Below are 72,089 nucleotides of genomic sequence, written 5' to 3' on the forward strand. Positions count from 1 at the left end.
ATATCTCATAGTTTTTAACTAATAAATCTTGTACTAAGTCAACTCTTCATCTTATGTGAGCATTTAATCGTTTTTGGGTATTTTCTTTTATTCTTTGGATTTATCTCATCCCCACACTTGGATTAGTCCAATTGGTCCATAGAAATTTTTAAAGAATAATAGAAAATATCATTATTTTAATGTAATACTGGCATGGTATAGTTCACAGATGAGAATACAAAAGAATGAGGGTCTATTTATAGGTGAGGGAGGCCACTAACTAAGTCCAACTAAGTTCTAGAATTTTCCAGCTTCAATTTGGCTAAATTTGGACAAGATTTGGATCAGTTTGGCTCCCTTTTTTATTTGGTTTGGTCTAGGAGAGAGGAGAGATCAAAATATCTTAATATTCTTTATTTAAAAACTCAGTCACAAGTGTGAAATAGGCGCCTCCTCAAAGTCTCCCCCCCTCCTTACCAAGGTGTCAAAAATGTATCATTATACCAAAATATCTCATTTTTTTTAGTGATATCTTATAGTTTCTAACTAATAAACCTTGTACTCAGTCAACTCTTCATCTTATGTGAGCATTTACTCGTTTTTGGGTATTTTCTTTTATTCTTTTGATTTATGTCATCCCCACACTTGGATTAATCCAATTGGTCCATAGAAACCTTAATTGGACCGTAATCTAGAAATTTATGAAAATCTTGACCCTTAGGCTAAGGTCCTTTATACACATTTTCAGTTAATTCCCAATGCTAATTGGAAAGTTCTTTTTGAATTTCTGTTTCAGGGAAAACCATTTTAGACACTAGCAAGATTTTTATATCCAAAAATATCTCAATTTTGAATTACCTCTCTCTAGATATTTTCTCTCTTTAGGCCAAAATAGGGTAAAACAAGACTCAATAATTACAAGACCAGAAGGGGAGGTTCTTACACCTTTATACCTCAAAATCTGGAGGGAGGAATCTTACAATCTCTTCCTCCATTGTACCTGTAGACATCACAAACACCTTTCCGACCAAGGAGTTATTACTAATGGAAATATTAACATTTAAATAACCCTCAGCCTTTGTGGTTGTTAGGTGTAAACTACAAACTTGCACATCCGTGGGTTCAAGGTGTGGTTTTTCTAAGGGTACCCAAGTATCATATGAGATCAGGTTATGGACCCTGTATCTATATTAATGCAATACTTGTTGCAATGCCCTTAGTTATTGTGAGTCCCAACTTGAGTTGTGCTGGCTCAATGTTTAGATCCCCTTCGTCCTTAAGGGTTACAGACGCCATGTTGACATGTATGGGGCCTTTATGCATTTTAGCTTTGACTTGCCTAGCCTCAGCTTCCTCGTGTGCTTGCTGGATTTTCTCTTTTGCAAGATGTTTCTGTTGTTTTAAGAGGTGTTCGTGGAAGAGCATCTCTTGGGTCATAAGAATCATCTAAATAGAGAATTGGTCATAGGAATGACCATTCTTTTGGGGAGAGAGAGATAAACATAAAAAGAATCCTATTTAAGCAAAAATGTAAACTTTTCTTAATTATTCATTATAACTCTTAAGAAAAGCTTGATTTGCATTATAAACACTTAATTTAGAAGCTTCTCAAGCTTGAGAGGGGTTGAGAAGTGGAAACATCGAGAATAGTAGAGAAAAACCATAAAATTACACTTTACGTCTTGTTTTTGCTTGCTTCTCTATCTGAGAAGAAGCCCCCAACCAATCAATTGGTTAGTGTGTTGAGAGGAAAGCTCCAAGAAAGGTTGAAGAGAGAGAGAGAAGCTCCAATCTCTCCAAAATGTAGAAGATTTTTAAAGAATAATAGAAAATATCATTATTTTAAAGAATAATAGAAAAATATCATTATTTTTGAAGAATAATAGAAAATATTATTATTTTAATGTAGTACTGGCATGGTATAGTTCACAGATGAGAATACAAAAGAATGAGGGTCTATTTATAGGTGACGGAGGCCACTAAATGAATCCAACTAAGTTCTCGAATTTTCCAGCTTCAGTTTGACTAAATTTGGACAAGATTTGGATCAGTTTGGCTCCCTTTTTGATTTGGTTTGATCCAGGAGAGAGGAGAGATAAAAATATCTTAATATTCTTTATTTAAAAACTCATTCACATGAGTGAAAAAGGCACCTCCTCAAAGTCTCCCCCCTCCTTACCAAGGTGTCAAAAATGTATCATTATACCAAAATATCTCATTTTTTTAGTAATAATTCATAGTTTTTAACTAATAAACCTTGTACTCAGTAAAGTCTTCATCTTATGTGAGCATTTACTCGTTTTTAGATATTTTCTTTTATTCTTTGGATTTATCTCATCCCCACACTAGGATTAATCCAATTGGTCCCCATAGAAACCTTAATTGGACCACAATCTAGAAATTTTTAAAAATCTTGACCCGCCGTAGGCTAAGTTCGTTTATACACATTATATTTTCAATTAAATCCTATGCACATTGGAAAGTTCTTTTTGAATTTTTGTTTCAAGGGAAACCATTTTAGACACTAGGAGGATTTTTATATCCAAAAATATCTCAATTTTGAATTACCTCTCTCTAGATATTTTCTCTCTACTAGCCAAAATAGGGTAAAATATCACAAACACCTTCCTGACCAAGGAATTATTACTGATGAAAATATTAACATTTAAATAACCCTCGGCCTTTGTGGTTGTTAGGTGCAAACTACAAACTTGTGCATTCGTGGTGGGTTCAAGGTGTGGTTTTTCTAAGGCTACCCAAGTATCATATGAGATCAGATTATGGACCCTGTATCTATATTAATACAATACTTGTTGTAATGCCCTTAGCTATTGTGAGTCCCAACTTGAGTTGTGGTAGCTCAATGTTTAGATTCCCTTCGTCCTTCAGGGTTACGGATGCCATGTTGACATGTATGAGGCCTTTATGCATTTTAGCTTTGACTTGCCTAGCCTTAGCTTTCTCGTGTGCTTGTTGGATTTTTTCTTTTGCAAGCTGTTTGTGTTGTTTTAAGAGATGTTCGTGGAAGAGCATCTCTTGGGTCATAGGAAGCATCTGAATAGAGAATTGGTCATAGGAATGAGCATTCTTTTGGGGAGAGAGAAATAAACATAAAAAGAATCCTAATTAAGCATAAATGTAAACTTTTCTTAATTATTCATTACAACTCTTAAGAAAAGCTTGATTTGCATTATAAACACTTAATTTGCATTATAAGCTTGATTTGCATTATAGAAAAGCTTGATTTGCATTATAAGCTTGAGAGGGGTTGAGAAGTGAAAACATTGAGAATAGTAGAGAAAAACCAAAAAATTTCACTTTACCTCTTGTTTTTGATTGCTTCTCTATCTTAGAAGAAGCCCCCAACGAATCAATTGGTTAGTGTGTTGAGAGGAAAGCTCCAAGGAAGGTTGAAGAAGACAGAGAATCTCTCCAAAATGTAGAGGATTTTTAAAGAATAATAGAAAATATCATTATTTTAATGTAATACTGGCATGGTATAGTTCATAGATAAGAATACAAAAGAATGAGGGTCTATTTATAGTTGAGGGAGGCCACTAAATGAGTCCAACTAAGTTCTAGAATTTTCAGCTTCTGCTTGGCTAAATTTGGACAAGATTTGGATCAAATTAGCTCCCTTTTTGATTTGGTTTGATCCAGGAGAGAGGAGAGATAAAAATATTTTAATATTCTTTATTTAAAAACTCATGCACATGTGTGAAATAAGCGCTTCCTTAAAGTCTTCCCCCTCCTTACGAAGGTGTCAAAAATGTATCTTTATACCAAAATATCTCATTTTTTTAGTAATATCTCATGGTTTTTAACTAATAAACCTTGTAATCAATCAACTCTTCATCTTATGTGAGCATTTACTCCTTTTTAGGTATTTTCTTTTATTCTTTGGATTTATCTTATCCCCACACTTGGATTAATCCAATTGGTCCATAGAAACCTTAACTGGACCATAATCTATAAATTTATGAAAATCTTGACCCTTAGGCTAAGGTCCTTTATACACATTTTCAATTAATTTCCAATGCACATTGGAAAGTTATTTTTGAATTTCTCTTTCAAGGGAAACCATTTTAGACACTAGGAGGATTTTTATATCCAAAAATTTCTCAATTTTGAATTACCTCTCTCTAGATATTTTCTCTCTCTAGGCCAAAACAGGGTAAAACAAGATCTTTCTTTTATTTCAGAGAGGGGAATAATTACAAGAACAAAGGGGAGGTTCTTACACCTTTACACCTCAAAAGCTGGAGGGAGGAATCTTACAATCTCTTCCTCCATTGTACTTGTAGACATCACAAATACCTTCTCGACCAAGGAATTATTACTGATGGAAATATTAACATTGAAATAACCCTCGGCCTTTGTGGTTGTTAGGTGAAAACTACAAACTTGTGCATCCGTGGGTTCAAGGTGTGGTTTTTCTAAGGCTACCCAAGTATCATATGAGATTAGGTTATGGACCTTGTATCTATATTAATGCAATAATTGTTAAAACACCCTTAGAGATTGTAAGTCCGAGCCTTAGTTTTGTTGGCTCAATGTTTAGATCCCCTTCGTCCTCAAGGGTTACGGGTGCCATGTTGACATGTATCAGGCCTTTATGCATTTTAGCTTTGAGTTGCCTGGCCTTAGCTTCCTCCTTGTGCGCTTGCTGGATTTTTTCTTTTGCAAGTTGTTTGTGTTGTTTTAAGAGGTGTTCATGGAAGAGCATCTCTTGGGTCATAGGAATCATCTAAATAGAGAATTGGTCATAGGAATGAGCATTCTTTTGGGGAGAGAGAGATACACATAAAAAGAATCCTAATCAAGCATAAATGTAAACTTTTCTTAATTATTCATTACAACTCTTAAGAAAAGCTTGATTTGCATTATAAACACTCAATTTAGAAACTTCTCAAGCTTGAGAGGGTTTGAGGAGTGAAAACATTGAGAATAGTAGAGAAAAACCATAAAATTACACTTTACCTCTTGTTTTTGCTTGCTTCTCTATCTTAGAAGAATCCCCCAACGAATCAATTGGTTAGTGTGTCTCTAGAAATTTATGAAATTCTTGACCCTTAGACTAAGGTCCTTGATACACATTTTCAATTAATTCCCAATGCACATTGGAAAGTTCTTTTTGAATTTTTGTTTCAAGGGAAACCATTTCACACACTAGGAGGATTTCTATATTCAAAAATATCTCAATTTTGAATTACCTCTCTCTAGATATTTTGACACCATGTTGACACATGTATCAGGCCTTAATGCATTTTAGCTTTGACTTCCCTAGCCTTAGATTTTTTCTTTTGCAAGCTGTTTCTGTTGTTTTAAGAGGTGTTCGCGGAAGAGCATCTCTTGGGTCATAGGAATCATCTAAATAGAGAATTGGTTATAGGAATGAGAGAGATAGACATAAAAACAATCCTAATTAAGCATAAATGTAAACTTTTCTTAATTATTCATTACAACTCTTAAGAAAAGCTTGATTTGCATTATAAACACTTAATTTAGAAACTTCTCAAGCTTGAGAGGGGTTGAGAAGTGAAAACATTGCAAATAGTAGAGAAAAACCATAAAATTACACTAGCTTAGAAGAAGCCCCCAACCAATCAATTGGTTAGTGTGTTGAGAAGAAAGCTCCAAGGAAGGTTGAAGAGAGAGAGAGAAGCTCCAATCTCTCCAAAATGTAGAGGATTTTTAAAGAATAATAGAAAATATCATTAATTTAATGTAATACTGGCATGGTATAGTACACAGATGAGAATACAAAAGAATGAGGTTTCTATTTATAGGTCAGGTAGGCCACTAACTGAGTCCAACTAAGTTCTAGATTTTTCTAGCTTCAGTTTGGCTAAATTTGAAGAAGATTTGGATCAGTTTGGCTCCCTTTTTGATTTACTTTGATCCAAGAGAGAGGAGAGATAAAAATATCTTAATATTCTTTATTTAAAAACTCATTCACATGTGTGAAATAGGCACCTCCTTAAAGTCTCCCCCCCTCCCCCCTCCTTACCAAGGTGTCAAAAATGTATCATTATACCAAAATATCTCTTTTTTTTTGTAATATCTCATAGTTTTTAACTAATAAACCTTGTACTCAGTCAACTCTTCATCTTATGTGAGCATTTGCTTGTTTTTGGGTATTTTCTTATATTCTTTGGATTTATCTCATCCCCACACTTGGATAAATCCAATTGGTCCATAGAAACCTTGATTGGACCATAATCTAGAAATTTATGGAAATCTTGACCCTTAGGCTAAGGTCCTTTATACACATTTTCAATTAAATCCCAATGCACAGTGGAAAGTTCTTTTTGAATTTATAATTTAGGGGAAACCATTTGAGACACTAGGAGGATTTTTATGTTTAAAAATATCTTGATTTTGAATTACCTCTCTCTAGATATTTTCTCTCTCTAGGCCAAAACAAGATCTTTCTTTTATTTTAGACAGGGAAATAATTACAAAAACAGAAGGGGAGGTTCTTACACCTTTACACCTCAAAATATGGAGGGAGGAATCTTACAATCTCTTCCTCCACCATTGTACCTGTAGACATCACAAACACCTTCCTGCCCAAGAAATTATTACTGATGGAAATATTAACATTTAAATAACCCTCGGCGTTTGTGGTTGTTAGGTGCAAACTACAAACTTGCGCAACCGTGGTGGGTTCAAGGTGTGGTTTTTCTAGGGCTACCCAAGTATCATGAGATCAGGTTATGGACCCTGTATCTATATTAATGCAATACTTGTTACAACACCCTTAGCTATTGTGAGCTCAACTTGAGTTGTGTTGGCTCAATGTTTATATCCCCTTCGTCCCCTTAAGGGTTACGGACGTCATGTTGACATGTAACAGGCCTTTATGCATTTTAGCTTTGACTTGCCTAGCCTTAGCTTCGTCCTGCGCTTGCTGGGTTTTTTCTTTTGCAAGCTGTTTCTGTTGTTTTAAGAGGTGTTCGTGGAAGAGCATCTCTTGGGTCATAGGAATCATCTGAATAGAGAATTGGTCTTAGGAATGACCATTCTTTTGGGGAGAGAGAGATAAACATAAAAAGAATCCTAATTAAGCATAAATGTAAACTTTTCTTAATTATTTATTACAACTCTTAAGAAAAGCTTGGTTTGCATTATAAACACTTAATTTAGAAACTTCTCAAGCTTGAGAGGGGTTGAGAAGTGAAAACATTGAGAATAGTAGAGAAAAACCATAAAATTACACTTTACCTCTTGTTTTTGCTTGCTTGTCTATCTTAGAAGAAGCCCCCAACCAATCAATTGGTTAGTGTGTTGAGAGGAAAGCTCCAAGGAAGGTTGAAGAGAGAGAGAAAGAAGCTCCAATCTCTCCAAAATGTAGAGGAATTTTAAAGAATAATAGCAAATTACATTATTTTAATGTAATACTGGCATGGTATAGTTCACAAAGATGAGAATACAAAAGAATGAGGGTCTATTTATAGGTGAGGGAGGCCACTAACTGAGTCCAACTAAGTTCTGAAATTTTAATTTAATTCCCAATGCACATTGGAAAGTTCTTATTGAATTTCTGTTTCAGGGAAAACCATTTTAGACACTAGGAGGATTTTTATATCCAAAAATATCTCAATTTTGAATTATATCTCTCTAGATATTTTCTCTCTCTAGGATAAAACAAGGTAAAACAAGATCTTTCTTTTATTTCAGATAGGGAAATAATTACAAGAACAGAAGGGGAGGTTCTTACACCTTTACACCTCAAAAGCTGGAGGGAGGAATCTTACAATCTCTTCCTCCATTGTACCTGTAGACATAAAAAACACCTTCTCGACCAAGGAATTATTACTGATGAAAATATTAACATTTAAATAACCCTCGACCTTTGTGGTTGTTAGGTGCACACTATAAACTTGCGCATCCGTGGTGGGTTCAAGATGTGGTTTTTCTAAGGCTACCCAAGTATCATATAAGATTAGGTTATAGACCTTGTATCTATATTAATGCAATACTTGTTGCAACGCCCTTAGCTATTATGAGTCCCTACTTGAGTTGTGCTGGCTCAATGTTTAGATCCCCTTCTACCTTAAGGGTTACAGACACCATGTTGACATGTATCAGGCCTTAATACATTTTAGCTTTGACTTGCCTAGCCTTAGCTTCCTCGTGCACTTGCTTGATTTTTTCTTTTGCAAGCTGTTTCTGTTGTTTTAAGAGGTGTTCATGGAAGAGCATCTCTTGGCTCATAGGAATCATCTAAATGGAGAATCAGTCATAGGAATGAGCATTCTTTTGGGGAGAGAGAGATAAACATAAAAAGAATCCTAATTAAGCTTAAATGTAAACTTTTCTTAATTATTAATTACAACTCTTAAGAAAAGCTTGATTTGCATTATAAACACTGAATTTAGAAACTTCCCAAGCTTGAGAGGGGTTGAGAAGTGAAAACATTGCGAATAGTAGAGAAAAACCATAAAATTACACTTTACCTCTTGTTTTAGCTTGCTTCTCTATCTTACAAGAAGCCCCCAACCAATCAATTGGTTAGTGTGTTGAGAGGAAAGCTCCAAGGAAGGTTGAAGAGAGAGAGAGAAGCTCCAATCTCTCTAAAATGTAGAGGATTTTTAAAGAATAATAGAAAATATCATTAATTTAATATAATACTGGCATGGTATAGTACACAGATGAGAATACAAAAGAATGAGGGTTCTATTTATAGGTCAGCCAGGCCACTAACTGAATCCAACTAAGTTCTAGATTTTTCTAGCTTAAGTTTGGCTAAATTTGGACAAGATTTGGATCAGTTTGGCTCCTTTTTTGATTGGCTTTGATCCAGGAGAGAGGAGAGATAAAAATATCTTAATATTCTTTATTTAAAAACTCATTCACATGTGTGAAATAGGCGCCTCCTTAAAGTCTCCCCCCTCCCCCCTCCTTATTATCAAGGTGTCAAAAATGTATCATTATACCAAAATATCTCATTTTTTTAGTAATATCTCATAGAGTTTAACTAATAAACCTTGTACTCAGTCAACTCTTCATCTTATGTGAGCATTTACTTGTTTTTGGGTATTTTTGTTTATTCTTTGGATTTATCTCATCCCCACACTTGGATTAATCCAATTGGTCCATAGAAACCTTAATTGGACCATAATCTGGAAATTTATGAAAATCTTGACGCTTAGGCTAAGGTCCTTTATACACATTTTAATTTAATTCCCAATGCACATTGAAAAGTTCTTATTGAATTTCTGTTTCAGGGGAAACCATTTTAGATACTAGGAGGATTTTTATATCCAAAAATATCTCAATTTTGAATTATATCTCTCTAGATATTTTCTCTCTCTAGGATAAAACAGGGTAAAACAAGATCTTTTATTTCAGATAGGGAAATAATTACAAGAACAGAAGGGGAGGTTCTTACACCTTTACACCTCAAAAGCTGGAGGGAGGAATCTTACAATCTCTTCCTCCACCATTGTACCTGTAGACATCACAAACACCTTCCCGACCAAGTAATTATTACTCATGGAAATATTAACATTTAAATAACCCTCGGCCTTTGTGGTTGTTAGGTGCAAACTACAAACTTGCACATCCATGGTGGGTTCAAGGTGTGGTTTTTCTAAGGCTACCCAAGTATCATGAGATTAGGTTATGCACCCTGTATATATAGTAATGCAATACTTGTTGCAACACCCTTAGCTATTGTGAGATCAACTTGAGTTGTGCTGGCTCAATGTTTAGATCCCCTTCGTCCTTAAGGGTTACGGACGCCATGTTGACATGTATCAGATCTTTATGCATTTTAGCTTTGACTTGCGTAGCCTTAGCTTCCACGTGCGCTTGCTGGATTTTTTTCTTTTGCAAGCTGTTTCTGTTGTTTTAAGAGGTGTTTGTGGGAAGAGCATCTCTTGGTTCATAGGAATCATCTGAATAGGGAATTGGTCATAGGAATGACCATTCTTTTGAGAAGAGAGAGAGAAACATAAAAAGAATCCTAATTAAGCAAAAATGTAAACTTTTCTTAATTATTCATTACAACTCTTGAGAAAAGCTTAATTTGCATTATAAACACTTAATTTAGAGACTTCTCAACCTTGAGCGTGGTTGAGAAGTGAAAACATTGAGAATAGTAGAGAAAAACCATAAAATTACACTTTACCTCTTGTTTTTGCTTGCTTCTCTATCTTAGAAGAAGCCCCCAACCAATCATTTGGTTAGTGTGTTGAGAGGAAAGCTCCAAGGAAGGTTGAAGAGAGAGAGAAGCTCCAATCTCTCCAAAATGTAGAGGATTTTTAAAGAATAATAGAAAATATCATTATTTTAATGTAATACTGGCATGGTATAGTTCACACATGAGAATACAAAAGAATGAGAGTCTATTTATAGGTGAGGGAGGCCACTAATTGAGTCCAACTAAGTTCTCAAATTTTTCAGCTTCATTTTGGCTAAATTTGGACAAGATTTGGATGAGTTTGGCTCCCTTTTTGATTTGGTTTGATCCAGGAGAGAGGAGAGATAAAAATATCTTAATATTCTTTATTTAAAAACTCATTCACATGTGTGAAATAGGTGCCTCCTTAAAGTCTCCCCCCCTCCTTACCAAGGTGTCAAAAATGTATCACTATATAAAAATATCTCATTTTTTAGTAATATCTCATAGTTTTTAACTACCTTGTACTCAGTCAACTCTTCATCTTATGTGAGCATTTACTTGTTTTTGGGTATTTTCTTTTATTCTTTGGATTTATCTCATCCCCACACTTGTTTTAATCCAATTGGTCCATAGAAACCTTAATTGAACCATAATTTAGAAATTTATGAAAATCTTGACCCTTAGACTAAGGTCCTTTATACACATTTTCAATTAATTCCCAATGCACATTGGAAAGTTCTTTTTGAAATTGTGTCATCACAGGAAACCATTTTAGACACTAGGAGCAATTTTATATCAAAAAATATCTCAATTTTGAATTATCTCTCTCTAGGTCAAAACAAGGTAAAACAAGATCTTTCTTTTATTTGAGATAGGGGAATAATTACAAGATCAGAAAGGAAGGTTCTTACACCTTTACACCTTAAAGCTAGAGGGAGGAATCTTACAATCTCTTCCTCCATTGTACCTATAGACATCACTAACACCTTCCCGACCAAGGAATTATTACTGATGGAAATATTAACATTTAAATAACCCTCGGCCTTTATGGTTGTTAGGTGCAAACTACAAACTTGCGCATCTGTGGTGGTGGGTTCAAGGTGTCATTTTTCTAAGGCTACCCAAGTATCATATGAGATCAGGTTCTAGACCCTGTATCTATATTAATGCAATACTTGTTGCAACGCCCTTAGCTATTGTGAGATCAACTTGAGTTGTGTTGGCTCAATGTTTAGATCCCCTTCATCCTTAAGGGTTACGGACGCCATGTTGACATGTATGAGGCCTTTATGCATTTTAGCTTTGACTTGCATAGCCTTAGCTTTCTCGTGCGCTTGCTGGATTTTTTCTTTTGCAAGCTGTTTCTATTGTTTTAAGAGGTGTTCGTGGAAGAGCATCTCTTGGGTCAAAGGAATCATTTGAATAGATAATTGATCAAAGGGATGACCATTCTTTTGGGGAGAGAGAGATAAACATAAAAAGAATCCTAATTAAGTATAAATGTAAACTTTTCTTAATTATTCATTACAACTCTTAAGAAAAGCTTGATTTGCATTATAAACACTTAATTTAGAAACTTCTCAAGCTTGAGAGGGGTTGAGAAGTGAAAACATTGAGAATAGTAGAGAAAAACCATAAAATTACACTTTACCTCTTGTTTTTGCTTGCTTCTCTATCTTAGAAGAAGCCCCCAACCAATCAATTGGTTAGTGTGTTGAGAGGAAAGCTCCAAGGAAGGTTGAAGAGAGAGAGAGAGAGAGAGAGAGAGAGAAGCTCCAATCTCTTCAAAATGTAGAGGATTTTTAAAGAATAATAGAAAATATCATTATTTTAATGTAATACTGGCATGGTATAGTTCACAGATGAGAATACAAAAGAATGAGGGTCTATTTATAGGTGAGGGAGGCCACTAACTGAGTCCAACTAAGTTCTAGAATTTTCTATCTTCAGTTTGGCTAAATTTGGACAAGATTTGGATGAGTTTGGCTCCCTTTTTGATTTGGTTTGATCCAGGAGAGAGGAGAGATAAAAATATCTTAATATTCTTTGTTTAAAAACTCATTCACATGTGTGAAATAGGCACCTCCTTAAAGTCTCCCCCTCCTTACCAAGGTGTCAAAAATGTATCATTATACCAAAATATCTCATTTTTTTAGTAATATCTCATAGTTTTGAACTAATAAACCTTGTACTCAGTCAATTCTTCATCTTATCTGAGCATTTACTCGTTTTTGGGTATTTTCTTTTATTCTTTGGATTTATCTCATCCCCACACTTAGATTAATCCAATTGGTCCATAGAAACCTTAATTGGACCATAATCTAGAAATTTATGAAAATCTTGACCCTTAGGCTTAGGTCCTTTATACACATTTTCAATTAATTCCCAATGCACATTGGAAAGTTCTTTTTGAATTTTTGTTTCAGGGGAAACCATTTCACACACTAGGAGGATTTCTATATTCAAAAATATCTCAATTCTAAATTACCTCTCTCTAGATATTTTCTCTCTCTATGCCAAAACAGGGTAAAACAAGAGCTTTCTTTTTTTTTAGGAGGATTTCTATATTCAAAAATATCTTAATTCAGAATTACCTCTCTCAAGATATTTTCTCTCTCTATGCCAAAACAGGGTAAAACAAGAGCTTTCTTTTATTTCAGAGAGGGGAATAATTACAAGAATAGAAGGGGAGATTCTTACACCTTTACGCCTTAAAAGATGGAGGGAGAAATCTTACAATCTCTTACTCCATTGTACCTATAGACATCACAAACACCTTCCCAACAACCAAGGAATTATTACTGATGGAAATATTAACATTTAAATAACCCTCGGCCTTTGTGGTTGTTTGGTGCAAACTACAAACTTGCGCATCCGTGGGGGTTCAAGGTGTGGTTTTTCTAAGGCTACCCAAGTATCATATGAGATTAAGTTATGGACCCTGTGTCTATATTAATGTAATACTTGTTGCAACACCCTTAGCTATTGTGAGTCCCAACTTGAGTTGTCCTGGCTCAATGTTTAGATCCCCTTTGTCCTTAAGGGTTATGGATGCCATGTTGACATGTATCAGGTCTTTATGGACTTTAGCTTTGACTTGCCTAACTAAGCTTCCTCGTGTGCTACTCGAATTTTTCTTTTGCAAGCTGTTTCTGTTGTTGTATTAAGAGGTGTTCGTGGAAGAGCATCTCTTGGGTCATAGGAATGATCTGAATAGAGAATTGGTCATAAGAATGACCATTCTTTTGGGGAGAGAGAAATAAACATAAAAAGAATCCTAATTAAGCATAAATGTAAACTTTTCTTAATTATTTATTACAACTCTTAAGAAAAGCTTGATTTGCATTATAAACACTTAATTTAGAAACTTCTCAAGCTTGAGAGGGGTTGAGAAGTGAAAACATTGAGAATAGTAGAGACAAACCATAAAATTACACTTTACCTCTTGTTTTTGCTTGCTTCTCTATCTTAAAAGAAGAAGCGCCCAACCAATCAATTGGTTATTGTGTTGAGAGGAAAGCTCCAAGGAAGGTTGAAGAGAGAGAGAAGCTCCAATCTCTCTAAAATGTGGAGGATTTTCAAAGAATAATAGAGAATATCATTATTTTAATGTAATACTGGCATGGCATGGTATAGTTCACAGATGGGGTTGAGAAGTGAAAACATTGAGAATAGTAGAGAAAAACCATAAAATTACACTTTACCTCTTGTTTTTGCTTGCTTCTCTCTATCTTAGAAGAAGAAGCCCCCAACCAATCAATTGGTTAGTGTGTTGAGAGGAAAGCTCCAAGGAAGGTTGAAGAGAGAGAGAAGCTCCAATCTCTCCGAAATGTAGAGGATTTTTAAAGAATAATAGAGAATATCATTATTTTAATGTAATACAAGCATGGTATAGTTCACAGATGAGAATACAAAAGAATGAGAGTCTATTGATAGGTGAGGAAGGCCACTAACTGAGTCCAACTAAGTTCTAGAAGTTTCCAGCTTCAGTTTGGCTAAATTTGGACAAGATTTGGATTAGTTTGGCTCCCTTTTTGATTTGGTTTGATCTAGGAGAGAGGAGAGATAAAAATATCTTAATATTCTTTATTTAAAAACTCATTCACATGTGTGAACTAGGCGCCTCCTTAAAGTATCCCCCCCTCTTTTTTTACCAAGGTGTCAAAAATGTATCATTTTACCAAAATATCTCATTTTTTTAGTAATATCTCATAGTTTTTAACTAATAAACCTTGTACTCAGTCAACTCTTCATCTTATGTGAGCATTTACTCATTTTTTGGGTATTCTCATTTATTCTTTAGATTTATCTCATCCCCACACTTGGATTAATCCAATTGGTCCATAGAAACCTTAATTGGACCAAAATCTAGAAATTTATGAAAATCTTGACCCTTAGGCTAAGGTCCTTTTTACACATTTTCAATTAATTTCCAATGCACATTGGAAACTTCTTTTTGAATATCTGTTTCAGGGGAAACCATTTCAGACACTAGGAGGATTTTTATATGCAAAAATATCTCAATTTTGAATTACCTTTCTCTAGATATTTTCTCTCTCTAGGCCAAAACAGGTTAAAACAAGATCTTTCTTTTATTTCAGAAAGGGGAATAATTACGAGAACAGAAGGGGAGCTTCTTACACCTTTACACCTCAAAAGCTGGAGGGAGGAATCTTACAATCTCTTCCTCCATTGTTCCTGTAGACATCACGAACACCTTCCCGACCAAGAAATTATTACTGTTGGAAATATTAACATTTAAATAAAACTCGGCCTTTGTGGTTGTTAGGTGCAAACTACAATCTTGCCCATCTGTGGGTTCAAGGTGTGGTTTTTCTAAGGCTACCCAAGTATCATATGAGATCAAGTTATGGACCCTGTATCTATATTGATGTAATACTTGTTGCAACGCCCTTAGCTATTGTGAGTCCCAACTTGAGTTGTGCTGGCTCAATGTTTAGATCCCCTTCATCCTTAATGCATTTTAGCTTTGACTTGCCTAGCCTTAGCTTCCTCGTGTGCTTGCTGGATTTTTTCTTTTGCAAGCTGTTTCTGTTGTTTTAAGAGGTGTTCGTGGAAGAGCATCTCTTGGGTCATAGGAATCATCTAAATAGAGAATTGGTCATAGGAATGATCATTCTTTTGGGGAGAGAGAGATAAACATAAAAAGAGTTCTAATTAAGCATAAATGTAAACTTTTCTTAATAATTAATTACAACTCTTAAGAAAAGCTTGATTTACATTATAAACACTTAATTTAGAAACTTCTCAAGCTTGGGAGGGGTTGAGAAGTGAAAACATTGAGAATAGTAGAGAAAAACCATAAAATTACACTTTACCTCTTGTTTTTTCTTGCTTCTCTATCTGAGAAGAAGTCCCCAACCAATCAATTGGTTAGTGTGTTGAGAGGAAAGCGCCAAGGAAGGTTGAAGAGATAGAGAAGCTCCAATCTCTCCAAAATGTAGAGGATTTTTAAAGAATAATATAAAATATCATTATTTTAATGTAATACGGGAATGGTATAGTTCACATATGACAATACAAAAGAATGAGGGTCTATTTATAGGTGAGGGAGGCCACTAACTGAGGCCAACTAAGTTCTAGAATCTTTCAGCTTCAATTTGGCTAAATTTGGACAAGATTTGGATCAGTTTGGCTCCATTTTTTTATTTGCTTTGATCTAGGAGAGAGGAGAGATAAAAATATCTTAATATTCTTTATTTAAAAACTCATTCACATGTGTGAAATAGTTGCCTCCTTAAAGTCTCCCCCCTCCTTACCAAGGTGTCAAAAATGTATCATTATACCAAAATACCTCTTTTTTTTTGTAATATCTCATAGTTTTTAACTAATAAACCTTGTACTCAGTCAACTCTTCATCTTATGTGGGTATTTTTGTTTATTCTTTAGATTTATCTCATCCCCACACTTGGATTAATCCAATTGGTCCATAGAAACCTTAATTGGACCATAATCTAGAAATTTATGAAAATCTTGACCCTTAGGCTAAGTTCCTTTATACACATTTTCAATTAATTCCCAATGCACATTGGAAAGTTCTTTTTGAATTTCTATTTCTGCATTTTAGACACTGGGAGGATTTTTATATCTAAAAAAATCTCAATTTTGAATTATCTCTCTCTAGACATTTTCTATCTCTAGGTCAAAACAGGGTAAAACAAGATCTTTCTTTTATTTCAGAGAGGTGAATAATTACAAGAACAGAAGGGGAGGTTCTTACACCTTTACACCTAAAAAGCTGGAGGGAGGAATCTTACAATCTCTTTCGCGATTGTACCTGTAGACATCACAAACACCTTCCCAACCAAGGAATTATTACTAATGGAAATACTAACATTTAAATAACCCTTGCCGTTTGTGGTTGTTAGGTGGAAACTACAAACTTGCGCATCCATGGTGGGTTCAAGGTGTGGTTTTTCTAAGGCTACCCAAGTATCATATGAGATCAGGTTATGGACCCTGTATCTATATTAATGCAATACTTGTTGCAGCGACCTTAGCTATTGTGAGTCCCAACTTGAGTTGTGCTGGCTCAATGTTTAGCTCCCCTTCGTCCTTAAGGGTTACGGATGCCATGTTGACATGTATGAGGCCTTTATGCATTTTAGCCTTGACTTGCCTAGCCTTAGCTTCCTCGTGCGGTTGTTGGATTATTTCTTTTGCAAGCTGTTTCTATTGTTTTAAGAGGTGTTCGTGGAAGAGCATCTCTTGGGTCATAGGAATCATCTGAATAGAGAATTGGTCATAGGAATGACCATTCTTTTGGGGAGAGAGAGATAAACAAAAAAAGAATCCTAATTAAGCATAAATGTAAAATTTTGTTAATTATTCATTACAACTCTTAAGAAAAGCTTGATTTGCATTATAAAGACTTAATTTAGAAACTTCTCAAGCTTGAGAGGGGTTGAGAAGTGAAAACATTGAGAAGTGTAGAGAAAAACCATAAAATTACACTTTACCTCTTGTTTTTGCTTGCTTCTCTATCTTAGAAGAAGCCCCCAACCAATCAATTGGTTAGTGTTGTATTGAGAGGAAAGCTCCAAGGAAGATTGAAGAGAGAGAGAAGCTCCAATCTCTCCAAAATGTAGAGAATTTTTAAAGAATAATAGAAAATATCATTATTTTAATGATGTAATACTGGCATGGTATAGTTCACATATGAGAATACAAAAGAATGAGAGTCTATTTATAGGTGAGTTTTAACTGAGTCCAACTAAGTTCTAGAATTATCGAGCTTCAGTTTGACTAAATTTGGCTAAATTTGGATAAAATTTGGATCAGTTTAGCTAAATTTGGACAAGATTTGGCTAAATTTGGACAAGATTTGGATCGGTTTGGCTCCTTTTTTTATTTGGTTTGAGTCAAGAGAGAGGAGAGATATAAATATCTTAATATTCTTTATTTAAAAACGCATTCACATGTCCCCCCCCTCCTTAACAAGGTGTCAAAAATGTATCATTATACCAAAATATCTCATTTTTTTAGTAGTATCGCATAGTTTTTAACTAATAAACCTTGTACTCAGTCAACTCTTCATCTTATGTCAGCATTTACTCGTTTTTGGGTATTTTCTTTTATTATTTAGATTTATCTCATCCCCACACTTGGATAAATCCAATTGGTCCATAGAAACCTTAATTGGACCATAATCTAGAAATTTATGAAAATCTTGACCCTAAGGCTAAGGTCCTTTATACACATTTTCAATTAATTCCCAATGCACATTAGAAGTTCTTTTTGAATTTTTGTTTCAGGGGAAACCATTTCAGACACTACGAGTATTTTTACATCAAAAAATATCTCAATTTTTAATTACCTCTCTCTAGATATTTTCTCTCTCTAGGCTAAACAGGGTAAAACAAGATCTTTCTTTTATTTCAGGGAGGGGAATAATTACAAGAACAGAAGGGGAGGTTCTTACACCTTTACACCTCAAAATCTGGAGGGAGGAATCTTACAATCTCTTCCTCCATTGTACTTGTAGACATCACAAACACCTTCCCCACCAAGGAATTATTAGTGATGGAAATATTAACATTTAAATAACCCTCGGCCTTTGTGGTTGTTAGGTGCAAACTACAAACTTGCGCATTCGTGGGTTCAAGGTGTGGTTTTTCTAAGGCTACCCAAGTATCATATGAGATCAGGTTATGGACCGTGTATCTATATTAATGCAATTCTTGTTGCAATGCCCTTAGCTATTGTGAGTCCCAACTTGAGTTATGCTGGCTCAATGTTTAGATCCCCTTCGTCCTTAAGGAATACAAATGCCATGTTGACATGTATGCGGCATTATTGCATTTTAGCTTTGACTTGCCTAGCCCTAGCTTTCTTGTGCGCTTGCTGGATTTTTTCTTTTGCAAGCTGTTTTTGTTGTTTTCAGAGGTGTTCGTGGAAGAGCATCTCTTGGGTCATAGGAATCATCTGAATAGAGAATTGGTCAAAGGAATGATCATTCTTTTGGGGAGAGAGAGATAAACATAAAAAGAATCCTAATTAAGCATAAATGTAAACTTTTCTTAATTATTCATTACAACTCTTAAGAAAAGCTTGATTTGCATTATAAACACTTAATTTAGAAACTTCTCAAGCTTAAGAGGGGTTGAGAAGTGAAAACATTGAGAATAGTAAAGAAAAACCATAAAATTACACTTTACCTCTTGTTTTTGCTTGCTTCTCTATCTTAGAAGAAGTCCCCCAACCAATCAATTGGTTAGTGTGTTGAGAGGAAAGCTCCAAGGAAGGTTGAAGAGAGAGAGAGAAGCTCCAATCTCTCCAAAATGTAGAGGATTTTTAAAGAATACTAGAAAATATCACTATTTTAATGTAATACTGGCATGGTATAGCTCACACAAGAGAATACAAAAGAATGAGGGTCTATTTATAGGTGAGGGAGGCTACTAACTGAGTCCAACTAAGTTCTAGAATTTTCCAGCTTTAGTTTTGCTAATTTTAGACAAGATTTGGATCAGTTTGGCTCCCTTTTTTTATTTGGTTTGATCCAGGAGAGAGGAGAGATAAAAATATCTTAATATTCTTTAATTAAAAACTCATTCACATCTGTGAAATAGGTGCCTCCTTAAAGTCTCTCCACCTCCTTACCAAGGTGTCAAAAATGTATCATTATACCAAAATATCTCATTTTTTAGTAATATCTCGTAGTTGTTAACTAATAAACCGTGTACTCAGTCAACTCTTCATCTTATGTGAGCATTTACTCATTTTTGGGTATTTTCTTTTATTCTTTAGATTTATCTCATCCTCACACTTGGATTAATCCAATTAGGCTAAGGTCCTTTAGACACATTTTCAATTAATTCCCAATGCACATTGGAAATTTCTTTTTGAAATTCTGTTTCAGGGGAAACCTTTTTAGACACTAGGAGGATTTTTATATCCAAAAATATCTCAATTTTGAATTATCTCTCTCTAAATATTTTCTCTCTCTAGGCCAAAACAGGGTAAAACAAGATCTTTCTTTTATTTCATAGAGGGGAATAATTACAAGAACAAAGGGGGAGGTTCTTACACCTTTACACCTCAAACGCTGGAGGGAGGAATCTTACAATCTCTTCCTCCATTGTACCTATAGACATCACAAACACCTTCCTGACCAAGGAAATATTACTGATGGAAATATTAACATTTAAATAACCCTCGGCCTTTGTGGTTGTTAGGTGCAAACTACAAACTTGCGCATCCATGGGTTCAAGGTGTGGTTTTTCTAAGGCTACCCAAGTATCATATGAGATGAGGTTATGGACCATGTATCTATATTAATGCAATACTTGTTGCAACGCCCTTAGCTATTGTGAGTTCCAACTTGAGTTGTGCTGGCTCAATGTTTAGATCTCCTTCGTCCTTAAGGAATACGAACGCCATGTTGACATGTATGAGGCCTTTATGCATTTTAGCTTTGACTTGTCTAGCCTTAGCTTTCTTGTGTGCTTGCTGGATTATTTCTTTTGCAAGAAGCTATTTCTATTGTTTTAAGAGGTGTTCGTGGATGAGCATCTCCTTGGTCATAGGAATCATCTGAATAGAGAATCGGTCATAGGAATGACCATTCTTTTGGGGAGAGAGAGAGAGATAAACATAAAAGAATCCTAATTAAGCATGAATGTAAAATTTTCTTAATTACTCATTACAACTCTTAAGAAAAGCTTCATTTACAATATATAAACTTAATTTAGAAACTTCTCAAGCTTGAGAGGGGTTGAGAAGTGAAAACATTGAGAATAGTAGAGAAAAACCATAAAATTACACTTTACCTCTTGTTTTTGCTTGCTTCTCTATCTTAGATAGAGAATTGGTTAAAGGAATGAGATCTCATTCTATTGGGGAGAGAGAGATAAACATAAAAAGAATCCTAATTAAGCATAAATATAAACTTTTCTTAATTATTCATTAGAACTCTTAAGAAAAGCTTGATTTGCATTATAAACACTTAATTTAGAAACTTCTCAAGCTTGAGAGGGGTTGAGAAGTGAAAACATTGAGAATAGTAAAGAAAAACCATAAAATTACACTTTACCTCTTGTTTTTGCTTGCTTCTCTATCTTAGAAGAAGTCCCCCAACCAATCAATTGGTTAGTGTGTTGAGAGGAAAGCTCCAAGGAAGGTTGAAGAGAGAGAGAGAAGCTCCAATCTCTCCAAAATATAGAGCATTTTTAAAGAATACTAGAAAATATCATTATTTTAATGTAATACTGGCATGGTATAGCTCACACAAGAGAATACAAAAGAATGAGGGTGTATTTATAGGTGAGGGAGGCCACTAACTGAGTCCAACTAAGTTCTAGAATTTTTCAGCTTTAGTTTGGCTAAATTTGGATCAGGTTGGCTCCCTTTTTTTATTTGGTTTGATCCAAGAGAGAGGAGAGATAAAAATATCTTAATATTCTTTATTTAAAAACTCGTTCACATGTGTGAAATAGGTGCCTCCTTAAAGTCTCTCCACCTCTTTACCAAGGTGTCAAAAATGTATCATTATACCAAAATATCTCATTTTTTTAGTAATATCTCGTAGTTGTTAACTAATAAACCGTGTACTCAGTCAACTCTTCATCTTATGTGAGCATTTACTCGTTTTTGGGTATTTTCTTTTATTCTTTGGATTTATCTCATCCTCACACTTGGATTAATCCAATTGGTCCATAGGAACCTTAATTGGACCATAATCTAGAAATTTATTAAAATCTTGACCCTTAGGCTAAGGTCCTTTATACACATTTTCAATGAATTCCCACTGCACATTGGAAATTTCTTTTTGAAATTCTGTTTCAAGGGAAACCATTTTAGACACTAGGAGTCTTTTTTAATCTAAAAATATCTCAATTTTGAATTACCTCTCTCTATATATTTTCTCTCTCTAAGCCAAAACAGGGTAAAACAAGATCTTTCTTTTATTTCATAGAGGGGAATAATTACAAGAACAGAGGGGGAGGTTCTTACACCTTTACACCTCAAATGCTGGAGGAAGGAATCTTACAATCTCTTCCTCCATTGTACCTATAGACATCACAAATATCTTCCTGACCAAGGAAATATTACTGATGGAAATATTAACATTTAAACTTACCCTCGGCCTTTGTGGTTGTTAGGTGCAAACTACAAACTTGCGCATCCATGGGTTCAAGGTGTGGTTTTGCTAAGGCTACCCAAGTATCATATGAGATCAGGGTATGGACCATGTATCTATATTAATGCAATACTTGTTGCAACGCCCTTAGCTATTGTGAGTCCCAACTTGAGTTGTGCTGGCTCAATGTTTAGATCCCCTTCATCCTTAAGGGTTACGGACGCCATGTTGACATGTATGAGGCCTTTATGCATTTTAGCTTTGACTTGCCTAGCCTTAGCTTTCTTGTGTGCTTGCTGGATTATTTCTTTTGCAAGCTGTTTCTATTGTTTTAAGAGGTGTTCGTGGAAGAGCATCTCTTGGGTCATAGGAATCATCTGAATAGAGAATTGGTCATAGGAATGACCATTCTTTTGGGGAGAGAGAGAGATAAACATAAAAAGAATCCTAATTAAGCATAAATGTAAAATTTTCTTAATTATTCATTACAACTCTTAAGAAAAACTTGATTTACAATATAAAAACTTAATTTAGAAACTTCTCAAGCTTGAGAGGGGTTGAGAAGTGAAAACATTGAGAATAGTAGAGAAAAACCATAAAAATACACTTTACCTCTCATTTTTGCTTGCTTCTCTATCTTAGAAGAAGTCCCCAATTAATCAATTCATTAGTGTGTTGATAGGAAAGCTCCAAGGAAGGTTGAAGAGAGAGAGAGAAGCTCCGATCTCTTTAAAATGTAGAGGATTTTTAAAGAATACTGGAAAATATTATTATTTTAATGTAATACTGGCATGGTATAGTTCAGAGATGATAATACAAAAGAATGAGGGTCTATTTATAGGTGAGGGAGCCCACTAATTGAGTCCAACTAAGTTCTAGAATTTTCTAGCTTCATTTTGGCTAAATTTGGACAAGATTTAAATCACTTTGGCTCCTTTTTTGATTTGGATCAGTTCGGTTCCTTTTTTGATTTGGTTTGATCTAGGAGAGAGGAGAGATAAAAATATCTTAATATTCTTTTTTAAAAAACGCATTCACATGTGTGAAATAGGCGCCTCCTTAAGTCTCCCCCCCTTCTTACCAAGCTGTCAAAAGTGTATCATTATACCAAAATATCTCATTTTTTAGTAGTATCGTATAGTTTTTAACTAATAAACCTTGTACTCGTTTTTGGGTATTTTCTTTCCTTCTTTGGATTTATCTCATCCCCACACTTGGATTAATCCAATCGGTCCATAGAAACCTTAATTGGACCATAATCTAGAAATTTATGAAAATCTTGACCCTTAGGCTAAGGTCCTTTATACACATTTTCAATTAAATCCCAATGCACATTGGAAAGTTCTTTTTGAATTTTTGTTTCAAGGGAAACCATTTCAGACACTAGGAGTATTTTTATATCCAAAAATATCTCAATTTTTAATTATCTCTCTCTAGATATTTTCTCTCTGTAGACCAAAATAGGGTAAAACAATATCTTTCTTTTATTTCAGAGAGGGGAATAATTACAAGAACAGAAGGGGAGATTCTTACACCTTTTAAATTACACCTCAAAAGCTGGAGGGAGGAATGTTATAATCTCTTCCTCCATTGTACTTGTAGACATCACAAACACCTTCCCGACCAAGGAATTATTAGTGATGGAAATATTAACATTTAAATAACCCTCGGCCTTTGTGGTTGTAAGGTGCAAACTACAAACTTGCATATCCGTGGGTTCAAGGTGTGGTTTTTCTTAGGCTACCCAAGTATCATATGAGATCAGGTTATGGACCGTGTATCTATATTAATGCAATTCTTGTTGCAACGCCCTTAGCTATTGTGAGTCCCAACTTGAGTTGTGCTGGCTCAATGTTTAGATCCCCTTCGACCTTAAGGAATACGAACACCATGTTGACATGTATGAGGTATTTTTGCATTTTAGCTTTGACTTGCCTAGCCTTAGCTTCCTCGTGCGCTTGCTGGATTTTTTCTTTTGCAAGCTGTTTCTGTTGTTTTAAGAGGTGTTCGTGGAAGAGCATCTCTTGGGTCATAGGAATCATCTCAATAGAGAATTGGTCAAAGGAATGATCATTCTTTTGGGGAGAGAGAGATAAACATAAAAAGAATCCTAATTAAGCAACACTTAATTTGGAAACTTCTCAAGCTTGAGAGGGGTTGAGAAGTGAAAACATTGAGAATAGTAAAGAAAAACCATAAAATTACACTTTACCTCTTGTTTTTGCTTGCTTCTCTATCTTAGAAGAAGTCCCCCAACCAATCAATTGGTTAGTGTGTTGAGAGGAAAGCTCCAAGGAAGGTTGAAGAGAGAGAGAGAAGCTCCAATCCCTCTAAAATGTAGAGGATTTTTAAAGAATACTAAAAAATATCATTATTTTAATGTAATACTGGCATAGTATAGCCCACACAAGAGAATACAAAAGAATGAGGGTCTATTTATAGGTGAGGGAGGCCACTAACTAAGTCCAACTAAGTTCTAGAATTTTTCAGCTTTAGTTTGGCTAAATTTGGACAAGATTTGGATCGGTTTGGCTCCCTTTTTTTATTTGGTTTGATCCAGGAGAGAGGAGAGATAAAAATATCTTAATATTCTTTATTTAAAAACTCATTCACATGCGTGAAATAGGTGCCTCCTTAAAGTCTCTCCCCCTCCTTACCAAGGTGTCAAAAAATGTATCATTATACCAAAATATCTCATTTTTTTAGTAATATCTCGTAGTTGTTAACTAATAAACCGTGTACTCAGTCAACTCTTCATCTTATGTGAGCATTTACTCGTTTTTGGGTATTTTCTTTTATTCTTTGGATTTATATCATCCCCACGCTTGTATTAATCCAATTGGTCCATAGAAACCTTAATTGGACCATAATCTAGAAATTTATGAAAATCTTGACCCTTAAGCTAAGGTCCTTTATACACATTTTCAATTAATTCCCAATGCACATTGGAAATTTCTTTTTGAAATTCTGTTTCAAGGGAAACCATTTTAGACACTTGGAGTATTTTTTACCTAAAAATATCTCAATTTTGAATTACCTCTCTCTAGATATTTTCTCTCTCTAGGCCAAAACAGGGTAAAACAAGATCTTTCTTTTATTTCATAGAGGGGAATAATTACAAGAACAGAGGGGGAGGTTCTTATACCTTTACACCTCAAATGCTGGAGGGAGGAATCTTACAATCTCTTCCTCCATTGTACCTATAGACATCACAAACACCTTCCTGACCAAGGAAATATTACTGATGGAAATATTAACATTTAAATAACCCTCGACCTTTGTGGTTGTTAGCTGCAAACTACAAACTTGCGCATCCATGTGTTCAGGGTGTGGTTTTTCTAAGGCTACCCAAGTATCATATGAGATCAGGTTATGGACCATGTATCTATATTAATGCAATACTTGTTGCAACGCCCTTAGCTATTGTGAGTCCCAACTTGAGTTGTGTTGGCTCAATGTTTAGATCTCAATAGTAGAGAAAAACCATAAAATTACACTTTACCTTTTGTTTTTGCTTGCTTCTCTATCTTAGAAGAAGCCCCCAACCAATCAATTGGTTAGTGTGTTGAGAGAAAAGCTCCAAGGAAGGTTGAAGATAGAGAGAGAAGCTCCAATCTCTCCAAAATGTAGAGGATTTATAAAAAATACTAGAAAATATCCTTATTTTAATCTAATACTGGCATGGTATAGCTGACAGATGAGAATACAAAAGAATGAGAGTCTATTAATAGATGAGGGAGGCCACTAACTGAGTCCAACTAAGTTCTAGAATTTTCGAGCTTCAATTTGGCTAAATTTGGATAAGATTTGGATCAGTTTGGCTCCCTTTTTTTATTTGGCTTGATCCAAGAGAGGAGAGAAATATTCTTTATTTAAAAACTCATTCACATGTGTGAAATAGGTGCCTCCTTAAAGTCTCTCCCCCTCCTTACCAAGGTGTCAAAAAATGTATCATTATACCAAAATATCTCATTTTTTTAGTAATATCTCGTAGTTGTTAACTAATAAACCGTGTACTCAGTCAACTCTTCATCTTATGTGAGCATTTATTCCTTTTTGGGTATTTTCTTTTATTCTTTGGATTTATATCATCCCCACGCTTGTATTAATCCAATTGGTCCATAGAAACCTTAATTGGACCATAATCTAGAAATTTATGAAAATCTTGACCCTTAGGCTAAGGTCCTTTATACACATTTTCAATTAATTCCCAATGCACATTGGAAATTTATTTTTGAAATTTTGTTTCAAGGGAAACCATTTTAGACACTAGGAGTATTTTTACATCCAAAAATATCTCAATTTTGAATTATCTCTCTCTAGATATTTTCTCTCTCTAGGCTAAAACAGGGTAAAACAAGATCTTTCTTTTATTTCATAGAGGGGAATAATTACAAGAATAGAGGGGGAGGTTCTTACACCTTTACACCTCAAAAACTGGAGGGAGGAATCTTACAATCTCTTCCTCCATTGTACCTATAGACATCACAAACACCTTCCCGACCAAGGAAATATTACTGATGGAAATATTAACATTTAAATAATCCTCGGCCTTTGTGGTTGCTAGGTGCATGTTAGGTGCAAACTACAAACTTGCGCATCCATGGGTTCAAGGTGTGGTTTTTCTAAGGCTACCCAAGTATCATATGAGATCAGGTTATGGACCATGTATCTATATTAATGCAATACTTGTTGCAACGCCCTTAGCTACTGTGAGTCCCAACTTGAGTTGTGCTGGCTCAATGTTTAGATCCCCTTCGTCCTTAAGGGTTACGGACGCCATGTTGACATGTATGAGGCCTTTATGCATTTTAGCTTTGACTTGCCTAGCCTTAGCTTTCTCGTGTGCTTGCTGGATTATTTCTTTTGAAAGCTATTTCTATTGTTTTAAGAGGTGTTCATGGAAGAGCACCTCTTGGGTCATAGGAATCATCTGAATAGAGAATTGGTCATAGGAATGACCATTCTTTTGGAGAGAGAGAGAGAGATAAACATAAAAAGAATCCTAATAAAGCATAAATGTAAAATTTTCTGAATTATTCATTACAACTCTTAAGAAAAGCTTGATTTACAATACAAAAACTTAATTTAGAAACTTCTCAAGCTTGAGAGGGGTTGAGAAGTGAAGACATTGAGAATAGTAGAGAAAAACCATAAAACTACACTTTACCTCTGGTTTTTGCTTGCTTCTCTATCTTAGAAGAAGTCCCCAACCAATCAATTTGTTAGTGTGTTTAGAGGAAAGCTCCAAGGAAGGTTGAAGAGAGAGAGAGAAGCTCCGATCTCTCCAAAATGTAGAGGATTTTTAAAGAATATTAGAAAATATCATTATTTTAATGTAATACTGGCATGGTATAGTTCACAGATGATAATACAAAAGAATGAGGGTCTATTTATAGGTGAGGGAGGCCACTAATTGAGTCCAACTAAGTTCTAGAATTCTCTAGCTTCATTTTGGCTAAATTTGGACAAGATTTGGATCACTTTAACTCCTTTTTTGATTTGGATCAGTTTGGCTCCTTTTTTGATTTGGTTTGATCCAGGAGAGAGGAGAGATAAAAATATCTTAATATTCTTTTTTTAAAAACGCATTCACATGTGTGAAATAGGCGCCTCCTTAAAGTCTCTCCCCCTTCTTAGCAAGCTGTCAAAAATGTATCATTATACCAAAATATCTCATTTTTTTAGTAGTATCATACAGTTTTTAACTAATAAACCTTGTACTCATTTTAACTAATAAACCTTGTACTCATTTTTGGGTATTTTCTTTCCTTCTTTGGATTTATCTCATCCCCACACTTGGATTAATCCAATTGGTCCATAGAAACCTCAATTGGACCATAATCTAGAAATTTATGAAAATCTTGACCCTTAGGCTAAGGTCCTTTATACACATTTTCAATTAAATCCTAGTGCACATTGGAAAGTTATTTTTGAATTTTTGTTTCAGGGGAAACCATTTAAGACACTAGGAGTATTTTTATATCCAAAAATATCTCAATTTTTAATTTTCTCTCTCTAGATATTTTCTCTCTGTAGGCCAAATAGGGTAAAACAATATCTTTCTTTTATTTCAGAGAGGGGAATAATTACAAGAATAGAAAGGGAGGTTCTTACACCTTTTAAATTACACCTCAAAAGCTGGAGGGAGGAATCTTATAATCTCTTCCTCCATTGTACTTGTAGACATCACAAACACCTTCCCGACCAAGGAATTATTAGTGATGGAAATATTAACATTTAAATAACCCTCGGCCTTTGTGGTTGTTAGGTGCAAACTACAAACTTGCGCATCCATGGGTTCAAGGTGTGGTTTTTCTAAGGCTACCCAAGTATCATATGAGATCAGGTTATGGACCGTGTATCTATATTAATGCAATACTTGTTGCAACGCCCTTAGCTATTGTGAGTCCCAACTTGAGTTGTGCTGGCTCAATGTTCAGATCCCCTTCGTCCTTAAGCAATACGAACACCATGTTGACATGTATGAGGCCTTTATGCATTTTAGCTTTGACTTGCGTAGCCTTACCTTCCTCGTGCGCTTGTTGCAATTTTTCTTTTGCAAGCTGTTTCTGTTGTTTTAAGAGGTGTTCGTGGAAGAGAATCTCTTCCATCATAGGAATCATCTCAATAGAGAATTGGTCATAGGAATGATCATTCTTTTGGGGAGAGAGAGATAAACATAAAAAGAATCCTAATTAAGCATAAATATAAACTTTTCTTAATTATTCATTAGAACTCTTAAGAAAAGCTTGACTTGCATTATAAACACTTAATTTAGAAACTTCTCAAGCTTGAGAGGGGTTGAGATGTGAAAACATTGAGAATAGTAGAGAAAAACCATAAAATTACACTTTACCTTTTGTTTTTGCTTGCTTCTCTATCTTAGAAGAAGCCCCCAACCAATCAATTGGTTAGTGTGTTGAGAGAAAAGCTCCAAGGAAGGTTGAAGATAGAGAGAGAAGCTCCAATCTCTCCAAAATGTAGAGGATTTATAAAAAATACTAGAAAATATGCTTATTTTAATCTAATATTGGCATGGTATAGCTGACAGATGAGAATACAAAAGAATGAGGGTCTATTTATAGATGAGGGAGGCCACTAACTGAGTCCAACTAAGTTCTAGAATTTTCGAGCTTCAATTTGGCTAAATTTGGATAAGATTTGGATCAGTTTGGCTCCCTTTTTTTATTTGGCTTGATCCAAGAGAGAGGAGAGAAATATTCTTTATTTAAAAACTCATTCACATGTGTGAAATAGGTGCCTCCTTAAAGTCTCTCCCCCTCCTTACCAAGGTGTCAAAAAATGTATCATTATACCAAAATATCTCATTTTTTTAGTAATATCTCGTAGTTGTTAACTAATAAACCGTGTACTCAGTCAACTCTTCATCTTATGTGAGCATTTACTCGTTTTTGGGTATTTTCTTTTATTCTTTGGATTTATATCATCCCTACGCTTGTATTAATCCAATTGGTCCATAGAAACCTTAATTGGACCATAATCTAGAAATTTATGAAAATATTGACCCTTAGGCTAAGGTCCTTTATACACATTTTCAATTAATTCCCAAGGCACATTGGAAATTTATTTTTAAAATTTTGTTTCAAGGGAAACCATTTTAGACACTAGGAGTATTTTTACATCCAAAAATATCTCAAATTTGAATTATCTCTCTCTAGATATTTTCTCTCTCTAGGCCAAAACAGGGTAAAACAAGATCTTTCTTTGATTTCATAGAGGGGAATAATTACAAGAATAGAGGGGGAGGTTCTTACACCTTTACACCTCAAAAACTGGAGGGAGGAATCTTACAATCTCTTCCTCCATTGTACCTATAGACATCACAAACACCTTCCCGACCAAGGAAATATTAACATTTAAATAATCCTCGGCCTTTGTGGTTGCTAGGTGCATGTTAGGTGCAAACTACAAACTTGCGCATCCATGGGTTCAAGGTGTGGTTTTTCTAAGGCTACCCAAGTATCATATGAGATCAGGTTATGGACCATGTATCTATATTAATGCAATACTTGTTGCAACGCCCTTAGCTACTGTGAGTCCCAACTTGAGTTGTGCTGGCTCAATGTTTAGATCCCCTTCGTCCTTAAGGGTTACGGACGCCATGTTGACATGTATGAGGCCTTTATGCATTTTAGCTTTGACTTGCCTAGCCTTAGCTTTCTCGTGTGCTTGTTGCTGGATTATTTCTTTTGCAAGTTGTTTCTGTTGTTTTAAGAGGTGTTCGTGGAACAGCATCTCTTGGGTCATCCGAATCCTCTGAATAGAGAATTGGTCATAGGAATGACCATTCTTTTGGGAAGAGAGAGAGATAAACATAAAAAGAATCCTAATTAAGCAAAAATGTAAAATTTTCTTAATTATTCATTACAACTCTTAAGAAAAGCTTGATTTACAATATAAACACTTAATTTAGAAACTTCTCAAGCTTGAGAGGGGTTGAGAAGTGAAAACATTGAGAATAGTAGAGAAAAACCATAAAATTACACTTTACCTCTTGTTTTTGCTTGCTTCTCTATCTTGAAGAAGTCCCCAACCAATCAATTGGTTAGTGTGTTGAGAGGAAAGCTCCAAGGAAGGGTGAAGAGAGAGAGAGAAGCTTTAGATCAGTTTGGCTCCTTTTTTGATTTTGATCAGTTTGGCTCCTTTTTTGATTTGGTTTGATCCATGAGAGAGGAGAGATAAAAATATCATAATATTCTTTATTTAAAAACGCATTCACATGTGTGAAATAGGCGCCTCCTTAAAGTCTCCCCCCTCCTTACCAAGGTGTCAAAAATGTATCATTATACCAAAATATCTCATTTTTTTAGTAGTATCGCATAGTTTTTAACTAATAAACCTTGTACTCAGTCAACTCTTCATCTTATGTGACCATTTACTTGTTTTTGGGTATTTTCTTTTGTTCTTTGGATTTATCTCATCCCCACACTTGGATTAATCCAATTGGTCCATAGAAACCTTAATTGGACCATAATCTAAATTTTTTTGAAAATCTTGACCCTTAGGCTAAGGTCCTTTTTACACATTTTCAATTAATTCCCAATGCACCTTGGAAAGTTCTTTTTGAATTTTTGTTTCAGGGGAAACCATTTCAGACACTAGGAGTATTTTTATATCCAAAAATATCTCAATTTTTAATTATCTCTCTCTAGATATTTTCTCTCTCTAGGCCAAAAGAGGATAAAACAAGATCTTTCTTTTATTTTAGAGAGGGAAATAATTGCAAGAACAGAAGGGGAGGTTCTTACACCTTTACACCTCAAAAGCTGGAGGGAGGAATCTTACAATCTCTTTCTCCATTGTACTTGTAGACATCACAAACACCTTCCCCACCAAGGAATTATTAGTGATGGAAATATTAACATTTAAATAACCCTCGGCCTTTGTGGTTGTTAGGTGCAAACTACAAACTTGCGCATTCGTGGGTTCAAGGTGTGGTTTTTCTAAGGCTACCCAAGTATCATATGAGATCAGGTTATGGACCGTGTATCTATATTAATGCAATTCTTGTTGCAACGCCCTTAGCTATTGTGAGTCCCAACTTGAGTTATGCTGGCTCAATGTTTAGATCCCCTTCGTCCTTAAGGAATACAAATGCCATGTTGACATGTATGCGGCATTATTGCATTTTAGCTTTGACTTGCCTAGCCCTAGCTTTCTCGTGCGCTTGCTGGATTTTTTCTTTTGCAAGCTGTTTTTGTTGTTTTCAGAGGTGTTCGTGGAAGAGAATCTCTTGGGTCATAGGAATCATCTGAATAGAGAATTGGTCAAAGGAATGATCATTCTTTTGGGGAGAGAGAGATAAACATAAAAAGAATCCTAATTAAGCATAAATGTAAACTTTTCTTAATTATTCATTACAACTCTTAAGAAAAGCTTGATTTGCATTATAAACACTTAATTTAGAAACTTCTCAAGCTTAAGAGGGGTTGAGAAGTGAAAACATTGAGAATAGTAAAGAAAAACCATAAAATTACACTTTACCTCTTGTTTTTGCTTGCTTCTCTATCTTAGAAGAAGTCCCCCAACCAATCAATTGGTTAGTGTGTTGAGAGGAAAGCTCCAAGGAAGGTTGAAGAGAGAGAGAGAAGCTCCAATCTCTCCAAAATGTAGAGGATTTTTAAAGAATACTAGAAAATATCACTATTTTAATGTAATACTGGCATGGTATAGCTCACACAAGAGAATACAAAAGAATGAGGGTCTATTTATAGGTGAGGGAGGCTACTAACTGAGTCCAACTAAGTTCTAGAATTTTCCAGCTTTAGTTTTGCTAATTTTAGACAAGATTTGGATCAGTTTGGCTCCCTTTTTTTATTTGGTTTGATCCAGGAGAGAGGAGAGATAAAAATATCTTAATATTCTTTAATTAAAAACTCATTCACATCTGTGAAATAGGTGCCTCCTTAAAGTCTCTCCACCTCCTTACCAAGGTGTCAAAAATGTATCATTATACCAAAATATCTCATTTTTTAGTAATATCTCGTAGTTGTTAACTAATAAACCGTGTACTCAGTCAACTCTTCATCTTATGTGAGCATTTACTCATTTTTGGGTATTTTCTTTTATTCTTTAGATTTATCTCATCCTCACACTTGGATTAATCCAATTAGGCTAAGGTCCTTTAGACACATTTTCAATTAATTCCCAATGCACATTGGAAATTTCTTTTTGAAATTCTGTTTCAGGGGAAACCTTTTTAGACACTAGGAGGATTTTTATATCCAAAAATATCTCAATTTTGAATTATCTCTCTCTAAATATTTTCTCTCTCTAGGCCAAAACAGGGTAAAACAAGATCTTTCTTTTATTTCATAGAGGGGAATAATTACAAGAACAAAGGGGGAGGTTCTTACACCTTTATACCTCAAACGCTGGAGGGAGGAATCTTACAATCTCTTCCTCCATTGTACCTATAGACATCACAAACACCTTCCTGACCAAGGAAATATTACTGATGGAAATATTAACATTTAAATAACCCTCGGCCTTTGTGGTTGTTAGGTGCAAACTACAAACTTGCGCATCCATGGGTTCAAGGTGTGGTTTTTCTAAGGCTACCCAAGTATCATATGAGATGAGGTTATGGACCATGTATCTATATTAATGCAATACTTGTTGCAACGCCCTTAGCTATTGTGAGTTCCAACTTGAGTTGTGCTGGCTCAATGTTTAGATCTCCTTCGTCCTTAAGGAATACGAACGCCATGTTGACATGTATGAGGCCTTTATGCATTTTAGCTTTGACTTGTCTAGCCTTAGCTTTCTTGTGTGCTTGCTGGATTATTTCTTTTGCAAGAAGCTATTTCTATTGTTTTAAGAGGTGTTCGTGGATGAGCATCTCCTTGGTCATAGGAATCATCTGAATAGAGAATCGGTCATAGGAATGACCATTCTTTTGGGGAGAGAGAGAGAGATAAACATAAAAGAATCCTAATTAAGCATGAATGTAAAATTTTCTTAATTACTCATTACAACTCTTAAGAAAAGCTTCATTTACAATATATAAACTTAATTTAGAAACTTCTCAAGCTTGAGAGGGGTTGAGAAGTGAAAACATTGAGAATAGTAGAGAAAAACCATAAAATTACACTTTACCTCTTGTTTTTGCTTGCTTCTCTATCTTAGATAGAGAATTGGTCAAAGGAATGAGATCTCATTCTATTGGGGAGAGAGAGATAAACATAAAAAGAATCCTAATTAAGCATAAATATAAACTTTTCTTAATTATTCATTAGAACTCTTAAGAAAAGCTTGATTTGCATTATAAACACTTAATTTAGAAACTTCTCAAGCTTGAGAGGGGTTGAGAAGTGAAAACATTGAGAATAGTAAAGAAAAACCATAAAATTACACTTTACCTCTTGTTTTTGCTTGCTTCTCTATCTTAGAAGAAGTCCCCCAACCAATCAATTGGTTAGTGTGTTGAGAGGAAAGCTCCAAGGAAGGTTGAAGAGAGAGAGAGAAGCTCCAATCTCTCCAAAATATAGAGCATTTTTAAAGAATACTAGAAAATATCATTATTTTAATGTAATACTGGCATGGTATAGCTCACACAAGAGAATACAAAAGAATGAGGGTGTATTTATAGGTGAGGGAGGCCACTAACTGAGTCCAACTAAGTTCTAGAATTTTTCAGCTTTAGTTTGGCTAAATTTGGATCAGGTTGGCTCCCTTTTTTTATTTGGTTTGATCCAAGAGAGAGGAGAGATAAAAATATCTTAATATTCTTTATTTAAAAACTCGTTCACATGTGTGAAATAGGTGCCTCCTTAAAGTCTCTCCACCTCTTTACCAAGGTGTCAAAAATGTATCATTATACCAAAATATCTCATTTTTTTAGTAATATCTCGTAGTTGTTAACTAATAAACCGTGTACTCAGTCAACTCTTCATCTTATGTGAGCATTTACTCGTTTTTGGGTATTTTCTTTTATTCTTTGGATTTATCTCATCCTCACACTTGGATTAATCCAATTGGTCCATAGGAACCTTAATTGGACCATAATCTAGAAATTTATTAAAATCTTGACCCTTAGGCTAAGGTCCTTTATACACATTTTCAATGAATTCCCACTGCACATTGGAAATTTCTTTTTGAAATTCTGTTTCAAGGGAAACCATTTTAGACACTAGGAGTCTTTTTTAATCTAAAAATATCTCAATTTTGAATTACCTCTCTCTATATATTTTCTCTCTCTAAGCCAAAACAGGGTAAAACAAGATCTTTCTTTTATTTCATAGAGGGGAATAATTACAAGAACAGAGGGGGAGGTTCTTACACCTTTACACCTCAAATGCTGGAGGAAGGAATCTTACAATCTCTTCCTCCATTGTACCTATAGACATCACAAATATCTTCCTGACCAAGGAAATATTACTGATGGAAATATTAACATTTAAACTTACCCTCGGCCTTTGTGGTTGTTAGGTGCAAACTACAAACTTGCGCATCCATGGGTTCAAGGTGTGGTTTTGCTAAGGCTACCCAAGTATCATATGAGATCAGGTTATGGACCATGTATCTATATTAATGCAATACTTGTTGCAACGCCCTTAGCTATTGTGAGTCCCAACTTGAGTTGTGCTGGCTCAATGTTTAGATCCCCTTCATCCTTAAGGGTTACGGACGCCATGTTGACATGTATGAGGCCTTTATGCATTTTAGCTTTGACTTGCCTAGCCTTAGCTTTCTTGTGTGCTTGCTGGATTATTTCTTTTGCAAGCTGTTTCTATTGTTTTAAGAGGTGTTCGTGGAAGAGCATCTCTTGGGTCATAGGAATCATCTGAATAGAGAATTGGTCATAGGAATGACCATTCTTTTGGGGAGAGAGAGAGATAAACATAAAAAGAATCCTAATTAAGCATAAATGTAAAATTTTCTTAATTATTCATTACAACTCTTAAGAAAAACTTGATTTACAATATAAAAACTTAATTTAGAAACTTCTCAAGCTTGAGAGGGGTTGAGAAGTGAAAACATTGAGAATAGTAGAGAAAAACCATAAAAATACACTTTACCTCTCATTTTTGCTTGCTTCTCTATCTTAGAAGAAGTCCCCAATTAATCAATTCATTAGTGTGTTGATAGGAAAGCTCCAAGGAAGGTTGAAGAGAGAGAGAGAAGCTCCGATCTCTTTAAAATGTAGAGGATTTTTAAAGAATACTGGAAAATATTATTATTTTAATGTAATACTGGCATGGTATAGTTCAGAGATGATAATACAAAAGAATGAGGGTCTATTTATAGGTGAGGGAGCCCACTAATTGAGTCCAACTAAGTTCTAGAATTTTCTAGCTTCATTTTGGCTAAATTTGGACAAGATTTAAATCACTTTGGCTCCTTTTTTGATTTGGATCAGTTCGGTTCCTTTTTTGATTTGGTTTGATCTAGGAGAGAGGAGAGATAAAAATATCTTAATATTCTTTTTTAAAAAACGCATTCACATGTGTGAAATAGGCGCCTCCTTAAGTCTCCCCCCCTTCTTACCAAGCTGTCAAAAGTGTATCATTATACCAAAATATCTCATTTTTTAGTAGTATCGTATAGTTTTTAACTAATAAACCTTGTACTCGTTTTTGGGTATTTTCTTTCCTTCTTTGGATTTATCTCATCCCCACACTTGGATTAATCCAATCGGTCCATAGAAACCTTAATTGGACCATAATCTAGAAATTTATGAAAATCTTGACCCTTAGGCTAAGGTCCTTTATACACATTTTCAATTAAATCCCAATGCACATTGGAAAGTTCTTTTTGAATTTTTGTTTCAAGGGAAACCATTTCAGACACTAGGAGTATTTTTATATCCAAAAATATCTCAATTTTTAATTATCTCTCTCTAGATATTTTCTCTCTGTAGACCAAAATAGGGTAAAACAATATCTTTCTTTTATTTCAGAGAGGGGAATAATTACAAGAACAGAAGGGGAGATTCTTACACCTTTTAAATTACACCTCAAAAGCTGGAGGGAGGAATGTTATAATCTCTTCCTCCATTGTACTTGTAGACATCACAAACACCTTCCCGACCAAGGAATTATTAGTGATGGAAATATTAACATTTAAATAACCCTCGGCCTTTGTGGTTGTAAGGTGCAAACTACAAACTTGCATATCCGTGGGTTCAAGGTGTGGTTTTTCTTAGGCTACCCAAGTATCATATGAGATCAGGTTATGGACCGTGTATCTATATTAATGCAATTCTTGTTGCAACGCCCTTAGCTATTGTGAGTCCCAACTTGAGTTGTGCTGGCTCAATGTTTAGATCCCCTTCGACCTTAAGGAATACGAACACCATGTTGACATGTATGAGGTATTTTTGCATTTTAGCTTTGACTTGCCTAGCCTTAGCTTCCTCGTGCGCTTGCTGGATTTTTTCTTTTGCAAGCTGTTTCTGTTGTTTTAAGAGGTGTTCGTGGAAGAGCATCTCTTGGGTCATAGGAATCATCTCAATAGAGAATTGGTCAAAGGAATGATCATTCTTTTGGGGAGAGAGAGATAAACATAAAAAGAATCCTAATTAAGCAACACTTAATTTGGAAACTTCTCAAGCTTGAGAGGGGTTGAGAAGTGAAAACATTGAGAATAGTAAAGAAAAACCATAAAATTACACTTTACCTCTTGTTTTTGCTTGCTTCTCTATCTTAGAAGAAGTCCCCCAACCAATCAATTGGTTAGTGTGTTGAGAGGAAAGCTCCAAGGAAGGTTGAAGAGAGAGAGAGAAGCTCCAATCCCTCTAAAATGTAGAGGATTTTTAAAGAATACTAAAAAATATCATTATTTTAATGTAATACTGGCATAGTATAGCCCACACAAGAGAATACAAAAGAATGAGGGTCTATTTATAGGTGAGGGAGGCCACTAACTAAGTCCAACTAAGTTCTAGAATTTTTCAGCTTTAGTTTGGCTAAATTTGGACAAGATTTGGATCGGTTTGGCTCCCTTTTTTTATTTGGTTTGATCCAGGAGAGAGGAGAGATAAAAATATCTTAATATTCTTTATTTAAAAACTCATTCACATGCGTGAAATAGGTGCCTCCTTAAAGTCTCTCCCCCTCCTTACCAAGGTGTCAAAAAATGTATCATTATACCAAAATATCTCATTTTTTTAGTAATATCTCGTAGTTGTTAACTAATAAACCGTGTACTCAGTCAACTCTTCATCTTATGTGAGCATTTACTCGTTTTTGGGTATTTTCTTTTATTCTTTGGATTTATATCATCCCCACGCTTGTATTAATCCAATTGGTCCATAGAAACCTTAATTGGACCATAATCTAGAAATTTATGAAAATCTTGACCCTTAGGCTAAGGTCCTTTATACACATTTTCAATTAATTCCCAATGCACATTGGAAATTTCTTTTTGAAATTCTGTTTCAAGGGAAACCATTTTAGACACTAGGAGTATTTTTTACCTAAAAATATCTCAATTTTGAATTACCTCTCTCTAGATATTTTCTCTCTCTAGGCCAAAACAGGGTAAAACAAGATCTTTCTTTTATTTCATAGAGGGGAATAATTACAAGAACAGAGGGGGAGGTTCTTATACCTTTACACCTCAAATGCTGGAGGGAGGAATCTTACAATCTCTTCCTCCATTGTACCTATAGACATCACAAACACCTTCCTGACCAAGGAAATATTACTGATGGAAATATTAACATTTAAATAACCCTCGACCTTTGTGGTTGTTAGCTGCAAACTACAAACTTGCGCATCCATGGGTTCAGGGTGTGGTTTTTCTAAGGCTACCCAAGTATCATATGAGATCAGGTTATGGACCATGTATCTATATTAATGCAATACTTGTTGCAACGCCCTTAGCTATTGTGAGTCCCAACTTGAGTTGTGTTGGCTCAATGTTTAGATCTCAATAGTAGAGAAAAACCATAAAATTACACTTTACCTTTTGTTTTTGCTTGCTTCTCTATCTTAGAAGAAGCCCCCAACCAATCAATTGGTTAGTGTGTTGAGAGAAAAGCTCCAAGGAAGGTTGAAGATAGAGAGAGAAGCTCCAATCTCTCCAAAATGTAGAGGATTTATAAAAAATACTAGAAAATATCCTTATTTTAATCTAATACTGGCATGGTATAGCTGACAGATGAGAATACAAAAGAATGAGAGTCTATTAATAGATGAGGGAGGCCACTAACTGAGTCCAACTAAGTTCTAGAATTTTCGAGCTTCAATTTGGCTAAATTTGGATAAGATTTGGATCAGTTTGGCTCCCTTTTTTTATTTGGCTTGATCCAAGAGAGGAGAGAAATATTCTTTATTTAAAAACTCATTCACATGTGTGAAATAGGTGCCTCCTTAAAGTCTCTCCCCCTCCTTACCAAGGTGTCAAAAAATGTATCATTATACCAAAATATCTCATTTTTTTAGTAATATCTCGTAGTTGTTAACTAATAAACCGTGTACTCAGTCAACTCTTCATCTTATGTGAGCATTTATTCCTTTTTGGGTATTTTCTTTTATTCTTTGGATTTATATCATCCCCACGCTTGTATTAATCCAATTGGTCCATAGAAACCTTAATTGGACCATAATCTAGAAATTTATGAAAATCTTGACCCTTAGGCTAAGGTCCTTTATACACATTTTCAATTAATTCCCAATGCACATTGGAAATTTATTTTTGAAATTTTGTTTCAAGGGAAACCATTTTAGACACTAGGAGTATTTTTACATCCAAAAATATCTCAATTTTGAATTATCTCTCTCTAGATATTTTCTCTCTCTAGGCTAAAACAGGGTAAAACAAGATCTTTCTTTTATTTCATAGAGGGGAATAATTACAAGAATAGAGGGGGAGGTTCTTACACCTTTACACCTCAAAAACTGGAGGGAGGAATCTTACAATCTCTTCCTCCATTGTACCTATAGACATCACAAACACCTTCCCGACCAAGGAAATATTACTGATGGAAATATTAACATTTAAATAATCCTCGGCCTTTGTGGTTGCTAGGTGCATGTTAGGTGCAAACTACAAACTTGCGCATCCATGGGTTCAAGGTGTGGTTTTTCTAAGGCTACCCAAGTATCATATGAGATCAGGTTATGGACCATGTATCTATATTAATGCAATACTTGTTGCAACGCCCTTAGCTACTGTGAGTCCCAACTTGAGTTGTGCTGGCTCAATGTTTAGATCCCCTTCGTCCTTAAGGGTTACGGACGCCATGTTGACATGTATGAGGCCTTTATGCATTTTAGCTTTGACTTGCCTAGCCTTAGCTTTCTCGTGTGCTTGCTGGATTATTTCTTTTGAAAGCTATTTCTATTGTTTTAAGAGGTGTTCATGGAAGAGCACCTCTTGGGTCATAGGAATCATCTGAATAGAGAATTGGTCAAAGGAATGACCATTCTTTTGGAGAGAGAGAGAGAGATAAACATAAAAAGAATCCTAATAAAGCATAAATGTAAAATTTTCTGAATTATTCATTACAACTCTTAAGAAAAGCTTGATTTACAATACAAAAACTTAATTTAGAAACTTCTCAAGCTTGAGAGGGGTTGAGAAGTGAAGACATTGAGAATAGTAGAGAAAAACCATAAAACTACACTTTACCTCTGGTTTTTGCTTGCTTCTCTATCTTAGAAGAAGTCCCCAACCAATCAATTTGTTAGTGTGTTTAGAGGAAAGCTCCAAGGAAGGTTGAAGAGAGAGAGAGAAGCTCCGATCTCTCCAAAATGTAGAGGATTTTTAAAGAATATTAGAAAATATCATTATTTTAATGTAATACTGGCATGGTATAGTTCACAGATGATAATACAAAAGAATGAGGGTCTATTTATAGGTGAGGGAGGCCACTAATTGAGTCCAACTAAGTTCTAGAATTCTCTAGCTTCATTTTGGCTAAATTTGGACAAGATTTGGATCACTTTAACTCCTTTTTTGATTTGGATCAGTTTGGCTCCTTTTTTGATTTGGTTTGATCCAGGAGAGAGGAGAGATAAAAATATCTTAATATTCTTTTTTTAAAAACGCATTCACATGTGTGAAATAGGCGCCTCCTTAAAGTCTCTCCCCCTTCTTAGCAAGCTGTCAAAAATGTATCATTATACCAAAATATCTCATTTTTTTAGTAGTATCATACAGTTTTTAACTAATAAACCTTGTACTCATTTTAACTAATAAACCTTGTACTCATTTTTGGGTATTTTCTTTCCTTCTTTGGATTTATCTCATCCCCACACTTGGATTAATCCAATTGGTCCATAGAAACCTCAATTGGACCATAATCTAGAAATTTATGAAAATCTTGACCCTTAGGCTAAGGTCCTTTATACACATTTTCAATTAAATCCTAGTGCACATTGGAAAGTTATTTTTGAATTTTTGTTTCAGGGGAAACCATTTAAGACACTAGGAGTATTTTTATATCCAAAAATATCTCAATTTTTAATTTTCTCTCTCTAGATATTTTCTCTCTGTAGGCCAAATAGGGTAAAACAATATCTTTCTTTTATTTCAGAGAGGGGAATAATTACAAGAATAGAAAGGGAGGTTCTTACACCTTTTAAATTACACCTCAAAAGCTGGAGGGAGGAATCTTATAATCTCTTCCTCCATTGTACTTGTAGACATCACAAACACCTTCCCGACCAAGGAATTATTAGTGATGGAAATATTAACATTTAAATAACCCTCGGCCTTTGTGGTTGTTAGGTGCAAACTACAAACTTGCGCATCCGTGGGTTCAAGGTGTGGTTTTTCTAAGGCTACCCAAGTATCATATGAGATCAGGTTATGGACCGTGTATCTATATTAATGCAATACTTGTTGCAACGCCCTTAGCTATTGTGAGTCCCAACTTGAGTTGTGCTGGCTCAATGTTCAGATCCCCTTCGTCCTTAAGCAATACGAACACCATGTTGACATGTATGAGGCCTTTATGCATTTTAGCTTTGACTTGCGTAGCCTTACCTTCCTCGTGCGCTTGTTGCAATTTTTCTTTTGCAAGCTGTTTCTGTTGTTTTAAGAGGTGTTCGTGGAAGAGAATCTCTTCCATCATAGGAATCATCTCAATAGAGAATTGGTCATAGGAATGATCATTCTTTTGGGGAGAGAGAGATAAACATAAAAAGAATCCTAATTAAGCATAAATATAAACTTTTCTTAATTATTCATTAGAACTCTTAAGAAAAGCTTGACTTGCATTATAAACACTTAATTTAGAAACTTCTCAAGCTTGAGAGGGGTTGAGATGTGAAAACATTGAGAATAGTAGAGAAAAACCATAAAATTACACTTTACCTTTTGTTTTTGCTTGCTTCTCTATCTTAGAAGAAGCCCCCAACCAATCAATTGGTTAGTGTGTTGAGAGAAAAGCTCCAAGGAAGGTTGAAGATAGAGAGAGAAGCTCCAATCTCTCCAAAATGTAGAGGATTTATAAAAAATACTAGAAAATATGCTTATTTTAATCTAATATTGGCATGGTATAGCTGACAGATGAGAATACAAAAGAATGAGGGTCTATTTATAGATGAGGGAGGCCACTAACTGAGTCCAACTAAGTTCTAGAATTTTCGAGCTTCAATTTGGCTAAATTTGGATAAGATTTGGATCAGTTTGGCTCCCTTTTTTTATTTGGCTTGATCCAAGAGAGAGGAGAGAAATATTCTTTATTTAAAAACTCATTCACATGTGTGAAATAGGTGCCTCCTTAAAGTCTCTCCCCCTCCTTACCAAGGTGTCAAAAAATGTATCATTATACCAAAATATCTCATTTTTTTAGTAATATCTCGTAGTTGTTAACTAATAAACCGTGTACTCAGTCAACTCTTCATCTTATGTGAGCATTTACTCGTTTTTGGGTATTTTCTTTTATTCTTTGGATTTATATCATCCCTACGCTTGTATTAATCCAATTGGTCCATAGAAACCTTAATTGGACCATAATCTAGAAATTTATGAAAATATTGACCCTTAGGCTAAGGTCCTTTATACACATTTTCAATTAATTCCCAAGGCACATTGGAAATTTATTTTTAAAATTTTGTTTCAAGGGAAACCATTTTAGACACTAGGAGTATTTTTACATCCAAAAATATCTCAAATTTGAATTATCTCTCTCTAGATATTTTCTCTCTCTAGGCCAAAACAGGGTAAAACAAGATCTTTCTTTGATTTCATAGAGGGGAATAATTACAAGAATAGAGGGGGAGGTTCTTACACCTTTACACCTCAAAAACTGGAGGGAGGAATCTTACAATCTCTTCCTCCATTGTACCTATAGACATCACAAACACCTTCCCGACCAAGGAAATATTAACATTTAAATAATCCTCGGCCTTTGTGGTTGCTAGGTGCATGTTAGGTGCAAACTACAAACTTGCGCATCCATGGGTTCAAGGTGTGGTTTTTCTAAGGCTACCCAAGTATCATATGAGATCAGGTTATGGACCATGTATCTATATTAATGCAATACTTGTTGCAACGCCCTTAGCTACTGTGAGTCCCAACTTGAGTTGTGCTGGCTCAATGTTTAGATCCCCTTCGTCCTTAAGGGTTACGGACGCCATGTTGACATGTATGAGGCCTTTATGCATTTTAGCTTTGACTTGCCTAGCCTTAGCTTTCTCGTGTGCTTGTTGCTGGATTATTTCTTTTGCAAGTTGTTTCTGTTGTTTTAAGAGGTGTTCGTGGAACAGCATCTCTTGGGTCATCCGAATCTTCTGAATAGAGAATTGGTCATAGGAATGACCATTCTTTTGGGAAGAGAGAGAGATAAACATAAAAAGAATCCTAATTAAGCAAAAATGTAAAATTTTCTTAATTATTCATTACAACTCTTAAGAAAAGCTTGATTTACAATATAAACACTTAATTTAGAAACTTCTCAAGCTTGAGAGGGGTTGAGAAGTGAAAACATTGAGAATAGTAGAGAAAAACCATAAAATTACACTTTACCTCTTGTTTTTGCTTGCTTCTCTATCTTGAAGAAGTCCCCAACCAATCAATTGGTTAGTGTGTTGAGAGGAAAGCTCCAAGGAAGGGTGAAGAGAGAGAGAGAAGCTTTAGATCAGTTTGGCTCCTTTTTTGATTTTGATCAGTTTGGCTCCTTTTTTGATTTGGTTTGATCCATGAGAGAGGAGAGATAAAAATATCATAATATTCTTTATTTAAAAACGCATTCACATGTGTGAAATAGGCGCCTCCTTAAAGTCTCCCCCCTCCTTACCAAGGTGTCAAAAATGTATCATTATACCAAAATATCTCATTTTTTTAGTAGTATCGCATAGTTTTTAACTAATAAACCTTGTACTCAGTCAACTCTTCATCTTATGTGACCATTTACTTGTTTTTGGGTATTTTCTTTTGTTCTTTGGATTTATCTCATCCCCACACTTGGATTAATCCAATTGGTCCATAGAAACCTTAATTGGACCATAATCTAAATTTTTTTGAAAATCTTGACCCTTAGGCTAAGGTCCTTTTTACACATTTTCAATTAATTCCCAATGCACCTTGGAAAGTTCTTTTTGAATTTTTGTTTCAGGGGAAACCATTTCAGACACTAGGAGTATTTTTATATCCAAAAATATCTCAATTTTTAATTATCTCTCTCTAGATATTTTCTCTCTCTAGGCCAAAAGAGGATAAAACAAGATCTTTCTTTTATTTTAGAGAGGGAAATAATTGCAAGAACAGAAGGGGAGGTTCTTACACCTTTACACCTCAAAAGCTGGAGGGAGGAATCTTACAATCTCTTTCTCCATTGTACTTGTAGACATCACAAACACCTTCCCGACCAAGGAATTATTAGTGATGGAAATATTAACATTTAAATAACTAGGCTCGGCCTTTGTGGTTGTTAGGTGCAAACTACAAACTTGCGCATCCGTGGGTTCAAGGTGTGGTTTTTCTGAGGCTACCCAAGTATCATATGAGATCAGGTTATGGACCGTGTATCTATATTAATGCAATTCTTGTTGCAACGCCCTTAGCTATTGTGAGTCCCAACTTGAGTTGTGCTGGCTCAATGTTTAGATCCCCTTCATCCTTAAGGTATACGAACGCCATGTTGACATGTATGAGGCCTTTATGCATTTTAGTTTTCACTTGCCTAGCCTTAGCTTCCTCGTGCGCTTGCTGGATTTTTTCTTTTGCAAGCTGTTTCTGTTGTTTTGAGAGGTGTTCGTGGAAGAGCATCTCTTGGGTCATAGGAATCATCTGAATAGAGAATTGGTCATAGGAATGACCATTCTTTTGGGGAGAGAGAGATAAACATAAAAAGAATCCTAATTAAGCAGCATAAATAAAAACTTTTCTTAATTATTCATTACAACTCTTAAGAAAAGCTTGATTTGCATTATAAACACTTAATTTAGAAACTTCTCAAGCTTGAGAGGGGTTGAGAAGTGAAAACATTGAGAATAGTAGAGAAAAACCATAAAATTACACTTTACCTCTTGTTTTTGCTTGCTTCTCTATCTTAGAAGAAGCTCCCAACCAATCAATTGGTTAGTGTGTTGAGAGGAAAGCTCCAAAGAAGGTTGAAGAGAGAGAGAGAGAAGCTCCAATCTCTCCAAAATGTAGAGGATTTATAAAGAATACTAGAAAATATCATTATTTTAATGTAATACTAACATGGTATAGCTGACAGATGAGAATACAAAAGAATGAGGGTCTATTTATAGGTGAGGGAGGCCACTAACTGAGTCCAACTAAGTTCTAGAAATTTCCAGCTTTAGTTTGGCTAAATTTGGACAAGATTTGGATCACTTTGGCTCCCTTTTTTATTTGGTTTGATCCAGGACAGAGGAGAGTTAAAAATATCTTAATATTCTTTATTTAACAACGCATTCACATGTGTGAAATAGGTGCCTCCTCAAAGTCTCTCCCCCTCCTTATCAAGGTGTCAAAAATGTATCATTATACCAAAATATCTCATTTTTTTAGTAATATCTCGTAGTTGTTAGCTAATAAATCGTGTACTCAGTCAACTCTTCATCTTATGTGAGCATTTACTCGTTTTTTGGTGTTTTCTTTTATTCTTTGGATTTATATCATCCTCACACTTGGATTAATCCAATTGGTCCATAGAAACCTTAATCGGATCATATTCTAGAAATTTATGAGAATCTTGACCCTTAGGCTAAGGTCCTTTATACACATTTTCAATTAATTCCCAATGCACATTGGAAATTTTTTTTTGAAATTCTGTTTCAAGGGAAACCATTTCAGACACTAGGAGGATTTTTATATCCAAAAATATCTCAATTTTGAATTCCCTCTCTCTGGATATTTTCTCTCTGTAGGCCAAAACAGGGTAAAACAAGATCTTTCTTTTATTTCATAGAGGGGAATAATTACAAGAACAGAGGGGGAGGTTCTTACACCTTTACACCTCAAAAGCTGGAGGGAGGAATCTTACAATCTCTTCCTCCATTGTACCTATAGACATCACAAACACCTTCTTGACCAAGGAAATATTACTGATGGAAATATTAACATTTAAATAATCCTCGGCCTTTGTGGTTGCTAGGTGCATGTTAGGTGCAAACTACAAACTTGCGCATCCATGGGTTCAAGGTGTGGTTTTTCTAAGGCTACCAAGGTATCATATGAGATCAGGTTATGGACCATGTATCTATATTAATGCAATGCTTGTTGCAACGCCCTTAGCTATTGTAAGTCCCAACTTGAGTTGTGCTGGCTCAATGTTTAGATCCCCTTCGTCCTTAAGGGTTACGGACGCCATTTTGACATGTATGAGGCCTTTATGCATTTTAGCTTTGACTTGCCTAGCCTTAGCTTTCTCGTGTGCTTGTTGCTCGATTATTTCTTTTGCAAGTTGTTTCTGTTGTTTTAAGAGGTGTTCGTGGAAGAGCATCTCTTGGGTCATAGGAATCATCAGAATAGAGAATTGGTCATAGGAATGACCATTCTTTTGGGAAGAGAGAGAGATAAACATAAAAAGAATCCTAATTAAGCATAAATGTTAAAGTTTCTTAATTATTCATTACGACTCTTAAGAAAAGCTTGATTTACAATATAAAAACTTAATTTAGAAACTTCTCAAGCTTGAGAGGGGTTGAGAAGTGAAAGCATTGAGAATAGTGGAGAAAAACCATAAAATTACACTTTACGTCTTAATTTTGCTTGCTTCTCTATCTTAGAAGAAGTCCCCAACCAATCAATTGGTTAGTGTGTTAAGAGAAAAGCTCCAAGGAAGGTTGAAGAGAGAGAGAGAGAGAAGCTCCGATCTCTCCAAAATGTAGAGGATTTTTAAAGAATAATAGAAAATATCATTATTTGAATGTAATACTGGCATGGTATAGTTCACAAATGATAATACAAAAGAATGAGGGTCTATTTATAGGTGAGGGAGGTCACTAACTGAGTCCAACTAAGTTCTAGAATTTTCCAGCTTCATTTTGGCTAAATTTGGATAAAAATTAGATCACTTTGGCTCCTTTTTTGATTTGGATCAGTTTGGCTCCTTTTTTGATTTGGTTTGATCCATGAGAGAGGAGAGATAAAAATATCTTAATATTCTTTATTTAAAAACCCATTCACATGTGTGAAATAGGTGCCTCCTTAAAGTCTCCCCCCTCCTTACCAAGGTGTCAAAAATGTATCATTATACCAAAATATCTCATTTTTTTAGTAGTATCGCATAGTTTTTAAATAATAAACCTTGTACTCAGTCAACTCTTTATCTTATGTGAGTATTTACTCGTTTTTGGGTATTTTCTTTTATTCTTTGGATTAATCTCACCCCACACTTGGATTAATCCAATTAGTCCATAGAAACCTTAATTGGACCATAATCTAGAAATTTATGAAAATCTTGACCTTTAGGCTAAGGTCCTTTATAAAGATTTTCAATTAATTCCCAATGCACATTGGAAAGTTCTTTTTGAATTTTTTTTTCAAGGAACCATTTCAGACACTAGGAGTATTTTTATATCAAAAAATATCTCAATTTTTAATTACCTCTCTCTAGATATTTTCTCTCTCTAGGCCAAAACAGGGTAAAACAAGATCTTTCTTTTATTTCAGAGAGGGGAATAATTACAAGAACAAAAGGGGAGGTTCTTACACCTTTACACCTCAAAAGCTGGAGGGAGGAATCTTACAATCTCTTTCTCCATTGTACGTGTAGACATTACAAACACCTTCCCAACCAAGGAAGTATTAGTGATGGAAATATTAACATTTAAATAACCCTCGGCCTTTGTGGTTGTTAGGTGCAAACTACAAACTTGCGCATCCGTGGGTTTAAGGTGTGGTTTTTCTAAGGCTACCCAAGTATCATATGAGATCAGGTTATGGACCATGTATCTATATTAATGCAAAACTTGTTGCAATGCCCTTAGCTATTGTGAGTCCCAACTTGAGTTGTGTTGGCTCAATGTTTAGTTCCCTTCGTCCTTAAAAAATACGAACGCCATGTTGACATGTATGAGGCCTTTATGCATTTCTTGCCTAGCCTTAGCTTCCTCGTGCGCTTGCTGGATTTTTTCCACTAACTTGTGCTGGCTCAATGTTTAGATCCCCTTCATCCTTAAGGTATACGAACGCCATGTTGACATGTATGAGGCCTTTATGCATTTTAGCTTTGACTTGCCTAGCGTTAGCTTTCTCGTGTGCTTGTTGCTGGATTATTTCTTTTGCAAGTTGTTTCTGTTGTTTTAAGAGGTGTTTGTGGAGGAGCATCTCTTGGGTCATAGGAATCATCTGAATAGAGAATTGGTCATAGGAATGATCATTCTTTTGGGGAGAGAGAGAGATAAACATAAAAAGAATCCTAATTAAGCATACATAAAAATTTTTCTTAATTATTCATTACAACTCTTAAGAAAAGCTTGATTTACAATATAAAAACTTAATTTAGAAACTTCTCAAGCTTGAGAGGGGTTGAGAAGTGAAAACATTGAGAATAGTAGAGAAAAACCATAAAATTACACTTTACCTCTTGTTTTTGCTTGCTTCTCTATCTTAGAAGAAGTTCCCAACCAATCAATTGGTACTTGTGTTGAGAGGAAAGTTCCAAGGAAGGTTGAAGAGAGAGAGAGAGAAGCTCCAATCTCTCCAAAATGTAGAGGATTTTAAAAGAAGAAATGGAAAATATCATTATTTTAATGTAATACTGGCATCGTATAGTTCACAGATGATAATACAAAAGAATGAGGGTCTATTTATAGGTGAGGGAGGCCACTAACTGAGTCCAACTAAGTTCTAGAATTTTCCAGCTTCATTTTGGCTAAATTTGGACAAGATTTGGATCAATTTGGCTCCTTTTTTGATTTGGATCAGTTTGGCTCATTTTGATTTGGTTTGATCTAGGAGAGAGGAGAGATAAAAATATCTTAATATTCTTTATTTAAAAATGCATTCACATGTGTGAAACAGGCGCCTCCTTAAAGTCTCCCCCCTCCTTACCAAGGTGTCAAAAATGTATCATTATAGCAAAATATCTCATTTTTTTAGTAGTATCGCATAGTTTTTAACTAATAAACCTTGTACTCAGTCAACTCTTCATCTTATGTGACCATTTACTTGTTTTTGGGTATTTTCTTTTGTTCTTTGGATTTATCTCATCCCCACACTTGGATTAATCCAATTGGTCCATAGAAACCTTAATTGAACCATAATCTAATTTTTTTTGAAAATCTTGACCCTTAGGCTAAGGTCCTTTTTACACATTTTTAATTAACTCCCAATGCACATTGGAAAGTTCTTTTTGAATTTTTGTTTTAGGGGAAACCATTTCAGACACTGGAATGATTTTTATATCTAAAAATATCTCAATTTTGAAGTACCTTTCTCTAGATATTTTCTCTCTCTAGGCTAAAACAGGGTAAAACAAGATCTTTCTTTTATTTCATAGAGGGGAATAATTACAATAACAGAAGGGGAGGTTCTTACACCTTTCAACTCAAAAGCTAGAGGGAGAAATCTTACAATCTCTTCCTCCATTGTACCTGTACATCACAAACACCTTCCCGACCAAGGAATTATTAGTGATGGAAATATTAACATTTAAATAACCCTCGGCCTTTGTGGTGGTTAGGTGCAAACTACAAACTTGCGCATTCGTGGGTTAAAGGTGTTGTTTTTTCAAGTATTATATGAGATCAGGTTATGGACCCTGTATCTATATTAATGCAATACATGTTGCAATGCCCTTAGCTATTGTGAGTCCCAACTTGAGTTGTGCTCGCTCAATGTTTAGATCCCCTTCGTCCTTAAGGGTTACCGATGCCATGTTGACATGTATGAGGCCTTTATGCATTTAAGCTTTGACTTGCCTAGCCCTAGCTTCCTCGTGCGCTTGCTGGATTTTTTCTTTTGCAAGCAATTTCTGTTGTTTTAAGAGGTGTTCGTGGAAGAGCATCTCTTGGGTCATAAGAATCATCTCAATAGAGAATTGGTCATAGGAATGACCATTCTTTTGGGGAGAGAGAGATAAACATAAAAAGAATCCTAATTAAGCATAAATGTAAACTTTTCTTAATTACTTATTACAATTCTTAAGAAAAGCTTGATTTGCTTTATAAAGACTTAATTTAGAAACTTCTCAAGTTTGAGAGGGGTTGAGAAGTGAAAACATTGAGAATAGTAGAGAAAAACCAAAAAATTACACTTTACCTCTTGTTTTTGCTAGCTTCTCTATCTTAGAAGAAGCCCCCAACCAATCATTTGGTTAGCGTGTTGAGAGGAAAGCTCCAAGGAAGGTTGAAGAGAGAGAGAAGCTCCAATCTCTCCAAAATGTAGAGGATTCTTAAGAAATAATAAGAAATATCATTATTTTAATGTAATACTTGCATGGTATAGTTCACAGATGAGAATACAAATGAATGAGGGTCTATTTATAGGTGAGGGAGGCCATTAAATGAGTCCAACTAGGTTCTAGAATTTTCCAGCTTCAGTTTGGCTAAATTTCGATCAGTTTGGCTCCCTTTTTTTATTTGGTTTGATCAAGGAGAGAGGAGAGAAAAAAATATCTTAATATGCTTTATTTAAAAACTCAATCACATGTGTGAAATAGGCACCTCCTTAAAGTCTCCCCCCCTCCTTACCAAGGTGTCAAAAATGTATCATTATATCAAAATATCTCATTTTTTTAGTAATATCTCATAGTTTTTAACTAATAAACCTTGTACTCAACTCTTCATCTTATGTGAGCATTTACTCCTTTTTGGGTATTTTCTTTTCTTCTTTGGATTTATCTCATCCCCACACTTGGATTAATCCAATTGGTCCATAGAAACCTTAATTGGACCATAATCTAGAAATTTATGAAAATCTTGACCCTTAGGCTAAGGTCCTTTATACACATTTTCAATTAATTTTCAATGCACATTGGAAAGTTCTTTTTGAATTTTTGTTTCAGGGGAAACCATTTCAGACCCTAGGAGGATTTTTATATGCAAAAATATCTCAATTTTGAATTATCTCTCTCTAGATATTTTCTCTCTCTAGGCCAAAACAATGTAAAACAAGAGCAGAAGGGGAGGTTCTTACACCGTTACACCTCTCAAGAGCTTGAGGGAGGAATCTTACAATCTCTTCCTCCATTATACTTGTAGACATCACAAACACCTTCCCAACCAAGGAATTATTACTGATGAAAATATTAACATATAACCCTCAGCCTTTGTGGTTGTTAGGTGCAAACTACAAACTTACGCATCCGTGGGTTCAAGGTGTGGTTTTTCTAAGGCTACCCAAGTATCATATGAGATCAGGTTATGGGCCCTGTATCTATATCAATGCAATACTTGTTGCAACGCCCTTCGCTATTGTGAGTCGCAACTTGAGTGCTAGCTCAATGTTTAGATCCCCTTCGTCCTTAAGGGTTACGGACGCCATGTTGACATCTATCAGGCCTTTATGCATTTTAGCTTTGACTTGCCTAGCCTTAGCTTCCTCGTGCGTTATTGGATTTTTTCTTTTGCAAGCTGTTTCTCTTGTTTTAAGAGGTGTAGGTGGAAGAGCATCTCTCGGGTCATAGGAATCATGTGAATAGAGAATTGGTCATAGGAATGACCATTCTTTTTGGGAGAGAGAGATAAACATAAAAAGAATCCTAATTAAGCATAAATATAAACATTTCTTAATTATTTATTACAACTCTTAAGAGAAGCTTTATTTGCATAATAAACACTTAATTTAGAAACTTCTCAAGCTTGAGAGGGGTTGAGAAGTGAAAACATTGAGAATAGTAGAGAAAAACCATAAAATTACACTTTACCTCTTGTTTTCGCTTGCTTCTCTATCTTAGAAGTAGCCCCTAACCAATCAGTTGGTTAGTGTGTTGAGAGGAAAGCTCCAAGGAAGCTTGAAGAGAGAGAGAAGCTCCAATCTTTCCAAAATGTAGAGGATTCTTAAAGAATAATAAAAAATATCATAATTTTAATGTAATACTGGCATGGTATAGTTCACACATGAGAATACAAAAGAATGAGGGTCTACTTATAGGTGAGGGAGGCCACTAACTGAGTCCAACTAAGTTTTAGAATTTTCCAGCTTTAGTTTGTCTAAATTTGGACAAGATTTGGATCAGTTTGGCTCCCTTTTTGCTTTGGTTTGATCCAGGAGAGAGGAGAGAAACAAATCTCTATATTCTTTATTTAAAAACTCATTTACAAGTGTGAAATAGGTGCCTCCTTAAAGTCTCCCCCCTCCTTTTTACCAAGGTGTCAAAAATGTATCATTATACCAAAATATCTCATTTTTTTAGTAATATCTCATAGTTTTTAACTAATAAACCTTGTACTCAGTCAACTCTTCATCTTATATGAGCATTTACTCGTTTTTGGGTATTTTCTTTTGTTCTTTGGATTTATCTCATTCCCACACTTGGATCAATCCAATTGGTCCATAGAAACCTTAATTGGACCATAATCTAGAAATTTATGAAAATCTTGACCCTTAGGCTAAGGTCCTTTATAGACATTTTCAATTAATTCCCAATGCACATTGGAAAGTTCTTTTTGAATTTCTGTTTCAAGGGAAACCATTTCAGACACTAGGAGGATTTTTATATCAAAAAATATCTCAATTTTGAATTATCTCTCTCTAGATATTTTTTCTCTCTAGGCCAAAACAGGGTAAAACCAGATATTTCTTTTATTTCAGAGAGAGGGAATAATTACAAGATCAAAAGGGGAGGTTCTTACACCTTTGCACCTCAAAAGCTGGAGGTAGGAATCTTACAACTTCCTCCATTGTACCTGTAGACATCACAAACACCTTCCTCCCGACCAAGGAATTAATACTCATGAAAATATTAACATTTTAATAACCCTCGGCCTTTGTGGTTGTTAGGTGCAAACTACAAACTTGCGCATCCGTGGGTTCAAGGTGTGGTTATTGTAAGGCTACCCAAGTATCATATGAGATCAAATTATGGACCCTGTATCTATATTACTGCAATACTTGTTGCAACGCCCTTAGCTATTTTGAGTTTCAACTTGACATTAGGACCTCAATGGAAGGCTTCTTGGGCCCTTTTATTTGGCAGTTTAAGGAGTCAAACCTTTTCTCTTAAGAAGAAACATTTTCTGATTAGAAGCTTCAAAACGGTTACTTTATTCGAATTTGAATTTTGGGGGGAAAATGGAATTTAAAATCTAGCGGACAAAACCATATCATGTAACATATCTATGGAAAGCTCTTGATGCGTAGATCACGGATCTATAATCTCCGCTCAAATCGGAGCTTGTATGTAGAAGTTATGGAGGTCCGAAAATTCTAAAGTTGCCTCCCCCCCCCTTTTTGGGGAAAAAAGTGCACCCTTTGACCACTCTTACACCTCTCTTACAAACCCAACATTTCAGTCCACATGGCAACCCTCCATTTGGCTATTCCTTAATCACCTTGATTAGGCTTGGGCAAATTAAAGGGCCCAAGAAGACCCCATTCACTTCCTAATGGTTGTGCTGGCTCAATGTTTAGATCCCCTTCATCCTTAAGGGTTATGGACACCATGTTGACATGTATCAGGCCTTTATGCATTTAAGATTTAACTTGCCTAGCCTAAGCTTCCTCGTGCGTTGCTGGATTTTTTCTTTTGCAAGCCGTTTCTGTTGTTTTAAGAGGTGTTCATGGAAGAGCATCTCTTGGGTCATAGGAATCATGTGAATAGAGAATTGGTCATAGGAATGACCATTCTTTTCGAGAGAGAGAGATAAACATAAAAAGAATCCTAATTAAGCATAAATGTAAACATATCTTAATTATTTATGACAGCTCTTAAGAAAAGCTTGATTTGCATAATAAACACTTAATTTAGAAATTTCTTAAGCTTGAGAGGGGTTGAGAAGTGAAAACATTGCGAATAGTAGAGAAAAACCATAAAATTATACTTTACCTCTTGTTTTTGCTTGCTTCTCTATCTTAGAAGAAGCCCCCAACCAATCAATTGGTTAGTGTGTTGAGAGGAAAGCTCCAAGGAAGCTTAAAGAGAGAGAGAAGCTCCAATCTCTCCAAAATGTAGAGGATTCCTAAAGAATAATAAAAAATATCATAATTTTAATGTAATACTAGCATGGTATAGTTCAAAGATGAGAATACAAAAGAATGAGAGTCTATTTATAGTTGAGGGAGGCCACTAATAAGTCCAACTAAGTTCTAGAATTTTCCAGCTTCAGTTTGGCTAAATTTGGATAAGATTTGGATCAGTTTGGCTCCCTTTGTGATTAGGTTTGATCTAGGGGAGAGAGGAGAGATAAAAATATATTAATATTCTTTATTTAAAAACTCATTCACATGTGTGAAATAGGTGCCTCCTTAAAGTCTCCCCCCTCTTTTTTACCAAGGTGTCAAAAATGTATCATTATACCAAAATATCTCATTTTTTTAGTAATATCTCATAGTTTTTAACTAACAAACCTTGTAATCAGTCAACTCTTCATCTTATGTGAGCGTTGACTCGTTTTTGGGTATTTTCTTTTATTTTTTGGATTTATCTAATCCCCACACTTAGATTAATACAATTGGTCTCCATAGAAACCTTAATTGGACTATAATCTAGAAATTTATGAAAATCTTGACCCTTAGGCTAAGGTCCTTTATACACACTTTCAGTAAATTCCCAATGCACGTTGGAGAGTTGTTTTTAAATTTCTGTTTCAGGGGAAACCATTTCATACACTAGGAGGATTTTTATATCCAAAAATATCTCAATTTTGAATTACAAGAATAGAAGGGAAGGTTCTTACACCTTTACACCTCAAAAGCTGGAGGGAGGAATCTTATAATCTCTTCCTCCATTGTACTTGTAGACATCACAAACACCTTCCCAACCAAGGAATTTTTACTGATGGAAATATTAACATTTAAATAACCCTCGGCCTTTGTGGTTGTTAGGTGCAAACTACAAACTTGCGCATTCGTGGGTTGAAGGTGTGGTTTTTCTAAGGCTACCCAAGTATCATATGAGATCAGGTTATGGACCCTGTATCTATATTAATGCAATACTTGTTGCAACACCGTTAGCTATTTTGAGTCCCAACTTGAGTTGTGGTGGCTCAATGTTTAGATCCCCTTCGTCCTTAAGGGTTACGGACACCATGTTGACATGTATTAGGCCTTTATGCATTTAAGCTTTGACTTGCCTAGCCTTAGCTTCCTCGTGTGCTGCTGGATTTTTTCTTTCGCAAGCTGTTTCTGTTGATCCATTTCCAATTCCCTTTTGTGACACACTCCTTGATGGAGTAGCCGGACACGAGATGTATAGTTTTCTAGATGGTTTTTCAAGGTATAATTAGATTAGTGTAGCACCTGAAGACATGGATAAAACAACCTATATTATAGAATGGGGAGCATTTGCATATACAGTGAGAGCTTAAAAATGGCTATAACTGATAACTGCAAGTCGTGTGAATGTCATGTGATATGGGAAGACACCATTCTTAGAGCATATATGGAGGCGTACTCAGATGTTCAGGATATAGATAGATAGATAGAGATCTTTTGTAGTCGCATGTTTTGGGTCAAGCTCAATGCTATTGAATATAATCAGAGTCTTCCCTCCAATTTAATTGTTTTGCCTATTTTTGACTAATGTCCTGTGATGATGTTCATGATATGTTATTAGATTGATTATGATGTGGTGGAATTACTGTGAGTGGTGGATATTCAGATCTATGTGTGTATTGTGAGAGAAATTAGGGTTAGGTGAGATTCTTGAAAATATGGTCTTTTTGTGTTTAGGGTTACACAAGTATAGGGTATTTCACACCCCTGTACACCACTCCTATAGCTTGTTCTCCCAAATCCATTCTTGAAAGATAATCTGCTACTACGTGTTGTAAGCCTAGTTGATGAATGACTTTAAAGTTAAACTTCTCTATTAACAGCATCCACCTTGCCAAATCTTCCGGTTAAATTCTGCTGCCACACCAAATAAAGCAACGCAGAATGGTCCACATGGAAATAAAACATTCTCCCCCCTAGAGAAGATAATGCCGAAACTTCTTTATTGAATAGATCATGTCTAAGCACTCTCACTTTGTTTTACTGAATAATTCTTCTCTACAGAGGATAATCTACGGCTTGCATAATAAACAAGTCAGAACCAACCAACACTCTGTTGCTGTATATGCCAATTGCTATATCTGAAGCATCCACAAAGACAAGGAAATCCTTCCCTCAATCTCGCAGCATCATAACTAGTGCATGGGACATTTGTAGCGTAAACCTGGGATATGCCAAATCACATTCCTCTATCCAAGAAAATTCTTTGCGGTCCACATGAGCGACCACATTTAGCAGAATTGCCAAATGCACCAGAAACCACAAGTGTTGCCCATGCCACCAAATTTGACCCAGAAACTACATACACTCCTTTGGATTTACAGGTGCTTTGACCCAGAAACTACATACACTCCTTTGGATTTACAGGTGCTAGAGCTTGTATCATAGCCGCCACCTTATCGAGATCCACAGCAATGCCTTCTTATGCCCAGTAACTTCCCACTCCGAACCGCAAAACGGCACACTTCAATGGATTTAAACTAAAAGATACCTCCCGACATTTTTGAAAACAGAGTCGCAGATGTTCCAAATGATGAACACATGTCCCGAACACACTAAGATCATTCAGAAAGACCCGCATGAATGCTATAAAGAATGGCCCAAAAATATCATGCATATCCTGTTTGGGAGGTACCCAGAGCATTCCTCAAGCCAACAAACCACATCACTGTACACACAAACATGCCCCAAGCTGTGATAAATGCTATCTTAGCTTGGTCTTCTCATGCCATCTGAATTTGATTGTAGCCACTAAACCCATCAAGAAATGAATCCAAGATGGTATCCTCGTATGGCAAGGGAAAAGAATCTGGAATGGTAGCCACATTAAGTTTCTTGTAATCTACATAGATGTGTATCTTCTTATTCTTCTTGGACACGATCACAATTGGAGAAATCCACTCTGGATTCTCTATTGGAGCAATGAAGCCAACCCAAGAGATGATCCAACTCATCTTTAACCTGCCTAGCAACATGCGGACTCATTATGTATCAATGCTATCTGGAAGGCATTGCATCCGGCTAGATGTGATGCTAATCAAACTTAGGATCTAGGCCCTTTATGTCTGAGTAGTCCCATGCAAAGACATCTATAAATTTTGTCAAAAAATCCACCAAAGTCTCTCGATACTTATCATCCAGCAAACTGCTGACTCACTCGTTTTTATTCTTTATCTTTTCCCAGAAAGACTATCTCTAGAGCATCTTCTTTAACTCTAGTAACTTTTCTCATTTGCGCCTCAAAATCTCTTTCTTGTTCCAAAATATCTTTTAGACCACCATCTGGGGAATGACCATCTACACCAAGAAATGGTTCCCTGAGAATCTTCTCCGGAATAGGGGCCACCATCTGCACTGCCGCATATTTCGCGGAAATGCATGCTACATCCACTACACAGAGTGAAACCAAATCCACATTATCCCGCAAAAATAGCTCCTCTTTGTTTTGATCCAAGCCTTCAGCCATATTTATTGTTCTTGGAATCACTGGCTAGACTACACTTCTCAGCTGATGGTGCTCCTTGTAAGATTCCTCCTCAGCCTCAATAATGAATAAGCTTTTACCTCTATCCCATGTAATCATTCTCTATTTTTGAATACAAGAAAATATTGTTTTTCCTTGTTTTTGCCTAGAGAGAAGAAAAATTCTAGAGAGAGGTAATTCAATATTGAGATATTTTTGGATATAACAATTCTCCTAATATATCAAAAATATATTTTCCTGAAACAGAAGTTCAAAATAAATTCTCCAAGGTGCATTAGGAATAAATTAAAAATGATATAAGTGACCTTAGCCTAAGAGTCAAGATTTTCAGAAATTTCTGGATTATGGTCCAATTAAGGTTCCTATGGGGGGCCAATAGGATTAATCCAAGTGTGGGGATGAGATAAATCCAATGAATAAAATAAAATACCCAAAAATGAGTAAATGCTCACATAAGATCAAGACTTGACTGAGTACAAGGTTTATTAGTTAAAAATTAAGAGATATTACTAAAAAAATGAGATATATTGGAGAAATGATGATTTTTTGACACCTTGGTAAGGAAGGGGAGACCTTTGAGGTAGGCGCCTTCACATGTGGGAGGGTTTTTAATTCAAAAAAATTGAGAAATTTTTATCTCTCCTCTCTCAGATAGAGAGACAGAGAAGAAAAAACTCAATTAAGACAAATGGGATTGTCCCTTTTCATATTTCATGAAATGTATTATATACATGAGGTCATATTTACAATGTCTGGCTGCCCAATTACAAATGGGGGCCCAAAACTAGTCTTCCTAGTTTAACTAGCTCTACACACATCAATTCCTTATGACCAGAATTACACAAGCCGTAAGCTTGGTCAACCCATTTATCTTTTACAATAAGCACTTAGCGCGGTTACAGAAAGATGAGTTATAAAAAAGAGTAGTAGCCGCGCAAATGGTCATGTTAACTTGAGTGGTTAACAATCCCTTGGGATTCTAGAAAGCAAAGACACATTAAAACCATATAAAAACATTGTCTTGGGATTCTTGAAGCCAAAGACACAACCCAAAAGACATCAAAAGTCATTTTTCCTCAAAGACCATGGTGGATGCACTTGAATTTTAGTCATGCTACTAGAAAAGAGAAAAGAGAAAGAGAAGGCAAGATGAACAACTCACCGTGTTACCAAATAACATGTACTTCACCAACACTTGGGGTTTTTTGAGTCTGAAGGGTAGAGCACTACCATCATCCAGACAAGATGAAAGAACAACTCACCATGTTACCAAATAACATGTACTTCTCCAACACTTGGGGTTTGCTTGAGTCTGGATGGTAGAGCACTACCTCATCCCAATTAGAGCAATTCAACTTTTCAATCATTATTCTCTGCATGTGAAGCATGGTTTTTTGCCTAATAGACAACCAAAGAAATTAGAGCTGATGAAACAAGTAAAAACTCAAAAAATAAAAGAGTCAATTTAACAAGCAAACCTTTCAAATTATTCTCCCATTTTCTCTAGAGAGATGCTTCCACCCTTGATGCATGAGAGAACTGCAATGATCAATGATTTCTCACAAATTCCTTGCAAATATCTCCACATGATTATCTTCATTTCTTTGGGAATAGGCTTTGAAGCATCGTCACTTTTGAGGCACCTTTGCCTTTGGAAGCTACATGCGATTTGCTTAACTTTTGACCTTTTAACTTTCCCTGCTCATGTAGCTTTAAAATATCTTCTTGTAGATCCTAAATTTCTCCATCATGGAAGGCACGTTGAAAATAGTTATCATATTGTTTCACATTGGGCTTCTGACTTGCTCCATGAACACCTTTCTTTTGACCACACTTTTCACAAAGTGCAGCTCAAAACTTCTCATTAATTTTCTCACCACACTTCAAGGAATCAATCCACTCATTATAAAAGAACCTTATCTTTTGAATGAAAGTCATTTTCATTTGAAAGTGTAAGTCAATATTATGGTCAAACACCATATTAGATAATTTGGGAAAAATCCCATTCCCATTTGAAAAATGGGAGCATGGTGAACTTGTCCAAAAGTTTGTCGAAACCCCCTCATGTGACATATCATCGGAAAGATCTTGAAGAGTAGAATCTAAATCTATGATCTCCGACAAATTTGGAGTTAGTATATTTAAGATATGTCCAAAACTATATGGAGTAATTGATTCCCAAAATGTGAGATTTTTCCCAAATTACCTAATATTGACATGTCAAGTTCAAGTACCTTTGTCTCCTCATTTGCACTTGCTCACTCAGAGGCCTTTTCGATAGTTCCTAGCTCATAGTACCCAAGAATATAATCATATAAAAAATCCAGATGGTCTCTCTATTGAAGATCAGCTAGATCAATCAACAAGATCCATATAAAAGGGTCATGAACTCATCTGTTGAAGGTCAATCAACCAGATCCATGCCTGTGATCAGAAAACAACTCCAACTCATTTTTCTTCCCCGACGCATGCGTGGGTATCTTTGGTGACCCAGATCCCAAGCACTGTATGGTCAGCACCCTCTAGGCTCCTTCTTTGCAGGTCACCTAGCGCTTCACTCATAGGTTGCTTCCTTGGTCCCTCATCCACCATATCGCAAGCTCACCATTTCGATCAAACCGAAGGCTACCGAAGGCTGGTGAGTAAGACCTCGGTCGACCTTGCCATGCAAGATGTCCTTCATTAACTCTCCGTCAGCTGGTTGCAACCTTATCACTTAGGTCCTGACCTTAATCTACAAGATAATCAAAATGCTTCCCAGCATTCTTGACATAAAACAATCTTTTAAAGATAGGTTTCATATACAATTACAATTTCCAACAACTCCCATCTGTCCACATCGTTCCACGTCATTTCTCATTATTCCACATTCTTGTACTTTAATTCACATCGCACATTCCACAACCATCCACATCCATTCCCATCATCCTACATCCATTCTCATCCATTTACATCCACTCTCACCATATCACATCCACTCAGATCCATTCATCTCACATTACATCTATTCACATCTCATCAAATCCATTCAGGTCCATTCATATCTCATCACATCCATTCACATCCATCCACATCACATCACATCCATTCACATCCATCCACATCTCATCACATCCATTCATATCCATCCACATCACATCACATCCAGTCATATCCATCCACATCACATCACGTCCATTCACATCCATCCACATCTCATCACATCTATTCACATCAATCCACATCTCATAACATCCACATCACATCACATCCATTCACATCCATCCACATCACATCACATCCATTCACATCCATCCATCATCTCATCACATCCATCCACATCACATCACATCCAGTCATATCCATCCAGTCATATCCATCCACATCACATCACGTCCATTCGCGTCCATCCACATCTCATCACATCTATTTACATCAATCCACATCTCATAACATCCATCCACATCTCATCACATCCATTCACATCCATCCATATCACATCACATCCATTTACATCTATCCAAATCCATTTACACCACATCACATTACATCACATCACACCCATTCACATCCATCCACATCACATCACATCCATTTACATATATCCAAATCCATTTACATCACATCACATCACACCACATCCATTTACATCTATTTAGATCCTTATTACATCCATTTACATCTATTCAGATCCACATCACATCACATCCATTTAGACGGTTACTCTACTTTTGATATTGATAGAACTTTTTTAAGTTTTTGCCAATTGCTTGGCTTAGGTGAAGGTAACTTTTTCTAGATGCCATTAAATCTATGTATCATAGTGTTGAAGGTTTAAAAAGGCAAAATGAACCTTATTAGAATTTTATAGTAAAAACTCAGAAAGAGCATTTATATATTGTGTTTTTATTTCTTAAGCTTCATTAATGAAGACTAATTCTAAATTTTTGTTTACTTATTGGATCCTTGATCCTCCCAAGATTCCAGATTTCCTTTTTGTGATTAAGAATTTTCCAAGTTTTCTCGATGGATATTTTCACATTCTTTCTTAAATTTTTCAAAATAAGATATATTCAATATTCTTCTTTTTGAATAAAAGATTCATGGGATTTACAAAATCAATTTTACCCATATTTCTTAAGAAAATGATAATCAATTTTACCCATATTTCTTAAGAAAATGATAATACTCAGAATTCCACTTTTGATAAATACTCATATTTTGAATTATGCCAAAAAATCCTCTTTTAACATTTAATTGTTTGGATGTTAAATATCATGGGGATTCCTCTTTTTACATCAGAATGCATAAAAATAAATTTATCCAAAATTCTTCTTTTCTCTTAATTAAATAATTATGCATAAATACTAAAAAAGTATTTTCCATGAATATGATAAAAACCATTCTTTTTGCATAAATTATCTAAACCTAGAATATGATAGGAATACTTCTTTTTTCTTTATTTAAAATATGCATAAAACTAAGATTTATCTTTTTTTCTGAAACATTTTGCCATAGCTTCTCTGCAATTACTAGATAATATTCAATTTTCTAATCAAATTGAAAACTTGTAAATGAAAATATGAATCTTTGAAAAGCTTGATTTGAAGAAAAAACCATTGCTTTGAAAGCTTCTCAAGATTGAGAGGGGTTGAGAAGAAGAAAATCATTGAGATAATTGAAAAAAAACCATTAAAATAGGATTACCTTTGGCTTGATTCTTTGGCTAGAAGTGAAGCCCCCAAGCAATTCCTTGGCCACCAAGAGAGACAGAGCAATCTCCAAGAGAGGTTGGAAAAGAGAGAAGCTCCAAAGCTCCCAAGAGAAGAGGCAAAATAAGGGATAATAGAAATATGATAATTTTAAGGATAAGACTGGCATGGTAAAGCTCCAAGATGAAAATACAAAGGAATGTAAGCTAGCTAAACATACAACCTTACACACAAGAGAGGGAAAGAAGAAGAGAAACAACCATGTAGGGGTCAAGTTGGAGATGTGCACATAGCCAACCCTAATTTGCGAGTTAACTCCCCTTTGTGAGGCCGCTACTAGGGGCTCAGTCCAACCACCACTTGTGTCACACCCAAGTGGAGATTCAAGATCTAGGTGAAGAGAAAGGAAAGAGGGAGCTATGGAAAGCTCACCCTTCACTCCATGATAAGAGGGATCATGGTAGAGAGACAAGAGAGGGGAGAGGAGAGGAGAAGCTAGATCATCACCATCCTTAACATGTACACACAATAATAATCAAACATGCAAGCATCAACAATACAAGCAAGTATCCCCATAAAAAACCGTATAAGGTATTATGGGAAAAATCTTGCATTATGGGAATTTTGAAATTGAGAGGTTTCATGTATTATGGGAATTTCCCACTTAATGTGGGAAAAGTTATTGTGGAATTTCTTAATATAGAACGGAGGAAGGGAGTGTTGATAATCACCATTCAAACCAAAAAAGTGGTATTAGTATTTGTGCATAAACATATTTGAAAGGAGTTTGATAATCATGTAGGAAGGTGGTGTTGATAAACACCATTAATAAGAAAGTGGTATTTGTTTCTTTGCAAGGACATACACCAATTGAGTTGTACACTGCACAAAATTTATGAAACAATTGAACAAATAAGATAGAAACATTATTATATCAAAAAAATATAGGAGGCACAAAGAAAAATTTCATTCAATAAGTGAAAATAAAAAATAAAGAAGATACCAAAGTACATCTCTTTTGGATATTAGAGTTATACTAACCTAAAAATCCACATTGTCAATATTGAATCTACAAATGCTACTCCTCATTGAAGGAACCATCAATATGAGCTTTATCCTCACAAGCCAAGCCTGTTGGAAATGTCTGCCATTTGGCACGCTCGTGCATCTTTTTCGAGAACCCGGATTCGGACAGTTAGAAGTTGAGGATCCGGGACCCCATTAGAGAACGGACCACACGGACTTGTGCTAGGGAAGTTGCTCTATGTCCACATCACTCTGTGCATAGATTTGGGCATAGCAATGAGTTCTCCCAGCGCGTCAAAGTTGTGTCCCGGTGAAGATAGTGCAAAATTGCCAGCCTCTTCGGTGCCGTTTGGGCCACGACTATTGAAAATTTTTGGCATTTGGCACGCTCGTGCATCTTTTTGGAGAACCCGGATTCAGACAGTTAGTAGTTGAGGATCTGGGACCCCATTAGAGAATGGACCACACGGACTTGTGCTAGGGAAGTTGCTCTATGTCCACATCACTTCGTGCATGGATTTGGGCATTGCAATCAGTTCTCCCAGCACGTCAAAGTTGGGTCTCGGCGAAGATAGTGCAAAATTGCCATAACAGAGTTTCCGATTTGAAATGAGGCCGAATTGCATCTGAACAAAACAAGAAAGATCCGGGTTGCTTGCCACACATTTTTCCATGCATGATTCCATTTCATGCCTCTTCGGCACCGTTTGGGCCACGATTGAAAATTTTCACCATTTGAAACACTCGTGCATCTTTTTCGAGAACCGGAATTCGGACAGTTAGAAGTCGAGGATCCAGGACCCCATCAGAGAACGGACCATGCTAGGGAAGTTGCTCTATGTCCACATCACTCCGTGCATGGATTTGGGCATCGCAATCACTTCTCACAGCGCGTCAAAGTTGGGTCCCAGCGCCATTCAACACACTTGTTTATCTCCTTGGTTCTCGTCATGGTCTCTTCTTGGAGTAGTTGGTTTTGTTGATTTGCATGGTACAGAGCTAGACCAATGCATTCTAGCTCTACCACATGGTAGAGCTTGACCTCAAATGCAATTCTAGCTCCACCACATGGTAGAGCTAGACCTCAAAGCAGTCTAGCTCTATGATGTGGTCTAGGTTAGATACAGCTCTACCACGTGGTAGAGCTAGGTCAAATGCAATTCTAGCTTTTTGGTTCTTATCATGTGAAGTAGATCTCTTCTTGGAGTAATTGATTTTGTTGATCTGCATGGTACACAGCTAGATCGATGCATTCTAGCTCCACCACATGGTAGAGCTAGATCGGATGCAATTGTAGCTCCTTGTTCTCGTCATGTGAAGTAGGTCTCTTCTTAGAGTAATTGGTTTTGTTGATCTGCATAGTACACAGCTATATCCAGATTGCTTGCCACACATTTTTCCATGCATGATTCAAATTTCATGCCTCTTCGGTGCCGTTTGGGCCACGGTTGGAAATTTCTGCCATTTGGCACGCTCGTGTATCTTTTTCGAGAACCTGGATTCGAGCAGTTAGAAGTTGAGGATCCGAGACCCCATCAAAGAACGGACCACACAAACTTATGCTAGGGAAGTTTCTCTATGTCCAGATCACTTCGTGCATGGATTTGGGCATCGCCAACACTTCTCCCAGCGCATCAAAGTTGGGTCCCGACAAAGATAGTGCAAAATCGCCATACAGAGTTTCGGATCCGAAATGAGTCCGAATCGCATCTTAACACAACAAGAAAGATCCGGGTTGCTTGCCACACATTTGTCCATGCATGATTCGATTTTTACGCCTCTTCGGTGCCGTTTGGGCCACGGTGGGAAATTCCTACCATTTGGCACGCTCGTGCATCTTTTCAAGAACCCGGATTTGGACAGTTAGAAGCTGAGGATCTGGGACCCCATCAGCGAACTCACCAAATGGACTTATGCTAGGGAAGTTTCTCTATGTCTATATCACTCTGTGCATGGATTTGGGCATCCCAATCACTTCTCCCAACGCGTCAAAGTTGGGTCTCGGCGAAGATAGTGCAAAATCGCCATAACACATTTTCGGGTCCGAAATGAGTCCGAATCGCATCTAAACACAACAAGAAAGATCCGGGTTTCTTGCCACACATTTGTCCATGCATGATTCGAATTTCATGCCTCTTTGGTGCCGTTTGGGCCACTGTTGCAATATTTTGCCATTTGCCACGCTCGTGCATCTTTTTCGAGAACCTGGATTCGGACAGTTAGAACTTGAGGATCTGAGACCCCATCAGAGAATAGACCTCATGGACTTGTGCTAGGGAAGTTGCTCTATGTCCACATCACTCCGTGCATGGATTTGGGCATCGCAATCACTTCTCCTAGCACGTCAAAATTGGGTCCCAGCGAAGATAGTGCAAAATCGCCATAACAGAGTTTCGGATCCGTAATGAGTCCGAATTGCATCTGAACACAACAAGAAAGATCCGGGTTGCTTGCCACACATTTTTCCATGCATGATTCCATTTTCATACCTCTTCGGTACCGTTTGGGCCACGATTGGAAATTTTCACCATTTGGCACACTCGTGCATCTTTTTCGAGAACCCGGATTCGGACAGTTAGAAGTTGAGGATCCAGGACCCCATCAGAGAACGGACCATGCTAGGGAAGTTGCTCTATGTCCACATCACTCCGTGCATGGATTTGGGCATCGCAATCACTTCTCACAGCGCATCAAAGTTGGGTCCCAGCGCCATTCAACACACTTGTTTATCTCCTTGGTTCTCGTCATGGTCTCTTCTTGGAGTAATTGGTTCTGTTGATTTGCATGGTACACACCTAGATCAATGCATTCTAGCTCTACCACATGGTAGAGCTTGACCTCAACTGCAATTCTAGCTCCACCACATGGTAGAGCTAGACCTCAAAGCAGTCTAGCTTTATGATGTGGTCTAGGTTGGATACAGCTCTACCACGTGGTAGAGCTAGATCAAATGCAATTCTAGCTTCTTGGTTCTTGTCATGTGAAGTAGATCTCTTCTTGGAGTAAATTATTTTGTTGATCTGCATGGTACACAGCTAGATCGATGCATTCTAGCTCCACCACATGGTAGAGCTAGATCGAATGCAATTGTAGCTCCTTGTTCTCATCATGTGAAGTAGGTCTCTTCTTAGAGTAATTGGTTTTGTTGATCTACATAGTACACAGCTATATCCAGATTGCTTGCCACACATTTTTCCATGCATGATTCGAATTTCATGCCTCTTCGGCGCCGTTTGGGCCACGGTTGGAATTTTCTGCCATTTGGTATGCTCGTGTATCTTTTTCGAGAACCCGGATTCGAACAGTTAGAAGTTGAGGATCCGGGACCCCATCAAAGAACGGACCACATGAACTTGTGCTAGGGAAGTTTCTCTATGTCCAGATCACTTCGTGCATGGATTTGGGCATCGCCATCACTTCTCCCAGTGCATCAAAGTTGGGTCCCGACGAAGATAGTACAAAATCGCCATACAGAATTTCGGATCCGATATGAGGCCGAATCGCATCTTAACACAACAAGAAAGATCCGAGTTGCTTGCGACACATTTGTCCATGCATGATAGGATTTTTACGCCTCTTCGGTGCCGTTTGGGCCACGATTGGAAATTCGCGCCATTTGGCACGCTCGTGCATCTTTTCAAGAACCCGGATTATTCGGACAGTTAGAAGTTGAGGATCTGGGATCCCATCAGAGAACGGACCACACAGACTTGTGCTAGGGAAGTTTCTCTATGTCCATATCACTCCGTGCATGGATTTGGGCATCCCAATCACTTCTCCCAACGCGTCAAAGTTGGGTCCCGACGAAGATAGTGCAAAATCGCCATAACAGAGTTTCGGATCCGAAATGAGTCGGAATCGCATATGAACACAACAAGAAAGATCCGGGTTGCTTGCCACACATTTGTGTATGCATGATTCGAATTTCATGCCTCTTCGGCGCCGTTTGGGCCACTGCTGGAAATTTTTGCCATTTACCACGCTCGTGCATCTTTTTTGAGAACCCAGATTTGGACAGTTTTAGAAGTGAGGATCCGGGACCCCATCGGAGAATGGACCACACAGACTTGTGTTAGGGAAGTTGCTCTATGTACACATCACTCCGTGCATGGATTTGGGCATCGCAATCACTTCTCCCAGCACGTCAAAGTTGGGTCCGGCTGAAAATAGTGCAAAATCGCGATAACAGAGTTTCGGATCCGAAATGAGTCCGAATCGCATCTGAACACAACAAGAAAGATACGGGTTGGTTTCCACACATTTTGCCATGCATGATTCGATTTTCATGCCTCTTCGGCAACGTTTGGGCCACGGTGGGAAATTTTTGCCATTTGGCACGCTCGTGCATCTTTTTCGAGAACCTAGATTCAGACAGTTAGAAGTTGAGGATCTGGGACCCCATCAGAGAACGGACCATAGGGACTTGTGCTAGGGAAGTTGCTCTATGTCCACATCACTCTGTGGATGGATTTGGGCATCGCAATGAGTTCTCCCAGCACGTCAAAGTTGGGTTCCAGGGAAGATAGTGCAAAATCGCCATAACAGAGTTTCGGGTCCGAAATGAGTCCGAATCGCATCTGAACACAACAAGAAAGATCCGGGTTGCTTGCCACACATTTGTCCATGCATGATTCAAATTTCATGCCTCTTCGGCACCGTTTGGGCCACGGTTGGAAATTTTCGCCATTTGGCATGCTCGTGCATCTTTTTCGAGAACCCGGATTCGGATAGTTAGAAGTTGAGGATCCGGGATCTCATCAGATAATGGACCACACAAACTTGTGATAGGGAAGTTGCTCTATGTCTGCATCACTCCGTGCATGGATTTGGGCATTGCAATCAGTTCTCCTAGCACGTCAAAGTTGGGTCCCAACGAAGATAGTGCAAAATCACCATAAAAGAGTTTCGGATCCGAAATGAGTCCAAATCGCATCTGAACACAACAAGAAAGATCCTTGTTGCTTGCCACACATTTGTCCATGCATGATTCGATTTTCATGCCTCTTCGGCGTCGTTTGGGCCACGGTTGATAATTTCCGCCATTTGGCACGCTCGTGCATCTTTTTCGAGAACCCGGATTCGAACAGTTAGAAGTTGAGGATCCGGGATCCCATCAAAGAACGGACCACACGAACTTGTGCTAGGGAAGTTTCTCTATGTCCACATCACTTCGTGCATGGATTTGGGCATCGCAATCAGTTCTCCCAGCGCGTCAAAGTTGGGTCCCGACAACGAAGATAGTGCAAAATCGCCATAACAGAGTTTCGCATCCGCCGAAATGAGTCCGAATCGCATCTTAACACAACAAGAAAGATCCGGGTTGCTTGCCACACATTTGTCGATGCATGATTCGATTTTTATGCCTCTTCGACGCCGTTTGGACCACGGTTGAAAATTCCCACCATTTGGCACGCTCGTGTTGAAATATACAAGTGAAAAGGGTGTGTGTGGGAACAAGCTCTTGGATAGAGGCTGTAAAAGAGGAGATGTAATTGTGAAAGAACCTGTGAAAAGGTTAGGAGAATCTACTGGGAGAGAATAATGGGTAGCATGAGGGAATTTAGGAGTGTGGAGATATTCTGGGAGATATTCAGGGAAAAGAGAAGAGGTGGAGAGAATCAGGCAAGAGGTGGAGATATTCAGGGAGTGAATCATGGAGAAATCAAGGGGATTTGATGCTTGATGTAAACACTATAAATTGAGGCATAGTCCTAATGAGAATTTGCTGGTTTTTGAGTATCCATGCCTACATTAATTTATGTGCTAATTATTCACTAATTACGTCTTAATCACTTGCTAATCACTTTGTTAATTATGCTGATTCTAGTGTTTGATCCACCATAGCTCATCATTTAGCTCAAATTTTAACATGGTATCAGAGCCATGCCTAGAATCAACCAGATTTATGAGCCCATTAGTGAATTAATCAGGATTAGTAAGATAATTAGCAAAAAATCAAATTTTTAGTGAGTTTTCACTCTTCCCCTTCACCCCCGGAGGACTCTATTCTCCATGCACACTGAATATTAGGCTATGCCCTCTTAGCTTAAGCTAGCCAACACTCTTGGCTACCAGCCCATCGAAACGGCGCAGCAAACCGCCAAAGAAATTAGGAGAAATTGCAATTTTTGCCGGCGCCTTTTTTCTGAGATGTTTGTGACATTGCAACTTCCACAGGTCAAAGCTCTCTAATTCCTCTTAGCCCAAGGGGTAATCAAGCATGCTCTACAAGCTGGTGAAGTCAGAATTGAGTTTCATCAAGTCTACATTGAGATCAAAGCTCTTCATCAAATCTGCAGGTGACTTTGGTAAAACAGAGATTAAGCTTTCATTATTTGGTCAAATCTTGTGTTTCTTGGCTTAATCCTCTACTAGACTCATTGCTATTGATGCCTTTGAAAGCATTTGAGCTCATTTGAAGTGGAAGGCACCAGATCTGAGCTCCCCGCATACTCTGTTTTCTGCACACAAACCAGAGCATTAATTTGCTAATCAGTGATTAATCAGTGCTAATCACTGTACTTTGGTGCAATTGAGGGTTCAAATTAACCATTAGGTATCTGATACAGATCCCTAAAGCTTCAGATTGCAAATCAGAGTTGGTTTGATACTCCAACCATCCCATACAAATTGGTTACTCTCAATTTAATGTAATTTCTGGTGATTTTATGCTGATAAAATTGTTGTAATCATCTATTAAACACCAGATTGAGTTGTAAAAGGGTAGACACTGCCCTTGAATCTTGAATTTGGATCAAGAGGTAAGACCCCCTTCACATCACCATGAATTCAGCACAGGAAATAGCCAAATTTAATGGAGAACAGTTTTATACATGGCAAACAAAAACCATGTATTTGCTGATGAGGAAAAATCTGTGGGGATTAGTTGAAGGGAGAGATGAATGCCCAGAGAGAGGGGAAAATGAGTGGAAGAGTAGGAATGAAAAAGCATTGGGGCTTATTGCACTCAGTTTAAATGATGAGATCATTCATCATATCACAGGGATACAGTGGGCAAAAGATGCATGGGATGAACTCAATAAATTATTTGGTACACAAGCAAAAAATTCCAAGATAAATCTATTAATGCAATTCTACAAACTGGACATGAAGGAAAGTGAACCTTTAATCACACACTTGAACAAATATAAAAGTATTAAGCAACAGCTGGCAGCTATTGGCAAAAAGGTAGAAGATGATGAAGCATTAGCTGTACTTTTGAAGAGTGTGGATAAAGGAGATTATGAAAACATTGTAGCAACACTAAAGAATGTGCCTGAACTGAAGATACACGAGATAGAAGCAGCTCTACTGGAGCAAGAGAGCAGAGGCAAAGAGAAGAAAGAGCTCGACTCAACAGCAGGAGAGGAAAAAGCATTCTTCACCCGAGGAGGATTCTCTCGAGGACGAGGACGAGGAAGAGGCAGAGTAGGAGGGAGGACCTTCACTTGCCACAAATGTGGAAAGCCAGGACACATGGCGAGAGATTGCTACAGCAAACCCAGTGAAGAAGGAACGACATCGGCAAACTTCATGGAGGCTCCAAGAGAAGTGGAGTCGGATCATCTTTTCTGAGAGAGAGAGAGAGAGAACCCACAACCCAATGTAACCTGCCCCAATAAAGTAAAACCACCTCTGAGCCACTGATGATGTAGGCCAAGTGGTAGATGTATGTGTGAACACTTTAGTCAAGGTCACGGGCACTTATAGTAGCCTTGGACACATAGAGAGAGAGAGTGTCAAGGACTATGGAGTTTAGGGACTTGAGGCACTGGTCGCGGGCTATCAAGTAAGAGGGAAACTTGATACAGGGTCCAGGTGTGTTAGGATTATTCACTTGAGGGGAGGTGTTGAAATATACAAGTGAAAAGGGTGTGTGTGGGAACAAGCTCTTGGATAGAGGCTGTAAAAGAGGAGATGTAATTGTGAAAGAACCTGTGAAAAGGTTAGGAGAATCTACTGGGAGAGAATAATGGGTAGCATGAGGGAATTTAGGAGTGTGGAGATATTCTGGGAGATATTCAGGGAAAAGAGAAGAGGTGGAGAGAATCAGGCAAGAGGTGGAGATATTCAGGGAGTGAATCATGGAGAAATCAAGGGGATTTGATGCTTGATGTAAACACTATAAATTGAGGCATAGCCCTAATGAGAATTTGCTGGTTTTTGAGTATCCATGCCTACATTAATTTATGTGCTAATTATTCACTAATTACGTCTTAATCACTTGCTAATCACTTTGTTAATTATGCTGATTCTAGTGTTTGATCCACCATAGCTCATCATTTAGCTCAAATTTTAACAGCTCGTGCATCTTTTTCAAGAACCCGGATTCAAACAGTTAGAAGTTGAGGATCTGGGACCCCATTAGAGAACGGACCACACGGACTTGTGCTAGGGAAGTTGCTCTATGTCCATATCACTCTGTGCATGCATTTGGGCATCGCAATCACTTCTCCCAACACGTCAAAGTTGGGTCCCGGGGCGAAGATAGTGCAAAATCGCCATAACATAGTTTTGGGGTCCGAAATGCGTCCGAATCGCATCTAAACACAACAAGAAAGATCCGGGTTGCTTGCCACACATTTGTCCATGCATGATTCGAATTTCATGCCTCTTCGGTGCCGTTTGGACCACTGTTGGAATATTTTGCCATTTTCCACGCTCGTGCACCTTTTTCGAGAACCCGGATTCGGACAGTTAGAAGTTGAGGATCCAGGACCCCATCAGACAACGGACCACACGGACTTGTGGTAGGGAAGTTGCTCTATGTACACATCACTCCGTGCATGGATTTGGGCATCGCAATCACTTCTCCCAGCGCGTCAAAGTTGGGTCCCGGCGAAGATAGTGCAAAATCGCCATAACAGAGTTTCGGATCTGAAATGAGTCCGAATCGCATTTGAACACAACAAGAAAGATCCGGGTTGCTTTTGCCACACATTTGTCCAAGCATGATTCAAACTTCATGCCTCTTTGGCACCGTTTGGGCCACTCTTGGAAATTTCCGCCATTTACCACGCTCGTGCATCTTTTTCGAGAACTCGGGTCGGCGAAGATAGTGCAAAATCGCCATAACAGGGTTTCGCATCCGAAATGAGTCCGAATCACATCTGAACACAACAAGAAAGATCCGGGTTGCTTGCC

The sequence above is a fragment of the Cibotium barometz genome, chromosome 27 (genome assembly GCF_041138505.1).
Source record: "Cibotium barometz isolate CiBa-2024 chromosome 27, ASM4113850v1, whole genome shotgun sequence".
Classification (NCBI taxonomy): domain Eukaryota; kingdom Viridiplantae; phylum Streptophyta; class Polypodiopsida; order Cyatheales; family Cibotiaceae; genus Cibotium; species Cibotium barometz.